Source organism: Argiope bruennichi, chromosome 3 (genome assembly GCF_947563725.1).
Source record: "Argiope bruennichi chromosome 3, qqArgBrue1.1, whole genome shotgun sequence".
NCBI classification, from domain to species: domain Eukaryota; kingdom Metazoa; phylum Arthropoda; class Arachnida; order Araneae; family Araneidae; genus Argiope; species Argiope bruennichi.
This window is the reverse complement of record NC_079153.1, coordinates 15,438,095-15,510,183: the sequence shown is the minus strand read 5'-3', so window position 1 is coordinate 15,510,183 and position 72,089 is coordinate 15,438,095.

The following is a 72,089-nucleotide window of genomic DNA, read 5'->3' as shown; positions in this document are numbered from 1 at the left end:
TGCCCTTCTCTTTTTTAGAAATACATGGATTCGAAATTTTTGAAGAAATTGGTTTGAATACTAGTTTAATTCATAGTTAGAGTAAAATCACTTATCAATAATTGGATATAAAACGCCCACGCTTCTAATATAATCGCATTTCTTTTCCGATGATTTGGACTTTCTCTGTATTAAATTTATTGATCTTAATTTAGATACTCATTAAAAATCGAATACGTGCATCTTCGAAATCATTGCCTTTATGAAGTTTTAGGAGAAAAGTTAACTCAATAGCAAAAATAAAAAGTGATTTCTGCTTCATGTTTTTTTTTTTCAGACCAAAGTATTAACATAACAAACATCTCATCATCATTTGTATGAACGTTTGGAATATTTTACCTAAGCAAAAAAATGTTGAACTCTTCTTATCTATCGTTAGATTTTTATGCTTATAAATAAAAAGATACATAAGTTAACTAGATTTTTTTACATTAAGTTTAATTAACCTTACTTATACATAAATGTGAAACTAGGCTTAGTTATGTTTATTGAATTGACATAGGTGACGCGTTTGGCTATGCTATGTAGGCTGTTGATAGAAACATCATGTTACATTTTTAAGTATTGTTCTTAAAGTTCTTAAATCAAATTAGCATTAGTAACAAAAACATTGATAAAATACATGATAGTTCAACAAGATGCGAAATGTAAAACCGAGTTTAGAATTCGGTAAGGGAATATTGTTTACAAAAACTATAAAGTGGCAATTAGATATTCATAGAAAAACAAGTATCAGATGTTTGTACTGGCAAGCATAATAAGTTTATTTAAATTTGGACCACATTGTGTCTACCGCATTTTAGTTACAAAGACAACATTAAACATTTATTCTCACAAACTTGATTTCATAATTTCTGGGTTTTCATTTTCAATGATAGGCTGGCATAATTAAGAAAAAAATATTTCTTCGATTTCAGGGAGGTCTAAAATATTATATTTCACTTAATTTCCGTTGTCAGATTATTCGAATGCTATCCTTTGTCTTATATTTTCCATATATACTAAAATAAAAAAAAAAGAATTCCTTTCATCTGTCTAATATAGGAGACATTTCCCTAACGAGGCATTTCTGCACTGTTAGTGAGCCTACACCCTCTGCTCCTAGTTGTAAAAAAATAGATGCTACAGAAGAAAAGTCAGGAAACAGTTTTCTTGACCAGTCATCCATTTATTCATATCGAGCCATACCGTATTTTTATACAATTACCGATAAGCAATTCCATATCACGGCTACGAATATTTATTAAAGACAATACAAATTATGTTCTTCATAAACTACTAATTTCACAAGAAACTCGATGGGTTTCCGCGTGATAGTTGAAATAAATTTGCTCTGCTTTTCCTCGCGAGTAACTGATCGCTCACACTCCACGTGAACGTTTACTTTTCTTGACCGTCAATCAAACAAGATATCTATTCTCCATAGCTTTCAAGACACCGGGAATGTGCTGCCATCTGGGGTTAGGAAGGGGAACTAATCCATGCACCATTGAAATAAAATTTAATCCCTGAATTATTAATTCCGAGTATGAATGCTTTAGTTACCAGAATGATCAACAATATGGAGTTCTTGGAAATATATAGCATCTTGCATTTTTTACCGCACATTAATATTTATTTTTGTAATTTGAAATCCTAACAAGCACCTATTATCTAAATCTAACTAAACTATTGTTATAATAATTTTAAACCCAAATGTATATAATATCTTTATTTGTTGACTTCATACAAAGCTGGCACTAATTTTTGATGCACATATTTTTGCGTTAAAAAGGCAAACATTTGATAATCCTTTATAATCCTCCTATATAATTTAAAACGAAAAACTGCTTTTCTAAGACGAAAAAAGAAATGATATAATGTATATTAATAAAGTATATTAAACTTTATTTTATTTTAAATATCTAAAATTATAATCAAATAAAATCTAGATACGGCAATTTCTAGAAAGTCCCCTGCCATTTAAAATATTAATTATATAATAAATCTGAAAATTCTAATTTTATTTTTGAGAAATTTCTAATTCTCTAAAATAAAATTTTAATTCAAAGACATACAAAATTTCATGAGGCCGTATATATCATAGAAGTAAGCAATTAAATAAGCTTTTTCTAGAACCATATATTAGTACATCAATTATAAACTCACTTTACTATCCTCTTATTTGGAATCAAATGGTACCTGAATCCTCATGTAATAAAATACTATATTATTCAGAGAAATCACGAAATTAAAAAAAAAAAATATGTAATTCTATTACTATTCTTTTTGTAAGAAAAATACATGTGTTTGTATAAAATGCCATTTCAGCGTCAAATGTGACCTCAAACTTTTGTGTTGAACGAAATTGTGATTCTAGACGAAAGAAATCAAAATCCAGACATATTTAATAATAATGAAATAAGATTCCGTTGTTTAGATGAAAGAGGCTTTTGTTTGAATAGTCTCGTGCAAAATTTTGCTTGACGTATTTCATTTTCAATTTCAAAAATGGAAAAAAAAACAGATTTGAAAAATTAAATTTAGAGCCCGGAAATGGTAACTAATTTAGAATTTGCTTAAGATCCAGATTTAAAAAACATATATGTTGGATTTAAATATCTGTATAAAAAACTTGCATTGTTTTTTCCTAACATTATTTATCACTTATTAAAGAAACTGGCTCCTATGGCTTGAGCAACTGATGCTGAAACTATATATATATATATATATATATATATATATATATATATATAACAAAATGTAAAACTGACATAAAATAACATTAACTTATAAGTATTATAAGTGAACTTTGCTGTTAATTGATCTGATGCTATTGTCAACGAATTACGCACCTATTTACAATTAATTCCAATAAAATAAAATTTTAGATAGATAGATTTCTTGTATTTGATCGCAAATTACGACAGAATTGTGAAGAACAAATTTATGATGGAGTGTGATAAGAATTTTCAATTTTAGTAAAGCAAATAAAAAAAAATACTATCTAGAAGAAATTATTTCTTAAAGATGGAATAGTGTGAGGCTTCTTCCCCTTATTCAGAGACGAGTGTAAATCTTGTGCAACTTTATAATTTACTTCATTTCTCTCCATAGATCTAATAAGACTATTTTCTAAATATCTTGTTGATAAATTTTATCATGAGTTTGAATTCTATCACTGAATGCATAATTTTTAATAATTGTGTTCTACAAAAAATAGATACATCCCAATGCTTTAGTCAACAAAATATGAAAAATGTTAATTTATTTCTTTAATTCTACATCATAATCTTTCTTTAACTAATCCTTTAAATGTATACGTTGGGTTTGCAATTGCTGAGTACCTAAATGAGGACATATTTTTAAAAATTCATTAAGTTTCATAACATGACGTTTTCTTCTATTTAGTCCTCATTCAGCATCAGGAAATTTAGTACTTTCTTTCAATTAACCACTTAGCCGGAATTCAGATTACGTTTTGTGAGCTTCTCTAGATATGTTATATAAAGGAAAGATAAGAATTGATAACTGTAAGAAGAAAATATTTAATCGCAAATATTACCGATTTCACATATTATGACTGTGATATCACTTCATTATATTGATATGAAAGAAGAAAGATCCTCCATTTTTAAATTTTGAAGAGAATAACAATAACGGCAGTATGCGATAAATAAATAAACGATAGAAATGATAGCAGTACAATATTTGGAAAGTTAAAAAAAAATTCTTAATGTAGCTACTTCTAATAACAGACAGAAATGACTCCCCATTTCGACATTTTCCATTGTGATATCCAGATGGATGTCACAATAATAAACGATTATGTTTAGAAAAAAAAGAATGATAATCTTTACATATTTATTAAATATATATATAGACATGCTACGCGCATTGTGTTACCAGATAGACAATACTCTTCATTTCTAAATTGTAGAGTACTAGATTGTACTAGATTATATCAAAATAAAGTACTCTATATAGAAAAAAAATATTGTTTATCTTAATATATTTATTAGGTTAATAATTAGTATACATATATTAACCTGATAATACATATATATTAGGTTAATAATTAAAGTATTTTAAACATATATCCAAGTACGAACAAAATTATATATATATATATATATATATATATATATATATATATATATATATATATATATATATATATAGAGAGAGAGAGAGAGAGAGAGAGAGAGAGATTGATAGATAAACTCTTAATTTAACAAAATTAATTTCCAAAACTTTATCTTTAATTTAGTTAACAGTAAAATATTCTCTTATTTCCTGATATCATTCCACATATGAAGCTGTGTAAAAATTACTGCACAATCAATCTACGTATCAAATGAAAGTGATCCCTTCGGTCCCTTGCCAAGGTATCAAAGGTCAACATGAGTATTCAATTGGCGCGTGGCCGGAAATCCCATGTTATATAAGACTAGTGATCATTTTCTTCGTCCCTTCTTCTTCTTTACTTCTGCTTTTGTGACGCCTGCACCTTTTAGCAAATAATCATGCTTGCCTCCCGAGAGAGAATAAAATGATACAAAGTTTCTTCACTGCTTTTTGAACCTGCTGCTTTAAACAAATAATGTTATATATATATATATATATATATATATATATATATATATATATATATATATATATATATATATATATATATATATATATATATATATATATATATATATATATATATATATATATATGTATATATATTGTCTTAAATACTCTAATTATTAACCTTATGGAATTTCAATAATCCAATTTTTGAATTAATTGTGGACTGCAAATGTTTTTGTCATTTTTAATCATTTATGAGTCCGTAGAAAAATTGTAAAGCTAATGGATTCCTCTTATCCTTTGTATCCAATTATACAGCTTATGACTTAAGAATGAAATTTTAATTTATGATTTTAAAATTCTGGTAGTTCATTGCATGGCTGATGCTGAGAGAAAGTGAGATTATTAATCCTATAATCACAATTACTAACATCCCCTTAACTATTTTTTGATAGAAATAATGAATTTATCCAAATATGCTGTGAACCTTATTTCTATTTATACATTCTTTGTTAGATAAATTACTTCCAAATATCGGTATTTATAAAATAATTACTGCCTCATATATTATTAATATCATTATTTATAAAATTTTATTTCTTAACTCAAAAAATAATACAGATTATGGAAAAACTTTTTTTTTATTTTCAGTTTTTTTCTAAATTTTATAGCTTTTACAGAAATGAAAAAAACTAATGAATAGACTTAATTAAACCTTCTTTTAAAAATTTTTCTCTTTATAAAAATTATTTAAAAAATAAGACATGTTTTTGCATTTTTTGTGTATAAAAAAATAGAATCTCTAATGCAATCAAATATACATAACAAATAATTTAATTATCAAGGTAGAAAAACATTACTTTAATTGCTAAAAGATTCGGAAAAAAATTCATGTATTTCAATAATAATAATAATAATAATAAGCGTTATATTGAAAGAAACAAGATGTATGGGTTTACGACAAATCTGTTGATAACATTCAAAATTCCGATTAATTTTATCGTTATATTTCCAATGTAGTCTTATAAATTGAAGACGAAAACGTTAAACTTAACTAACGTTTAGAACCGCAAATACATTTGAATTTTGAATTTCATGTCACATTTTAGTTTTCATTCTTATATGGATGGAAAATCTGTAGAAGAACGGATAGGACACTTGGAGTGTTACAGTATGTGAAAGCGGTTTTTTATTATTATTATTAATTACAGATCAAATGCACATTTAAAGTTTGCACATTGTATGAGTTTGGAACATCATTTTAATAAAAGAGATAAAAAAAGTATTCTACTTTCCAGTTTACAAACAAAAACATACTTTCGAGAATGGATATATATATATATTTATACATACATATATATATATATATATATATATATATATATATATATATATATATATATATATATATATATATATATATAAATTTTTCATACTTACTTAGAATATAAATAAAGCAAAATATGTGTAATTACTACCAATACATTCAATATAGTATAAATAGGTGTTTTTTTTTTAACCATTTTTAAAACTTTTCTGCATGGTTCTTATTCAGAATAATGTGGGAAAAAATCATTTTCCAATATTCCTTATCTACTCATTTAGAGTATTCATTTTAATATTTTTGAGTAAGAATATCATAAGAGCAATTTTTTAACCAGTTTTATTTATAAAAAAACAATGAAAAATATCGAGCTTACTTATAGTAAGATTCTGGACAGGATTTTTTCGGATAGGTTGAAAACCTTTTATAAACATTTCTCGGCGAAATTTTTTCCCCCGATCAGTTTGAAATTTTAACCAATCAGAAACTTTTGTTATTGAATCATGTATAATAGAATTTATTTCCCCGATCAGTTTGAAATTATAACCAATCAGAAACTTTTGTTATTGAATCATGTATAATAGAATTTTTTCCCCCGATCAGTTTGAAATTATAACCGATCAGAAACTTTTGTTATTGAATCATGTATAATAGAATTTTTTTCCCCGATCAGTTTGAAATTATAACCGATCAGAAACTTTTGTTATTGAATCATGTATAATAGAATTTTTTTCCCCGATCAGTTTGAAATTATAACCGATCAGAAACTTTTGTTATTGAATCATGTATAATAGAATTTTTTCCCCCGATCAGTTTGAAATTTTAACCAATCAGAAACTTTTGTTATTGAATCATGTATAATAGAATTTTTTTCCCCGATCAGTTTGAAATTATAACCAATCAGAAACTTTTGTTATTGAATCATGTATAATAGAATTTTTTCCCCCGATCAGTTTGAAATTATAACCGATCAGAAACTTTTGTTATTGAATCATGTATAATAGAATTTTTTTCCCCGATCAGTTTGAAATTATAACCGATCAGAAACTTTTGTTATTGAATCATGTATAATAGAATTTTTTTTCCCGATCAGTTTGAAATTATAACCGATCAGAAACTTTTGTTATTGAATCATGTATAATAGAATTTTTTCCCCCGATCAGTTTGAAATTTTAACCAATCAGAAACTTTTGTTATTGAATCATGTATAATAGAATTTTTTTCCCCGATCAGTTTGAAATTATAACCAATCAGAAACTTTTGTTATTGAATCATGTATAATAGAATTTTTCCCCCGATCAGTTTGAAATTATAACCGATCAGAAACTTTTGTTATTGAATCATGTATAATAGAATTTTTTCCCCCGATCAGTTTGAAATTATAACCGATCAGAAACTTTTGTTATTGAATCATGTATAATAGAATTTTTTTTCCCGATCAGTTTGAAATTATAACCGATCAGAAACTTTTGTTATTGAATCATGTATAATAGAATTTTTTTCCCCGATCAGTTTGAAATTATAACCGATCAGAAACTTTTGTTATTGAATCATGTATAATAGAATTTTTTTCCCCGATCAGTTTGAAATTATAACCGATCAGAAACTTTTGTTATTGAATCATGTATAATAGAATTTTTTTCCCCGATCAGTTTGAAATTATAACCAATCAGAAACTTTTGTTATTGAATCATGTATAATAGAATTTTTTTCCCCGATCAGTTTGAAATTATAACCAATCAGAAACTTTTGTTATTGAATCATGTACAATAGAATTTTTTCCCCCGATCAGTTTGAAATTATAACCAATCAGAAACTTTTGTTATTGAATCATGTACAATAGAATTTTTCCCCCGATCAGTTTGAAATTATAACCAATCAGAAACTTTTGTTATTGAATCATGTATAATAGAATTATTATACTCCTGTGTAGTTAGAATTGCAAATACGTTGCTCGAAACTAAAACCAAAAAAGTATCTTTTTTTAAAAAAAAAATTAAAAATATATAAATTTTGTTTATAATAAAATATAATTTCTATAGAAATAAAGGGGAATAAATTTTAAATTTGATATAAATAGCAATACAGAAATTACCTTTCAAATTAGAAAACATATATCAGGGAATAAGCTTAAATGTAAAGCTAGCTCCGAAAATAAGTTCATGCTACTTGCTTACCAGAAATAAGTTTTTCCCGTACGAGGAATCTCAAATACTTTAACAAATGTGGTTTCATATTTTCAAAATCAATTCGAGCATGATAGTATACATACCTTTTTAAATTCTTCCAAACAGAAAAGCAGTAGATACGGCATTATACCTTACGTTGCATACTTGGAAATGTTCAATCAATGTCCCGATTTCAGTTTTGAGATTAGGGAGCGAATCCGTATATTTTTTGTTCACACTTCGTATATATAGAGTAATAACGAATTCCAGACAGGAGTTTCAATCTTGCAACACACAGTATTAGATTGGATATGCTTTTATTGGGCAAAACGTATCAAATTGGTATACATAAACCTCACCGATGTTAAAAAAATGATGTCAAACACAGTAAAGAAACAAAATGAACTAAACAAATCCTCCCCTTGAAAGAAACGAATTTCTGTTATAAAATTCTACGATCTAAATTTTCAATACATTTTTGGCTTTGTTTTCTGAAATTCCTTCTTTTATCTTCAGAATTAAGCTATGTTTGATTCAAAGAAATACATTATTCATAGTGAAACCGTGCAGTTCACAAACGCTATTTCTGATAAGGAGAGAGAGGACCAGTTGATTTATTCTATGCATTTATTTAAAATAGAGAGAGCCAGTGCGTGATTTCGATTCGCCTCTGAAAGCATTGAACTTTTGATGACAATCTAGGAAAATGCAGAAGTGAGCTAGATAAATTTGTTTCATTTACTTTAGCTTTTCCTTTTATTTCTTTGAGTTTTCATTGGGAGAGGAGAGGTTTAGTGAATATAGTTTCGGTTTCGAAGTATTTTTTTTCCCGATTTGTTTGCATTTTCCTGAACTTAACACAATCTCTTCTGATTGACTAACTCTTCTTCCAGCTTTAATGAGAAAGAGAATGAATCATTCGATTCGCATTCAAATTTGTGGGCTTCTTACAATTTAAAATCTCTCAGCTAATAATTCTTATGAGGAAAGTTTGAGATAATTTTCTTCGTCAAGGCAGCCTTTGTTAAAGCTGTTTGTGATTTATTAATTTCAGGAATTAGCACAGCAAATCCTTTCGCATATTTTGGTTTCCACAAATATTTAGATTTGAAAATTTGTTAGTTAATATTTAAATAAATACGAAACAATATACCTAATCACTAATCAATTAAGTATAAAAAATGAAAAGAAGCAAATAGAGGCATTCATTTAACCTTTAATGAAAGTAAAATAATTTTAAAATTTTAATTATCATATATATATATATATATATATGTGTGTGTGTGTGTGTGTGTGTGTGTGTGTGTGTGTGTGTGTGTGAGAGAGAGAGAGAGAGTCTCTGTGTGTGAATTGTACTATTTTTTAATTTTATAAACTGGATTTCAGATGGAATAATATATATAAATACCTTTTTCTTATTCAAAAATTCATTTTGTAAGTGATTTAATCTGGAATTTGATGTGATTCATTTGTGAGTGATTTGATCTAAAAACATTTTGAATTCCCAAAGTAATAAAATTATTTTAACCCTTTAAGGGGCCATCATTTTCTAGTTATATTATGTTAAAATATGTTTAGGCTTGAAATTAGAATAAGAAAAGGGATTCATTTAGCTTATTAGATAAATTTTATTTGATTAATTAATAATTAAGTAACAAATCTAGACACATCATTTTGTCTGAGATAAATTACTCAAGCATCTAAGTTTCTGACTTTCTAAAACTTATGCCAGAACTTATGCCAACCTACATAATTTCATACAAAGATTGATAAATTTGGTGGGAAGCATACTTCCCACGGCCCTAGAAAGAGTTAAAAGACATATTAAAAAGAAGCAATTTTAATGATTTCTTCAATTCTTTGCCATTTTTTTTATTTTAAACTGAAATGGAAATTTTTTTATATTAATCTTTTATAAAATATTGAAAAGACAGAGAAATAAAACAGTGCAGTTAATAAAAAATTGAATTAAAAATGCTCATGATAAGAAAAATATATATCTCAGTAAATGCAAAATTTAGAAAGTATTTTCTGAAGCAACAAATTGATGCACACTGTCTTGTTATAAAAATTCAGTTTCCTTTTTGTTCAAATGCCTTTTTGTTTTTTCTTCAAATGTTTAAAGAAAGCATACATCCCAAAGGTACATTAGGATCTCTATGGGTTCTTAAATCATCTCACCTATTACAGACATAGAGAAATCCGAATATGTGTAGAAAATGTAAGATAACTGTTAAATGGAGAGTAATTAAAAGGGTCCAGACATCTCTTTTGAATACCACACGAAATGAAATAGAAAAGGAAGGTTTTATTAAAAGCAACACATTGAGAAAAAATGTTCTTCCTGAAAAATGCGGTATTATAAGTTGTCGTATCATGGTTTTTAATATTTAAAACTTTAATCGGCTTATGAAGTCAGTGAACAAAACTATTGATTATTCATTTTCCTTTTATGTATAAAACGCAGAGCGAGTGCAAATCTTTTCTCGTAGCTAAGTAAAATAAAAAAAAAAATCCTTACTTTAATATAACACATTCTTTTTTCCCCTCTGGGTTTAATTTTTAAAAAAAAATAGCCAACGGGATGAAAATAAATAATAAACTCCATAAAATATGTCTTGCCGAATTTATTTCACTAAGAAATTTTCAAAGTATTTCCAAACCATTATATAATTATTTTATAGAAATTGAAGTTTAGTGATTATTTAGAAATATATTAGGTCTCCGCATGTATTGAATAACATTATTCTCTTTATTCAAAGTTTTATAGACTATTATATATATTCAAACGACACATAAAAGTTTTGTCACTTAAAATAAATATATTTTTTCATTATTACACATTTTATAAAATCATGCATAATTTGATGACACTTAACGTTTAGCAAGACTTCTATGACAATGTCATTTAATTTTTTTTAAAAAAATAGCCAACGGGATGAAAATAAATAATAAACTCCATAAAATATATATCTTGTCGAATTTATTTCACTAAGGATTTTTCAAAGTATTTCCAAACTATTATATAATTATTTTATAGAAATTGAAGTTTAGTGATTATTTAGAAATGTATTAGGTCTCCGCATGTATTGAATAACATTATTCTCTTTATTCAAAGTTTTATAGACTATTATATATATTCAAACGACACATAAAAGTTTTGTCACTTAAAATAAATATATTTTTTCATTATTACACATTTTATAAAATCATGCATAATTTGATGACACTTAACGTTTAGCAAGACTTCTATGACAATGTCATTTAATTTTTTTAAAAAAAATAGCCAACGGGATGAAAATAAATAATAAACTCCATAAAATATATATCTTGCCGAATTTATTTCACTAAGGATTTTTCAAAGTATTTCCAAACCATTATATAATTATTTTATAGAAATTGAAGTTTAGTGATTATTTAGAAATGTGTTAGGTCTCCGCATGTATTGAATAACATTATTCTCTTTATTGAAAGTTTTATAGATTATTATATATATTCAAACGACACATAAAAGTTTTGTCTCTTAAAATAAATATATTTTTTCATTATTACACATTTTATAAAATCATGCATAATTTGATGACACTTAACGTTTAGCAAGACTTCTATGACAATGTCATTTATGTACTTTTTTTAATTCTTCCTGTAATAAACTACCTTGTTGTTTGCTTGAATTTTAATTTCTCAAATTCATTTTCTCATCTGTTAATTGATTGACTTAGTATAATAAAATAGCATTAAATAAACAGATTTTTCTGTTGATATATTTCCACAGAAAAATTCAAAATCCTCCGTATGATTAAAATATTTTTCGACTACTTGTTATTTAATTCCTATATTCTTGATTAAAATTAGAATATATCGTCAAGAAAGCATATAAATTTTACTTCTATGTCAAAGTTCTGCCATTGTTCTTCACATTTCTTCTTGAAGCATAACGTTATTCTAAAGAACATCTTATTTATGTAATTTCATTCTTGATTTCTGCAGCAAAAACAGGCTTACCTCCGATATAAGTTCTTGGATAGTGTCTCACATGGCATAGTTTTCTAAACGGTGTACGATGCTCGTTATATAATACCAATGCTGCTATCATTGGCGTATGTTGGTGATGAAATTAAAATATGACACAGCATTCTCCTTCTCTTGTTTATGCTCTTATAACTTTGTAAATATTATGAACTTCAGCGTGGAATATTTGTAGATGCATGAACTAAACTTATAACAGCTCTTGGTCTCTATAAGAAAATACAGGAGACTGAAAATAATCATATAAATACTGAAATATATCATATCATTATGTGATTTTAGATGAGACCTCTTTCTTGGTAAATCAGTCCATTGTTTTTATCAAGATATATATAAGATATTTCTAATTACTAAAATAAGTTTAATAAATTACTTAATTATTACCTATAATTATATGAAGTTGATATCAACTTATGGATTTTACTAAATCCCATTGAATCCAACGCTGCAGAATGTACTTTCTTTCAACAAGCATAGAGGTATCGTCAAAGCAGTAAAATATATTCCATCCAACATCATATCTTATTACCGTATAAAAATTATGGCACTTGCCTTTTATATAGGGAATAACATCACTTATACACCAATAAGCGTACAAATAAGCTTGTAATAATTTGATTTTGTTAAAAAAATCATACGTTGCTAATTAGAAATTTGCTCAGAGATAGGAAATCTGCAGAATAAATATAAACTCTTAACAATTAGTTTCATTTATGCGCAAAATGTGCATAGTTATAGATTTCTGACTTTTGAAGCTATATACTGATTGTTGAACGAATTCCTTGCCTTTGGTCAAGTGATTATCAGAAATTGAGAATTGAATTATGTCTATATTGTTTTGCAGGAAATTCATCAGCTCTTAAATCATATAATCTGAAAATATATGGGATGGAAGAAATATCAATCACGAATAATTGGTATAAGCATAGTTAAATTTGTGAGCTTAGTGAACTTGTGAATAATTATGTGAACTTAATTTCAGACCAATTACAATAATTAGGAAAGAAAACATGAAAATTATGTGCAAATATTTAGATTATCAAATTAGTCTTGGCTTTAATTAAAATAAATTGCATGTGGGTATTATTAATTCTATTAAATACTCTGATCCAAAAATTAAGGCAAAATCATAAAAAGTGTGATTATACCTCCATAAATAAATATATTATCGTGCAAACCATAAAATACATGTGTATATCATCTACAGTCTTCGAAGCAATATTTCTAGATATAAGTGTCAAAAATAATTTATTTGAAGAATTATCTTCGAGTGCTATTAAATGAGTAGAATCCATACGGAATATATCTTATGGATCAAGATGATTGAATGTGAATCGATTTGTGATTCACAGACCACGAATGCCTTTCTAAGCTCAGAATAAGGAGAGAAAAAAACTTTACACACAGAAAGGGGGAGGGGACTAGAATTTCAAACCACGGAAATGTCCACTATTTGTAGCAAATTGCATGGAAGAATGGTATAAAGACAATAAATCACTATCAAATAATTTCCTGTGACCGTCACTGGAAGCTAAGATGAATGCCAACTCTCTACTGTATTGTGTTTTGATATTTTTTCCTTAATCTTTACAAGTAATCTCTGTAGCTTTTCATTTTACTTTATATGTAAACATTTTCCAAAATTTTGAGAAGAATTTAAGTACTTATCAAGTGAAACATCTTTAGTTTCTCTTCTGGAAAGTTTGTCTAGTTTTGTAATCGATTTCATATAAAATTTAGAGATTTAAAATTAATCATTTTTTAATTACATTGTCATTAGAATTATCTAGGACAAATAATCTAAAATATTTCATAAGTTACCCTATGTCATTTCAGAAGCCAATTAGATTATAAAAAAGTTTTTAAATACTGAAGAGAACGAAACTACGGAGAAGACTGGGGACGCCTGGATATTACTGCGTCACTTCTCCGCCTTTTATTAAGTGTGATTGGTTACATACCAGAAGTAGGTAGTAGGTTTGTTAAATTCGCATTTTCAAATTGATTTGCCATCATTTTATACTTAGGCAAATTTACACAATATCCGCTTTTACAACAAATGTTAAAAATTTATCATAAAAAAATATCGACTAAGAATAAGAAGAAAATAACAACGAAGAAGAAAGAAAAGATGATGAAAAAAAATTTCAACCAATGGGACCCGTTAGACTTATTTTTTTGATTATGCTTGTGAAAAGTGTGGAAGACATTTCACATGAAACAATAATGTAGAAAAATAAAGGAACAAATGAAGGACATTTTTTAAATGAGGTTTTCCAAGAAAAAATCATAAATGAGCAAATGCAGACTTCAGTTGCGACATAAAAAGACTTTATTTTAGTTTTCACTGCATAAAAGATTCTGTATTGGCTCAGGTAGATGTTTACCTCTACTGCTGGAGAAAAGTTTCTAAGAAAAATTTTTTGAAACAGCTAATTGGCTTAGAGATCAGGTAGAGGTTTTCCTCTATTGCTGGAGAAAAATTTCTAAGAAGTATTTTTTGAAACAGATAATTGACATATATATTTTAGACTAATGAATACTTCAGTAAAAGCTTAACTAAAGGAATTAAAGTATAGAAATTATTGATAATGCTGTGCATCTTCATTCATTGCGAATTTTTCACTTTGTAAAAATTGAGTTTCATCCAAAACGGAAAAATTTGAATAGTTTTTAAAATCGTTTTTTATGAAACTACGAGTTGCATTTTTTCCCTAATTTTTGTTACTAATGACTTATGAGTTACAGATACTTCCTAAATAGCTGCAGTTTAAAAGAGGAATAAAAATGTGAAGTTACACTATCTCAAAATTAAGATGATAGGTGAACCGCACTTTTTGAATTTTAATAGTGTTGTGGTGTCAAGGGATGGACATCCATTAGAGAGGTTCATGTAAATAACAAATAGAACAGTAAAAACTCGACTGTAATGTATTAGAACTTGATGGAAATATGGATAGGGATTTATACCTAAACTATTTAGCTGAATTTAAATATAACCATTATATCCGTTTAACTAGCTAGTTGCCAGAGGCAAGTAATTTATGAATAAAAATGTATTTAGTTATGATTAAGTAGAGGTTGTAAGACAATTGATTGGCTTAGTATTATTTTTATTTGAATCAAAATTTACGAAGCAAGATTCCTTTAAAAAAAGTAATGAAATATTTCAGTTTCAAAATATTTTTCTGATATAAATGCACACCATAACAAGAATTTAAATTCGAGATGTAGTTCTCATTTAAGTAACTAAATTTTTAAAAAAATGAATAATTTTCTTTCCTTTAATTTTGTGTTTCCAACGGAAATCAATTTTGTTATTAAAAAAGTGGTATCCTGCATAAAAATGAGTAACAAATTTCCATAGCATAAATAAGAATAACCAAACAATATTTATCTTCATAACATTTTCTGCATACTAAATAACGTGACTATACAAAATTTTGATTAAGAAAAGGGAAGTTTAAAAATGATTGCAGAAAAAAGTTTCTCTTAATATCTAGCTTTTTTTATCCAATTCTTTTTTAAACGGTCTTTATTCTGTTCAAACTGTATTAAAAATGGCTCTGATATTTTTTGTATAAAATGCACTTATATACGAAATATTTTTTTAAAATATTAATAATTATAAATTAGTGCAAAATTCACATATCAAAATTTCTGGGATATTAAAGAAAAAAAAAGGACAATAATATATGTTCATTATTTTTAATTAAAGAGCTGAAATAATAAAATCAATAAAAGCAATAAATAAGAATCTTTCAAATTTGCCTCATTAATAACTGAAGAAATTAATTAATAACAGAGATTTTTGCTTGCTGTTACTTATATCATAAAACCATTTATAGCTTTTGAGAACCATGATTAGTCAAAAAGTAATGTAACATACAAAAGCTTATATTAAAAATTATTTTTTTTATTTTTTTTTCTGTTTTATATTGGAACCAATTACAGTAAAGCAATGAAAGTGATTTAATTGTATTAGAAGGAAATGATTAGTGTAGAAATATATAGCTTCTTTTGGGTATTTAAATCTTTAATTTAAAATTAATTATTCATTGAATAAGGTTTATTAATAAGTTTTAAATTAATTGAATTATTTCATTAATGAATATTTATTCCCTCTCTCAAAATAACATCTTGACGTTTTAATTTAAAGCGCCTTCTCCTTATTTTTATCCAGGATTATTATTAAATTAATTATTACCATTCCTTCATTAAATATTTATTAAAAACGTATGCTAAAAAAATAATATCCCTTTCGAAAAGAACATGTGAATTTTTAACCCATTTAATTCTTCTAAATTTTCTTTAGTAAAACTTTTTTGCCTACTTAATTTTTTTAAAAATTGTAATATCCATATAGTACTCAACTCCGTAATTCAAGATTGATTCAATTTTCTCTTCCTGTTACACACATATTATGTAAAATCAAATTGATCGCCAATATTTTGAAGCATGTCAATTTCTTGTAAGTTGAATTTAACACTTCTTATTATAGTAGTTTCAATTATTAGTAAACCATATTTTTATTATAAATAATTATACATAATGTCTTCTGATAAATTCTTCAGAGACATTTATTTAAATCAGTGATTCCCAACCTGTGGGGCGCGAGAATATCCAAGAGAAAATATTATTTAAAAAAATTGATTAACTGACTGAAAGGAAAGCACACATACACATAGAAAACAAAATACATTTCGACATATTTAATAACTTATTAAAGTAAAACAACTTACTAAATCAAAACTTACTTAATCAAAATATACAAAATTAAAACAAATTTAATAATTATTAGTGACTTTCTGGGACCTGTCTTGCAGAGCAAAGTTTTTTGAAGGAAGGCTTAATATTAGAAATAGCCACTCTCAGTTCTGCCGAGATCTCTATTTTGTCTTTAAAGTAGCCAAAGTAGAAAATCCAGTTTCACAAAGGTAGGATGTTGAAAATGGTAATATTGGTAATGCGAAATGCCATTGTTTTTAGTGCAATTAAAATCATCCTCTACTCCTGTACAAAATTCAAATAGTGATTTATTACTAAATTGTCTTCCTATTACGCCACTTGTCGAGAAGTCTATGAATTTTTCTTCCTCATCAATTGAAAATCCTTCAGGAGTCTTATGAAATGGATCCCTAATCCACTCGTAACTTGCTATCAGTTTGACATCAGCATGAAAATACTTCTTAAAATTCTTTGCCAGCATGATTAAATGATTTTCAATGGTTACAAAACAACTTTTATATGTTCTTCAGCCTTATAAGTTTTAGTACAATCATCCACATTTGCAAACATTGTTAGGTTTTTTGCTTTAAATTTCTGCTCCACAATTTCAATTTTCTACAAAAAGCATTACCTTTATCACTCTTATGCATTATATATGTATTTGCTCCTTGGAGTTGAAGATTCAAGTTATTTAATTTTTCGAATATGTCGACCAAGTACCTCAATTTCATCACAAATAAATCTTCGCGAAAATTCTCGGTCTCCTGTCTGTTTTCTTCTTCAAGGAAAAGGGCAATTTCTTCTTTTAACAAATTCATAAACTCGTTGCAAAAATTTCCCACGTGATGACCATCTTGCCTCGCAATGAAATAGAAACGCTGAATGAACTGAACCCATGTCTTTACAAAGTGTGGAAAAGATTCTCGATTTCAGGGTGTCTCATTTTTTATATAATTTACTACGGTTACAACCGTAGTTAACACAATATTCAGACCAGGACTCATTTCTTTCGAAGCCACAGCTTCTCTGTGGATCATACAATGTGTCTAGACGCACTGAGGCGATTTTTGTTTTACAAGTGCTTGTATACCTCGAAATCTTCCAGACAGTGAACGAGTACCATCGGTGCATATTCCGACACAATTTTCCCATTCTATGTTTGCCTAATTCATAGAATCATTTAAAATAGCATATAATGCGAGAACCGTTGCTTTGAGTTCTTTTGGTTTGCAGAAAAGTAGTTATTCTACTACTGACATATTATCACAAAATCGAACATAGGCAATTAAATGAGCATCTTTATTATTATATGTTACTCCATCAAGTAGTATTGAAAACAATTTGTCACGCAACTTTGAGAAAAGTTGGCACTGTACATCTTCACCTATATCACCAATTCGAGGAGCAACAGTATTATTTGAAACAGGTACGGACTGCAATGGTTTTGAAAAATTATCTCCAAACATAGTTTATAGAATCTCAATTGGCAAAATAAGCTCTTCACCAATGGTGTGAGGATTTTTACATCTGGCTATTTTATATGAAACTTTGTAAGATGCAATTAAAGCTTTATTATTCACAGACAAAATTTCTTTAAAAAAATGATTTTTGTTTTTTATATGATTTTAATTTTAATTCGAAGAATTCTCTGGGTTTGTTGACGCACTCACTATGAAGCGTTTCCAAATGTTTAAGTTTATTAGGTTTCATGTTGCCTGTGGCCAACAATTTTGAGCAAATGATACACGGAGGCCTTTCTTCTTCATTTACTTCAGTAGTGGTAAACCCAAAATTTAAGCATTCTTGTGAAGATTTTATTTTCGGAACCACGCTCGTCTGTGTATTTGTTGATGCTTGACTGTCGTCTAATGCTCGCTTACTTCCGCTTAAAAATTTATCCATGAGTCTGCATAAATATGCTGCCATAAATATTTAATATGGTGAATTGCAATTAACACGAAAACATATATAACATACACATTCATGATACATTCGACAGAGATAGAAGGATCGACTCGAATGAGACTGACTGGAATTGAAACTTGCGTTATCACAAACATTTTCCTTCTTCCTATGAGGAAACATCTGCGCTTGCTCGAGACGGCATCGGTCATGTGGATTCTCTTCCACAAACATTACTTTTTTTTTTCTCTTTTGTTTAGTCATGCTTCTGATTTATTTCTTTTATTATTCGAAAAAATGTACTCCCAATTTATAAATTTAGCTCACCCCGTCTAGGTCAACTTTCATTAACGAATTTTCTACTTTCATATTCTTTTTACGTTATCTCCTTGTTTGGCTTTCATTTCAAATATAATATTTAAATTTTCCCCTCTTTCATTCGCTTCATCTGTTCAATGATCGCTTTGCAAAATGCCAGATGTGGCCAATGTTGGCTCGCTTTTACTCTTTTTTTGGTAGTTAGTTAAAAATAATTTAAAAACAGAATGCAAAATATTCAATATACATTATTGTTGTATACTTTTTATTGTAAACGGTGGGGGGCGCGAGATGAAAATTATGATTGAAAACTGGGCCACGAATATTGAAAGGTTGAGAAACGCTGATTTAAATTTGTTTCCGCTAATTTAAGAGCATTTCTTTAATCTTAGCGGATTATTTGTTCCATGTATAATTTTTGAATGATAATGAAAATTTTTAAAAATACAAACTTCCTGTATAAAATATTTTAATAAATACGATAATATTTTAATATATATTAGCGGCCTCTGAATATGAGTTGGCTCATCAGAGATAAAAGATATTGTTAATTTTAGTTAAAATTTTATATTCATGATTCTGTTATAGACAGACATTAAAGCAGCGTTATTTTTATAGTCATACAAATGTTTTGCTCATTCTGTTTATGAACGTTTCTAAAAAATACCAGTTTCATGAGCGTGAGGTGGAATGGAGATCATTATGATCCATGTAGTAGAAGGAGATTATCCATGTTTTCGGGAAAATTTCTTTGCTGATCATATTTTACATAAAACAAACACGAAAGACAAGACAAGACATTAACTCTAGCACCTCAGTAGAACAGCATCACGTCTCCTTATTTACAATCGCAATGCTCTATGGTATGCGTACCTATTCATGCATCGCCATCTATTATCTAAAAGAGAAGATAGAGTAATGCAACTGCTACAAGCGTTATTATCTCCAATTTATCTATTTTCTAAATTTAGTGATGATTTCATTTTTTTAATCGTCTTTTAAGCTGCACATACATTAAATCTTAGATTTTAAATCACAGAGATTCTTTCTTAGATTTCAGCAATGGCAGAAAATCAGGAGATTAAATATTAGATAATATAATAAAAAATGATTTTGGTTTCATTCACAACAAGGAATAAATCATTGTGAGATAAACTTAAAGATATGCTTAAAAGTTAAGCAAATCTAGATTAAAGACAGCAACTAAACTGCAGTAGTTAAAAGTTAATATTTGGACTTATAAGTGTGTAAAAATTATTTATGTGCGGAATATTTTCATAAGTAATGGAGAAAAAACGTCAAAATAGAGATTACTTTTCCAATAAATACTCCGAGGTACTAATTCCCACCCTCCAATGTAAGGCTGAATCAGATATGGTACACTTAAGTACCCCCCTGGCATCTAGAGTGCCTTCACGGACATACATTTATCATTATTATTAGATATATGTTTAGGCCTGTATCTAATTTATTTTTAAAACCTACTCTCAACGAAAGCGCTGAGTTAAGATGAATGCAAAGAAATGTATTTAATATCATCATAACTATTGAGTTTAAAAACAGGTATTACCAACGTTGAATTCAAATATGCAGTAGAAGATAATTGGAAAAAATTATAGAAAAAGGATTATGCAAAATAAAATGAATGCCTTTTATTATTATTATTATTTTGAATTTTAGATACGCAAACGAATTGTGTTTATACATGTGATAAATTCTGTAATCAATATTCTATAGAATTTATTATAGAAATTAATGAATTAAAAATGGAAATTTCAATTAAAAATCTAATATAATTTTGAAACCCTCTTTTTAATGTATAACTCATACCGAAAAATTAATTACCGGCCGAGTGTAATGGTTGTAGATAAAAGTACTCTACCCTAGAAAACATTGCGTGCCGTAATTTACAAATAGTACACTAGCCTATGAGATTATCAGGTTTAAAGAGAGTTATTCGAAAATTTGTAATTTATATGCGCAGTAATAAAAAGGAAATCTTTTTCTTAAAAAATTGTTAATTATATATGATGAATGTTTTTACAATTAATTAAATGAATTAATTGAATCAAGTAATTAAATTATTAAAATTAATTTAATTACTTGAATTAAATTAATTTTAAAATTTGCAACGCGTGTAGGTTTCTACATTTATTGAACAAGAAAAGGGCCGATCTATTTAATACGGTAGGAAAAAGAAGACACCATAAGCATATAAATATTGAAGAGAAAATGAAACTGCTATAGTAATTAAAAATAAATACTAGCAGTAATATATATATATATATATATCCTTAAATTCATCGGAGTTCGATTGTAGTGGGTATATGATGTGAACACAATCAGGAAATAACGATGTCATCTATTAAACATGAAGACACTAACAGAAAGACGCCAAATATGTACAAGGACAGCAAATGTACAGCCAAGACGAGCACAGGCAACACACATCAGCACACTACAACAAACAATAGCTCACAAGTCGTAATCGGTAATAATAACAGCCACAGCATACAAAACGGCCAGACAGAATTCAGCAGGAGAGGAAATTTTCGAAGCTTCAATCTATGTTTTTTCTCCAAACAGCTACAATACTCCACTGTCTCCTCGCTTTAACTTTATCCAGATGCCGACACATTACTCCTCACAAGACTCGATGCTGCTTCTGCCTTAAACACAAGGACTCGGTACACATCTCAATTCAGCAGTCGCTTCAGCTCCACACAACGCTGGATTATTCCACCTTTGCTTCGTTATCCTCTCGACGACTCGTTACTTTTCTTCTTCTCCACCTCACTACGGTTGTTTGTAGGTTGAGACTGCCAGCCTTTTATAGTTCCCGGGAAGTTGGCCGAGAAGGTTCTCTACAAATCAGGCAAAACTTGATTCCTATTGGCTGGATCACTGAAATTCTCGAAGTTTCCTGTAATATCTATTTTGTCGCCAAGTTCTGAAATCCCTGACGCGGCACCCGATCAGCATCCAACAGAACTGATAGTAAAACGACATTTCTCGTGATTGAACTAATCATGTTGCGAAGCATTATTATATGTAACAATATATAAAGAGAGCGAAAGAGAGCTGAATTTCCAGAAGCCCGAACATTGTGACACATCATCCGATGTAAAATTGTATTTTTAGTAAATGTAAGTTTTCAAAGTACTCAAATGTTCAAAAATATAAAATAAAACATTCATTCGAATTATTCAAATTGAATTTTATTCTCAAATTGAATGGTATTTTGAATTAATTACTAATAAGACATTTGAAATAAAATTTAGACCAATTTAAGATTAATTTACTAGAAAAGAGAATCTCTGCATATTTTTTAAATCTAAATTATTTTTTATTGATAGGCATGAAATAAAATAATTTTAAGAATTAAATCTTATTAAATTGTTTACATCTTATTGTTTAATAATTCATTGAAACAAAATAAATAAGCATAATTGGTAGTAAATTTAATGCCAATGATTAAAATCATTCTTAAAGTTTAGAAACTTGTATTATCCAACATTTATTTAGAAGATTTTTGAGGAAGTTTCAAAGTTTAAATGAGATGTTTTTCTATGCAAAAATGACTTTCATGGAAACTGGGAGAAGGAGGATATTAGAAAATTTTTGTTTTTCTTGATTCCGAACTTGTTTACAGAAAATATTGTACTTGAAATAGGAGTTTTGACACAAACTTAATTTAAAATTCATCATTAAAAACCAGTTTTGTGCAGAAAATTAGAAAACAGAGAATGTTCTTGAAGTGTACATATTTGCTAGAGCAGTTATACATTTTTGAGTAGCTGTTTAGCGAAATACTTAGGGAGAGTGATATACATTTGTATGCATGTAGATAGTATATTTTTAATTAAAATTCAAATACTCGCCGTTTTCAAACAGTATAATATTTATCTTTCATTTTAGTATTTGAAAAGAGAGTTATTTACTTATGTTTTAAATTTTAAGTGCTTTAAGTTAAGTTTAAGAGCTGTTTCAAGAAAATTTATGTGCTTGGGTCACTATTATTTCATATACAGATAAATAACTCATTTCATAAATATTTTTTAAACATCAGCGAATAAATTTAAAATAACACATAATTTTAATGAAACAATGTATCAATTTTAGAATTATATTGAACAAATTATATATTTTATATAAGTGTAATATGCTAACTTTCTAAATAATTCCTTTAAATTCTCTTTTTGTATGCTTATTTATAAAAATATAATATGTTAATAAAACAAACTTTTGTGGTATGCAAAATTCAAAGAGCAAGTTATGTTTAAAACGCACACATACCATAATTATGTTCATTTTTACATAATTTCTTTTAAGTTGTATATTTCTAGCCTGCCCAATGTGATCGCTTTATAAAATTATAACTAATATAAAATAAATTTATATAAAGAAGTCTATGATAATTACAAACCAGATTATTTATTTTTTCTGAAAAATGTAGTACATTGATACCTTGCTCAAGTTTTTACAAAACAAAAGGTAAAAATTAAATATCAATTAAAGTTGTTTTGAAATTTCTCTTTTTTATATTAAACAAAAATTAATGTTAGCTTTACACATTCTGCCGTAAAAAAATGAAATTTTAATTAAATCCAATCAATTAGATTTTTATTTTCTAAAATCCAATATTTTAATAGATAATAGTAATAAAAGAATTTCTAAGATTTCTAAATAAAACAAATCTAAAGAACTTAAAATATCCAGACAGCATATGAAGATGTCGATAAAGAAGTAATTAACTTATATACTTTTATCAGTTACTGAACAAAATAATTGTTAATTGCTGCATCAAAAAGGAAAATAAAGTAATCAAATGTGTTTTTTAAACAGAAAAATAATTATAAAAGTATAAATTATATGTAAAATGGTTGACGATAACAAAATATTTTTGAAAAAATTTAGGGAGTGAAATTGCAGCAATAAAGAATTATTTTAATTTCCTCAATATATTTTCCAACAATTTGCATATCAAAACATTTTTACTAGTCCTTCTGAAAAAGAGGATTACCCAAATATTAAGTTGTAAATAAAAAAAAAAATTATAAACTATTCTACACTTTTGAGATAACTATAAAGGATTGGATGGTTTTTAGAATTTCTTCAAACAGTAAATAATTATGTAAAATGAAATGATGCAATAAAATTATTATAATGATATATTGAGTAAATGTATTATAATGAGTAAAAAATGGGATGATTTCAAAAATTATAGTTTTAAGATTTTCATATGTTTATAAGAAATATGGATATATATCTATTAGCATATTGTTACGGAATTTCCGGGGTTCGTTTGGATAGTGGGGAGTTATATGAAGAACGCTCAATCACCAGGTGGCAGTAGAAAATGAAACAACGACGTTTATTTACACGAAGACACACAGGACAGCACAAAGACGACAACTATATATAGCACAGAAGACTATTATCTTCAGCCGAGATGTGCAGCATACAACAGTATACACAGCAACATATAACAGTATACACAGCAGCTCTACTCCGTGGCTACTCCCTGGAAGACGAGTTCTTCACCGTCGCTTCCGACTACTCTTCGACTCCACTGGTCCACGACTCAATTCACCGTCGGCTCACAACTACGACGACTCCACTGGTCCACGACCACTCTTCACTGTCGCTTCCGACTACTCAGTTCACCACTCCATTCACCGCCAGCTGCAGCTCCTTTTATAGGTCTTAAGAGGCGAAGCTAGAAGCCTCTTAACCAATCAGGAACGTTCGAGGCGTATCTCCGTTCCTACTGGACGGTTCGGGAAAATTCTCGATGTTTCGGGTATAATCTATTTTTGCGCGAAAGTCGCCAAAATCGTCGCCAAGTTTGTCTCCAAGCTCTGGGACCTCCTATGGAACCAGCTATGCTGGGAAGCCACATCACAGTTTCGTAACAATATATTGCCTAAAATATGTTAACATATATTATAACTTATAATCATATGAAAAACATAAAGCTATAATTGGATCAACAGGTAAAAAATGTATCTACAATATAGACGCAATTGTTAATAAATAACAAAACTGTTTTCATTCTCTTCAGGTAAGTTCATTTTTTTTTATTCAGTATTGGAATTTATTCTGAATATCCTTCAAGGACAAAATACAATTTATAAAAATGTTATCAAATAGATTTGAAATATGAATTAAAAATTTAAAAAAAATATTTATTAAACTCTACTACTGATTATTTCTAATGCTCATATTTCTGAATTATCCTGTATGTATTTTTTCCTGAGCAACAGAATGTTAAATAATGAAAGTCGTTTAATGTTAAAATAACAAAATAATAATAACAAAAAATAAGAAATCAGAAAGGAAAAAACAAATACTCAACTATTCAAAATGTTCCTTTCTAGGCAAAAGCTTATATTATGAGACAGACAATATGTGAGTTTCTATTGCAATCATAAAAATTATGTAAGAATATACTAAATAAATAGTATAATAAACTCCTTTACTAAATATACTAAACTCCTTTACTTATGTAATCAATTAAAGCTTCAGAGAGCTTTTATTTCGATTGCAAGATTTAAAAAATATTTTTTTTTTAAACTTTTGGTTAGAAGGAAGCATTTTAACATGAATTAAAGTTTTGATATCGTTTTAAATTCAATTCCTCGATCTTTTTTTTTACCTCTAAAACTAATTTTTAATTATGTAGTATTTATTATGTACACACAAAATATTTTTTTAAAATATAGATAGAGAAAGCGTGAGCTTAACCGTTAACTGTGGGGGTGAAATTTTAGGACTTAACTGGGGAGTGCGGTCTACGAGACCGCATATCATTTATACTCAAATTAAATTCTCTAATGAATGCATTAGTATGATATATTTTGCAGACATTTTTCTTGATATATAGATATGTTTTAGAAATTTTTCAAAATATATTATCATTGAAAAAGGTAAATGCGTTGGAACATACATTTTCTTCTCAAATTGCATGTTACAATAAATAATTTTCTTGAAAAAACATTACTTTTTACTTTTTAAATCATATTTAATTTTACAGTATATGAAGGTATACAGAAAACAATATAATGTAAAATTCAACAATTATATGAAAAATAAAAAAAATGGCAATGTGTAAAATTGGCCCTTTTTTTTATCGGCTTGTGTGCTATCATAGCACAATTTTCTTGGGCATTTAAAACATACAGGTTACGATCTAGTATAAAAATCAACCTATAAATTCTGAATATATATATCTTGGTATATTAATATATTTTATTAATTTTTCAAAATACACTATCACTAGAAATATTAATCAAGTTTATTAATCATGAAGAAATATTAATCATGAAGCAGCAATAAGCAGTTTTGCAGAACCTATTATGTAGAAAGACTCCAAAACATAATATTGAATCAGAATATAAAAATCTGCCTCTGTTAAAAATCGTAGGATATAAGCTATGTAAATGAAAGGCACGGTCAACAATAGGAAGCATTCACAAATTAATTTCAATCATGCGAAGGACTGATAGAATTATAGAAATTGAATGTTAAGCCTACTTGAAGCTACAGAATAAATTTTTTGAAGCTTTACAGGAAAATTTTGATTATTTTCTGCAATATTTTATTCTTGCAGTAATCATTTAGTCTCTAAAACTCAGTTTTAATCATGGATAAAATAACAGAATTAATTAAACAACATGGAAAATATTAAAATTTCCAAAAGCAAACTGTATATTAAGAAAAATGAAATATTTTCTCTGTTATTGGCAAAAAAAGAAAAGAAACAATGTTTTCCCGTTGTAGACAGAAAGCCAAAAAGTTACTTATCAAGTTTAGCTATATTAAGAAAAAATAATTTTATTCTATTTTAAGAATATATTATACGCTTTCAAAAGATATGTAAATAAGAATGAAACAAATCTCACGTGGATAAATCAAATTTTCAGAACCCACTTTTACATCATTTGCTATCCGTTTTAGAATTTCTATATACATTGGGAACAAACGTAGTATATAATTCGAAATAAACATTATCCGTAAATGTATTTTCTGCATTAACAAATTTTCAAAGTGCCATTTTTCCGAATTTATCATGCATAAAATATTATTCATGCATAGTTTTCAACATTTAAAATAACAAATAAATATTAATATTCTGCATGCAGTTTGTATACCAGGTACCGAGATTTAATTTTTTAATAGAAATTTGCAAAATAAATAGGAAAAACTTTGTAGGCTGTAGTATTTATAAACTTCCTGCTTATCAAACCTGCGTTTCTTCAAAATATTTTACGATTACACAATATTTTACAAAATTTTTAATTTTTTTCAATAACTATGCATTTTTTTTTGTTTCTGCTTAGGGTGCTTTCAAAGAATTTGCATCAAGAGATTCATATGAATATTTATTTAAATTATAGGATTATAAGCCAGAGAAAAAAGATTTCATTTTCACATAATTAAATAAATATTCATAAAACGGTGATGTAAAATATTTATATATATATATATATATATATATATATATATATATATATATATATATATAAACCAAATTAATAAGGAAAAAAGTATCAAAATGAAATAAAATAAGAATCCGACGGGAATATATATATATATATATGAAGGATTAAAATAATTATGCAAGCAGACACAAAAGATTAAGGAATCTTCCTCTTTTCCAGAGAAAAACAATTAGAAAAACAATTCTTTTCCAAAACCAACATTTTTTATATGATTTTATGAAAGTTTCGTATAAAATGTTCTTCAAACATTTTTCTTTTGTTTTAATGCATGAATAAATTAAGGAGAAACAGTTAAAAATATTATAAGAAATTTAATCATTTTAATTCATTTCTTTGGTTTTTCAGCATTTTCATGTTTTAATAAACAAATTTTGCGTTACAAACAAACTTAAAAATCATTTCTGAATTGTTTTGAAAAAAATTCCCAGATATTGTTTACAAGCAATGATTTAAAACAATCAGATTGTGCTATTATAGGTTTAGATTATAGTATATTTTTAAAGCAGTTATATGAATACTAATTCTCATTGTTGTATAAATATCGTTTTTTCATTGTATTGAACAATTCATTATGGAATTACAGGGTTTAAAGCATCAATATAAATACTTTGAATCTATTGTTTGAAGCAATTAATCCTGAACAAGTTCAAGGATAAATTGTGGAGTTAAATACTTTATAAATACAAATCAAGGATTTCTTATTCATAAAAATATTTTTTGCAAATGCAATAATAACAAGAATGCTTTTGTTAAATATAGTCAGCCAAAAGATCACCTGGGCACTGTTTGTTATTCAGAAAATAATAATTTCACAATTATATTGTAAATGCCAATTGTGATAGATATAGGTTCCTACAAAAGTATAAAATATTTTTTAATTGATCGTTTTCGTATTTAGTATTTACAGAAATTCAGTTTTTCGAAGCAGTAACGACAGTTTTTGATTGTATATTCAGAATGTTGACTACAAAATAGCTCAAATATTTTTACAACTTTTTTGAGCAAACGTTTGATGTGAGATATTAAATTGAAATTTAAAATTCCTTATTTTAACAGAGAATTAATTTCTTTCAGTATATTTTAAGATAAAATGAATGACCTTAAATTAATTAAAATTCTTATTTTACATTAATGTACTCTATATATATGACACAATTTATGTATTTCTAAGAATATGATATTGGATATTAAAATTTTACTAACTTTTAAATTTATTAATTAAAAATCTTTAAGCAGAATCTTAAAAAAAATTTTGATGCTGATTGAAAGGACGTAACAAGAAATATATCATATTATATCCGTTTCTATCGAGCAAATTTTAACATATTTTGAAATAATAAAAAAGGTTTAAGAACAACTTGATTTTTCCTTGTTTAGAGAGGAATAAAGAATACTTTATTAATTATACTTTTTAATAAATAAAGGATAATTTGTCAAGAATAAAAAAAATTAGTAAAATGGAAGGAGAAACAAAATAAGTCTTTCAAAGTTGCTTTAGATTTTTTTAATAAGTAAAAAGGTGAAGAGAAAAATAAACATAAGTAACAAATATTACTCCTCTTATACTTCGGGCAAAAGTAAGCATGAAAGTTAAATAAACAAATTTGAATGCTTCATATAATCTTTAATTCTTAAAAAAATACACAGACTTAAAATAATTTATTAAATAACAATTTAAAATGTTCAATGTGTTAATGAAAAAAAAAACATAAAATAAAGTGTAATGTCAAATTTTGGTATGTCGATTATGCAGTGTGACGGAATTGACAAAATGCTTTTATATAAATGGAATAAAAGATTGGAACTATTTTGTTAAAATTAATTGTTGTTATTTTATACTCCTTAGGGTGAAAACGATTAAGTAGCAGGAAATTTTAAAATATCAGCTATTCAAAACTTGAACATGCAATTGCATTATGCTATTTTTGTTTCTATTACAAACTAATGTTAAAGAATTTAGCATTTATGCGTTTTTATTCTGTTCCAATTTTCTTTTCGTTTTAAATTCATTTTTTAAATTTAAAATTAATTACTATGTTTTAAATATTTTATTTTTAATAATTAACTATTCAAGTAATGATATGCATTTTAAATTCATATCTAGACACGATAAATTAAAAACAAACAGACATACAAAGTTATTATATTACAGACTGCAATGAAAACTTATTTAAAGATCAATATGAATTTTGTGACCTATCTTATATATTTGCAAGCATTGAAATAGCTTTCAAATATTCCTTCTCATATATTTCCCTTGATTTTCAATGGTTTTCAAAAACTTATTATCTGGGTATGTCTTATTTGACAGAATCCTTTAAAAAATGCCAAATTGGAACTTCCGTTAGGGGATTTTTTGTAGATGCAAATAATATCCTATGCTTACTGCAAAGGAAAATGATACAATCTTTTTGAATTTAAATTTTATAGATTATGACCTATTAGAAGCAAGCTGTGCGCTCTCTTAAAAGATTGTACTGTAGACTCGATACATCTGATTACATTTGAAGCATAAGTTTAAAAATCTGTAGAGAATTTTAATAGCTTATGAAACGAAAATGCTTAGTCATAATAGCTTAGGTAATAACAATAATAGCAAGTCTAGGTAGCCTTTCTCATTTAATAGTTATTTTTAATAATTTGTTTACGTTATTTAACTTAAATTAAAGAAAAAATATCTACTTTATATATTGTTGAAAACTGGCGTTAGAACAGAATTTATCTAATTCGATTTAAAGCTTCTATACTATATATTCAGATTTTTTTAAATTTTAGAGTAAAAAGAATAAAACAGTGTCTTCAATAAACTAAGCAATTGAGTAAATTGATAACAAGACAGAAAAACTACTTGTATAATTTGCAATATAATTTCAGTGATGTAAAAATCCCATTGGTACTAGAAATGTACATCATAATATGATATCATGTAAGATGTTTATTCTTTTATTTAATTTCATTGGCAAAACGAAGACATATGTACATAAAGAATGATTTTTTACAATAACTTCTTATTTTTTACGTAAGATTTTGCTTTGAGAAATGTGAACATATGCTTTGTTCTTGCCTGTGAAATTGATTCGAATGGCTTAATACAGCTCAAATCTAAAAATTTCATTAATATTAGTGAACAAACACTTCTTTCATGGAAGTCAATTATTGGAATATTTTCCAGTAATCTACGTTATTCTTTTGGATATAAGTTATAAAAGAGAATTTTTAATAATAATCCATAGTATCTGCATATCATTTTACAATTTCCGTGGAATTGTCCAAAGATGATTTAACACTTAAAAAAATCAGGCAAAGAAATTTTTACTGTTGAAAGTCAAGATCTCGAATTCGAAAAGAGGTTTCCAGACATGATTCATATAAAGCTTAGTTTTTAATTTGGTTTGCTATATTGAATCCTACGTTTTTCAAATTTATGGCTTAGAGAACAACATAAGCACTCTAGTTCAGATATCATCACTATAAATAAGCCATGGCTTAAAATTATTGAGGAACTTTGAAATATACAGTACTATAATTTCAAAACTTTGATATATATTTAATAAAAAAAGTTAATCAACATTTAATATTATTAGAAATATGTCATTTTTTATAAGAAATAGTAAGTAAAAGTAACTTTTATTTACTATTTCTAATATCCTATTAACAAATCTAATTCTATAATCTAAATAATAAAATTTTAACTATCCAACTTCCGATTTTTAAAAGCTACTATTTATATGCAAGATTTGGAAACAGGTTCAGTTGTTTTAAAAATGTAATTTACTGATATTTACATGTCACTCCATATTAGCATAACTTTATTCAATAATATAATAAATCGTAAAGGAATTAGGCAGAAAAATAGGGGCACATGAAGCAAAAAATAAATTTGCCTCAACCCCCCTAAAATCTTGGATAGATAGTTAACTATTTGCTTCATTGAATTTTTTTTAAAAATTCTTTGTCATGGTATGTGATGTAATAAAATGGCATAAACAATCTTGTACGTCAATATGTAAAAAATAATGTAAAGATCAAAATGTCAAAAAATCTTCCCATAGTCATTTTTTTCGCAATTCTTATTTTGCAAATGAATTTTAATAAACTATATCAAATCGCCTTAAATTGATTTATTATTGGCATTTGATTTTCCTCTTTATTTCATTGCTTGCTCAGGTATTTTAACTTTATTTTAATCATTTAATGAAAACTTTTATTGACGTATGGCAACATAAAATTCTACTGGTATATAAAAAAGATTAAATTAATTTTATTTTTTCTATGATTATTTCTTAAATATTTTTTGAAAGTAAACTGGAAAGAGAGATAAAGAAAAATCTTTTATTATATCACAAATTTAATTTTTTCGATGCTCAATTTTATAGTTCAAAAAGGGAAGAGTTTTTACATGAATTAAAAAAATTCGATAAGAATGACATTTTCATTTTCTTTAATAAATATATTTTTCCTCATTTGTAACAAATGCAAGTTAAAAAACAAAATAAATCTTATTACTCTACAGGCTTGTATTGATTTATATTTCATAGTTTATATTACGGATCCTAAGCAGAATTTAAATCATTTCTTCGAGTAATGTTATACTGTACGATATCACGACATAGTCAGATAAAGTTAAAACATTTTAAATGGATTTATACTTTTATTTAAAAATTTCTACAACTCGCAATGTAATATTTGAAAAATGTTAATAAAGCAAAGAATGACCTGTAGTATTATGAAAAAAGAATATTTTCAGGATGGGTCATGAAATTAATTAATTAATTAAAGATATGATATACTAAGATTTTAAAAATGGTCTAAAAAGTATAAAAAAGTTTTCCCTAGCCCACACAATGTATAGCTCCATATACGTGATAATGAATCGAAAAAAATTCACAATTAAAATTTTTCGAGACAATCTGTATAGAAATGAAAGAAATGTTTTGATATGTTTCATACCGTTTTAAGAACGCGGTATATTAAAATTACTTCATTTAAATCTTGTATGTGTGAAATTTTTTAATCGGTTCTAAACTAATTTACAGCTTGCTAATCCCGATGATGAAATTTGTAGTGAATAGATAAAAAGTGAGTTAATATTGGATTGTCATGGCGCAGCGTGACCATTATTGACAATTACAAAAGGGGAAAAATCAATCTATCAATCAAAAATTTATTTCTCATTTAGCTCAGAGCAATATTAAACTGTTCAAGCATCTAGCTCAGTGTAAGTTGCAAATTATTAAATTCATTTAAAATCAATTTCAGACTTTTGGTGAACAGATAAACAAATAGATAGATAAAACATTTAGTTAATAAAAATATTTTTACGAATCAGTAATGCTGCTTCCCAGCATAGTTGGTTCCACCATCGGAAAGAATGTTTTACAGTCATCTGTATTGGACGGCATGCGGTGTCGCGTCGGAGGTTCCAGAGCTTGGCGACAAACTTTGCGACCATTTGGCGACGACTTTGGCGCCAAAATAGATTATACCCGAAACATCGAGAATTTTCCCGACCGTCCAGTAGGAACCGAGATATGCCTCGAACGTTCCTGATTGGTTGAGTGGTTTCTAGCCCCGCCTCCTGAGACATATAAAAGGAGCTACAGCTGCCGGGGAGTGGTCGTGAATTCAGTAGTCGTGAACCGGTGGTGAATTCTGAGGAGTATTGGTGGACCGGTGGAGTCGTCGTAGTCCGAACCGACGATAAAAAAGAACTGGCCTGCACGTCTCGGCTGAAGATAATAGTCTTCTGTGCTATATATAGTTGTCGTCTTTGTACTGTCCTGTGTGTCTTCGTGTAAATAAACGTCGTTGTTTTATTTTCTACTGCTGATTGAGCGTTCTTCACGCCATATAACCTCCACTATCCAAACGAACCCCGGGAAATTTTGTAACAATATGTTAAAATACTTTAAAGCTATTTGAAGTGGAAATGCGTTTACTCTTCTAATAGAGACCAAATACCTAACTTCCGAAATATCAGAGATTGGCATATATTTTCAATGATGTAAGATTTTCTATATAGCATAAAAAATTATATAATGTATTGTCTGAAAAAACAGCAATATCTAAATTTTTATATAATTTATGTTCCTGTTAATGGCATTTAAATAAATGTTCCTTGCATATCAAAGTTTCTTTTTTAATGTATTGTTATGCGAATCAAATTAAACGAGTTATGAAGCTTTAAAATCCTTTATTTTAAACATGTAAACAGATTATTCTACTAAATGCTCTACCTGATTTGCAGATATCTACATTTTTTTAAATGGTCCACAATCATCTAAATATTTGAAGTTTCATAATTCTCCCAGTGTAATCACACAAATCTAAAAATGTTTTCCTAAATTCTTAGTGAGTCAATTATCCTTTAATAAACATGGACAATAGAAATGATTGATTGATAAAAATATATGTATAATTTTTTTAGAAATTAATTTATTAGCTTTAACAGCATAAAATGTTATTTTTTGTCATTTAAAACTGTTTTCCATTTCTCACCAAAGTCCAAAGTTGAGCAAATGAGTATTGACACATTTTTTTTTTTTTTTTTTTTTTTTTTTTTACTCATTTACACCAAACAACAAGCCTAAGCCATTAAAAATAAAATCTCTAATATTATTTTGTATTCAAGAACTCTATAAACTCCAATGAAACAATGCAGCATTTTTTATATTACATTGTGAAATTTTTTTTATATATATCAGATATCGAATCAAAATAGTTATTTTCGATAACGGAGTCATAATACATATCCATGCGTTATCTATGCTTCTTTGGTTGCATTTTATAATTCTTTCTAACTGTAATAAAATAATTCAAGAACGTCATTTTCTGATTAAATGTTTTCCCATACATCAAGCGAATTGGAATAAATTTATGTATTTTATACTTTTAAATATAAAAATTTTTATTGATATGTTACATTTGTTTTATATTTCTAGATATATTTATTTTATTATATTTTATTAAATTACATTTTTTATGCTGTGATTCATTTTTATACTATGGAAATGCATATCTTTTGTAATGAAGAATAGAAAATATTGGTTTATTTTCTGTTAAAAACAGTTGTTTTTATAACATTCACTATTATAACTAGCAAAATTAGATTTATTTGTTTGATTCAATGCTCATCGCTTTCATGGTGAATATAATTTTATTAGAATAATTATTTTTGAAACATTTTAACAAACAGATATAAACGTATAAACATTTTAACAAAAAATATTTTTGCTTTGTTCCACCCGCATGTAATGTCATTAAAAGATAATATAACTATAATAAAAATAACAAAATAATAGAAATGTATAAGAGATAAAATTACTTTAAACCGTCACTATTTCACTGAAAAGCAAAACTTATTCACATCGGTTTTATCAAGAGAAATATGTATTTTTATAATGGTCACATTATTTCTTTTTCTCTTTTTCATTCAAGTAATACTAAATGAATAAGATAATTAAATTGACTAAGTGAAGAAAATAATATTTTATAATTTAGTAGTATCTATTTGCATTGTTTATGGCACATTATATGATATATAGATTTTATATCATATATAAACCTAAGAAACCTTTTATATCATATATAACCTAAGAAAACATATTGACATTCATAAAATATAATCCTAATTTTCATGTATAAATTTAAAAATGTATAAAATTCTTTTAAAATCATACGACATAAAATATTATTAGAACCGGTAAGAAAAAATGATTTTTAAATTTAAGTTATTTAAAACTGTTACTTAAAATGATTATGTCAAAGAATTATAGAATAAAAGAAAATTCAACAAATTTACTGATTTACACACACATATTCATGTAAACACAAATTCACAAAATTTAAATGCTTATGTAGAGCATAATTCGGTGCTTATTGAGTTCAAGAGTGTTTCGCTTTGTCAAAGCAGTAATAACTTGGAGAAATATAAACAAATATTTTGAATTACACCAGTTAATTGTTTACATTTATTTACTGATAGAAATACAAATTCCCACAATTTAAATACTTATTCCGAGTATAATGTTATACTTATCGAGTTTACGATTGCATCTCTTTGTCAAAGCAGTATTAACTTAGAGGAGCATTTAATATTTTAAATTACGTAAGTTACTTGTTCACATTTTTGTTGATATGGACATAAATTCTCACAATTTTAATGCTTGATGCGAGCACAATATGACATTTACCGAGTTCAAGATTGCGCCTCTTCGTCAAAGCAACACTAACTTAGAGGAATATTTGTACGAATTTTAAATTACATTAATTTCAGATACTAATTGAACACTAAAAGTGTCCAGAGTATGTCATAGACTGACCACTCCGACCCGAAGGCACACGGTAAAACTTAAATGACTAAACCACCGTGGCAGCAACACTGGCGGGAACTGTGGTTGAGTCCTAAGGACCATCACTGGCCGCGGGACAACCCCTCCCTAAGGAAGTACGTCCTGTCATTGATTGGAGGAGCTAGACCCCCGTTCTTTTTCGTATACCCACAGGGGTGGTAAGAACCAACCGGAAGCTTCTCATCCTCAATTACGAGATGCCCCCACCCACGTGGAACAAGTGTCCTGAATAATTAAGACATTAGAATCTAAATAAGACTACAAACAAATCGGTATTGAATAAATAATTTAGAAATTATCTCTAAATCACAATCTTTTTAAGTCTCTAATCGATGAGGAAATAAACACATGTTAATATATGTTAACCAATACAGCAATGGGTATTTGAACCAGAGCAAATGCAAATGAGTTTCAGTTTACCTACTTTTCATGACGCAGAATAGCTATACACTTTTATATTTTCAATATAAGAAAACTGCATTTAACACGATGTTAAGGATTACAAAACTGTTTGAATGGAAATCTGGACCGAATCAAAATAAATTTTATAAAATTTTGCAGCATTTACTAGCATTATTCCTAAGTTAGAATTATATTTATTCATTTCAAATAAAGTACTTGTTTAATGTATTTATTTGAACAAAAGAAATGAAACAAATTATTTAAATTGTGGCGAAATCTTATGTCTAGAATGTAAATATTTCAGCTATCTTTCGTTTCTAAAGTACTGATTTTTCTCAAGCAAAGTGCAAACATATTTTAACGTAAAAGAAAACCATATATCTTTCGCAATTTTTTTTAAAATTCCATTTAGAAAAGGAAATACATTGTCTGTCTCCAAAGCAATGATAATTTTATTTGGATATTATTTTTTTTTCAGTTACCTCGTGTTAGTACGGAGATTTGATTACGGAGCTTAAAGTTAATAAATTTGCATAGTTATGCCTTAAAAATATTTTAAAGAAATAAACACTTAAGTGAAGAAAATTTCTAAATAATATTTACAAAATGAAATTATTTTTTGTCTAGACATTTTTATATGGAAATAATTACAATTATTTTTTGATAGTAAGCATAAATGAATTATTTAATTTTTTTTTATGTTCGAATGTGTGTTTGAAATTTGAATATTATTCCATTTTCAAGAGCTATAATAGAAACTGAGTAAAAATAATAATGATAATTATAATAGGATTTTTTTTTTAAATTTCACAGGATGTATAAAAGTTTGGTTATATATACAAGTAATTCAGAAGTTTTATTAAAATTCAATGGACATTTAATTATTTAACATTTTCAAATTTTTAAACATTTTTCCTTGCTTTTAAAATTTGGAGTGATAATTTATTTTGCATGTTAGAAAGGATGAAAAAGCTTGACTAATTTTTGTTTTTGTTTTATGGGCCCTTTAGGTTTTATTTGAACATATAAATAAAATTTTTAGAAACTGTATAATAGTTCCTAATTTTAAACATAAATTTATTCATATGCAGGCACAATATATTATTTAATCGATTTTTCTGACTCTATAAAAGACGAATCTATGTAAAAAGTTATTAAAATTTTATGTGTATGTAAAACTATGTAATATGGAACGCACTATGGAAGAATCACCTATATATATATATATATATATATATATATATATATATATATATATATATATATATATATATATATATATATATATATATATATATATATATATATATATATATATATATATATATATATATATATATATATATATATATATATATATATATATATATATATATATATATATATATATATATAGTTACAAATCAGTGACGCGGCTTTCCAGCATGGTTGGTTCCATACCAGGTCCCAGAGCTTGGCGACAAACTTGACGACAATTTGGAGACTTTGGCACCAAAATAGATTATACTCGAAACATCGAGAATTTTCCCGAACCGTCCAGTAGGAGCCGAGATACGCCTGGAATGTTCATGATTGGTTGAGTGGTTTCTAGCCCCGCCTCCTGAGACATATAAAAGGAGCTGCAGCTGCCGGGCAGTGGTCGTGAATTCAGTAGTCGTGAACCGGTGGTGAATTGTGAGGAGTATTGGTGGACCGGTGGAGTCGTCGTAGTCCGAACCGACGTTAAAGAACTGGCCTGCACGTCTCGGCTGAAGATAATCGTCTTCTGTGCTGTATATAGTTGCCGTCTTTGTGCTGTCCTGTGTGTCTTCGTGTAAATAAAAGTCGTTGTTTTATATTCTACTGCCACCTGCTGATTGAACGTTCTCCACACCATATAACTCCCACTATCCAAACGAACCCCCGGAAATTTCGTAACAATATATATATATATATATATATATATACAAAGAGAGGAAACTATACTGGTGTGCAAAACTTAAGTAACAGGTGCAATTTTTTTTGTCAAAACTCCACGAAAAATCATCTGAGAGACATGAAATTCTGAAATGAGAGACATCATTTTCTTCTTAAAGAATGATGAAAGCATAGTTGCGCAAAAATAAATACAATGCATATAGTATGAAATAAAAAAATGCTTTAATGAATTCATAGTATCACTAGACATGATTTTCTGTACAATAATAACAATAAGTAGATGTTAGATAAGTAGATGTAGCTTAGTATGGGGTATGCCCTCCCCTTAGTTCAATGGATGCTTCACATCGTCTCTCCGTTATAAGCACCAAATTGTCCATGCGTTTTTGTGGGGAAAGTATCCAGACCTGAATCAGCATCTGTTTCAATTGTTGGGGGTTCCCCGGAGGATGTAATCGTGCCGCCATAGGTCTCCCCAAAGCATCCCACACATGTTCCATGGGATTTAAATCAGAAGAGAATGCTAGCCAATCCATCCGAGAGATATCTTCACTTTCCAGTAGCTTCTGAAGATCAGCAGTCTTGTGTGGCCGTGCATTACCATCTATAAAGACGAAGTCTAGTTTAATAGCACCTCAGTACAGACGCACTATGGAAGGATCACCTCCTTACATTAGCAATCTACGGTTACAGAATACCTGTCGAAAACGTTGAGCTCAGTCCGATCGTTTAGCATAATGCCTATCCGACGATAACTCCAGGACCATCATAGCGGTCTCTTTCCGTGATGTTACTGAGATAAAACCGTGTCCCGACCTCTCACTCTAAATCAATTTGTGTTGAGTATCACTTGTGGAACTAAACCGACTCTCATCCGTAGACACTACTCCATTTATGCGATGTCCAGTTTTTCGTGATTCTTACACCACTCTGAACGATGTCATCAATGGCCAACTTTCAAAGAGATGCAGCGTTCAGGACTGTGGACGAATAGATCAACTTTGTGAGGGCGTCTGGCCATAATAAGCCGCGACACTTATCGCCCTGTTGCTGTACACCGTTGCGGAATAATGGTGCTTGCTGACTTTTATCGGGCTCTTTTCCTCTTCAGAACGATTTATCGGTCATCCACTGCAATTGTTTTCCTACGGCGGCCACCACCAACTTCTCTAACAACTGTACCTATGGTTTGGAAGGATTTTCAAGCGCGCGAAATGACACTTTTGTAGATTCCGAACGCTTCAGCTACACTGATGAAACTGCGCCCTTCTTCCAGCTTTCCAATCATTCTTCCACTTGTGAAGTCGTCCAAGTGATTCCTTCTAGTCATACTTAAAGAAGGAACTCACTTGCACTTGCAGCGAACGTCTTTAACTGAGCTTCCGTTCTTCCTTTCTTTGTAGTCTTGAGCTGCGCTGGGCGACTGTGCGCATTTTGTGTACACTCACGTCGTCTATGATGTTTCGTTCCTGACATTTGTATACGCATCACTTTTCTACTGAATTGCTACTGAATTATGCTGAATTGTATGATTGAAATAACACCTTTTTCTTCAATTTCATGACTTCCTGTTTAAAATTTACATTGTTGCTTAAGTTTTGCACACCAGTGTAATAACAACAAAACATATTGAATTTCTGTAATTGAATCTAGATTCCATAAACCATATTCATAGTCATATTGAAGTTCCTTAATCATTATCAAAGAAAATCGAAACGCATACATGCAATTTTGAAGTCAAAGGGACTATACTGTAAGAAAAAAATCCTAACAAGAAGAAAGATTAACAAATACATGTTTTTCTTATCTTTATTACCCAGCTTATTGAGCAAACTGTTTAATGTCTTCGATTCCGAAATACCCATATCAGCACGAATGTATTGTACACTAGTGTTTGATATTAAATAATAATCGTATATTTGAATTACGATATATTTAATAATGCAATAAAATGTTACACAATACTGTACAATATTATCAACATGTTGAGCTCCCTCGTCACCAGTGTACAAGATGAGGACACACACACACACACACATATATATATATATAAATGACCAGCTTTAGACAGATGTTGAAGTCTTTAAACAAAAAATATTGCATAGAAGCTTATCTGATGATGTAAAAGAGTTACTAAGTCAGCATGCAATTCGATTTTCCTGAGTTAAATAAATGATAGAAAAATATGGGTAAGAAACGAAGTAAAGTAAAACAAGACCCTTCCTTCACGAAAACGTATTTCTGTTATGAAGTTTTCAATACATACATTCAATACATTGAAGTCTTTCAATACATTTTTTGCTATATATTGTTTTTTTAAATTCCAACCTATCTTTCTCAACCGAACTCGATTTGGATCAAAGGAATGTATAATTCATAAGCAAACTGCTTGGTTCACAAGCACCATTTCTGATAGGATATGAAAAAGAGGACCAGTTGAATTATTCAACTCATTTATTCAAAACAAGAAACCCGAGCGTACTTTCAATACACCTGGAAAAGCATCAGACCTTCGATGACATTAAAGAAAAATACAAAATAAACCATATAAATTTATTTAGTTTGCTTTATTTCTGCTTCTTCGTACATTTATTGAGCTCACGGTGGTTTAGTGAATAAGGTTTAAGTTTCGTTTTTTTTTAGTTGGAATTTTCTTAAAACTAGCTCATCGCTTCTTATCGATTTAACAGTTTCTTGGTCTAATGATAAAGGAAATGATTCACCGTAATGACATTCAAGTTTATCTTCTTCATGAATTATAAAGTCTTTCCACTTTTGATTCTTGTGAAAAAAATTTGAAATTTCTAAATGTTTTCTTCTTATCTTAGAATATCTCAAGAATGAAGAAACTGAAAACTTATATGATTTTCTTTTCGTTTTAATAGAGTTGAAAATTTCCTCATATGCTTTGAGTTTTCAACAGTGTTTAATTTAGAAATGTTTGAGCAAATTTCAAAATATAAATCACTGGATTGTAAATAAATTCTATAGATATGCAATTGATTTTTGTTGTTACATTATCTCCACTAAATATTTACTATGTGTCCATCTTTTACTTCTTTTAAACATTATTTAAATATCTGATATGCGATATCAAATACCATTTTGAATATATTTTTCTTAATTGAATGAACCTAACGAAACTTATTTTCCAGCAATAATAAAACACATATACCCATGGAAATGTTTAATTATTGCTCAAAACTATTACAATTAAATATCTTTACAGGATGGAGATATTATAAATATTGTTCGATTCACCATTAATTTAGGTATAAATGTTTTTGTTTGACACCAGTCCAAAAGAGGAAAAAAAAAAAAAAAAGGTATTATCAGTATTTCATGCTTTTCCATTACTACAAAAGCAAGGAAGTTTTTCAAGTCAGAAAAGTCATTTTTTAAACCGAAATAACAATGTAAAATGTGAATATCACACAAACATTTTTATGAAATTCAGATTAGGCAATAATCGGCAATACACCTGATGATTGATGATTATCAGCGATTGATAATTATCAGTTTAATCTGCTGATTACAAATATCAATGTATCGCTCCTGGTGAGTTAGTATAAGGACAGGCGGTGTCGAATTTGAACTTTATTGAACAGTTGATGTTTTTTGACAACAAAAGTCCCCATTGTTCTGACTTATTTTACAAATGACATAATTTATTAGAAAATTAGCAAAAATTTTCATTAGAAAAAAACATAATTATTAGAAAAAAAATTAGAAAATTAGAAAAAATTATTATTATTAAAAAAAATATCAATATTTGCGATTTATTATTGATGAGTAACCGATATTTTTCAATAATTTACACACAAAACAGTCGTTGGTATTTCAGTAAAGTGCCTTAAACCATCTCAAATCACGTATCCCTATCCTTAAACTGTGTTGTCTTGATTTTAGAACGTTTTTCTCATCGTTAGCATTTAATTTGTCTAAATATAGGTACCAAATTGAAGGTTTTAAATAAATCAATAAAAGAAAACTACCAAAATTGACCATTCGTAGAGGTTGTTTTTCAACAAATATCCTTAGACAGTAAGCAGGCTTCATGGATAAAATTGTTGGGAGTTGAGTTTTAAGTCTTTCTTCACATTTCATATGATTGTTATTTCAAGCTTACTATTACCAAGTATTTCGGTCTTTGTAAAATTATATATATATATATATATATATATATATATATATATATATATATATATCGCTTTCCAAGCGATATGCAACATATTTTCTAAAAGAAGGAATTAATGAAATTTCTCAAATTCACATTAATTGAAAGCAGTGCATATGTTATAAAATATACATTATTTTTAGTAATAAAATTTCCTTTCAGTTAGTCAGAGATATAGACGAAAACTCTTTGAATAAATCAATAGTTAATGAGTTTTTAAGGATAGAGTTTGAAACAACTTTTAAAATATAAGAATAAAAATAAGAGAAATATTTGTAAATAAATAAATATATTTTCTGTTTGTAAATAGCATCTTATCTATAAAACATATCTTTCTTTACTACAACGCAAAAATATTCCCATTGTTTAAATTAGAACTTTGTGCTTAACTTATTGGAATGTTTTTTTGAGGAAAGGGAAAAAAAATCAGTATTTGAGGCCGAATAATTTTTTATATTACATCTAGATATATAATTCCTTAATTTTATAGTATATAATATTGTGAAATCATGCTTTGTATTTTACTCAGAAAAAAAAAAGAATAATGCTTCATAATTTCTGGTTGCTTCAACAGGATAATGTATTGATTGAACATAAAATGCTATGTAATAAATTAATAATCTATCGTATAATTCTAGGATACAAAGTGCGGGATAGCAAATCAAGTAAATGCACTATACGATAACTAGGAAAGCTTGAAAGTAATTAAAGGAAATCGTGGCACTAATGTGTAATTTCCACGATAGCTATACTTACATAATTAACTTTGCATTAATTAATTGCATAAATGCAGTTGACAGATTAATAAAGTAGACTAATTAATCTTATCCATATTTAGGTAAAAGATGAATTAATAATTAATTCTGTATCAACTAAAGACTTGAAAATCATTTTTAAAGCGTTATCAAAATACCAAAAATCTGTTTTGTGAGAGAAAATTTTAATTGTAATGTAAAAATCTTCATTATTTCTTTATTTTGATCTTTTAATTTCATTGAGTATATTTTTAGTTTATTTCTTAATAGATTGAATTTAAGAATATTCTTCAGGAATGCATTGTCTGATGAAATCACTTTTAATCATGTATTTATAAATTTAGAATTATGGAATTTTATTCACTAATTTCGAAATTCTCGTCCCAATATGCAAACACAATACTGTATTCTTCACGTCCTCAAAGCTTCAATTTTATCTATTAAAATATTATAGAAATGCTGTTAATTTATAACAAAGTTTAGTTTGATTTAATTAACATTGATGATAAATCATGAAACTATGTCAGCAGTGAATAAGTATAAAATAAAATTTTGCTTTAGTTTAGTTATATTAAATTCCCGTTGTAAAGTAACACTAGGGCAATTTTGGGACGAACCTCGTAATTTTGACCCCCTGGCAGATGACAAGGACGACTCCCGAGCTGGCACTTCCCTCTCTACACCATATCAGTGTTTGGCTGTGACGGATTTAACGTGCAACAGACCCCCTTACACGACGGTTCTTCGGTGGAATCAGGTCACGAAGCTGAAACCCTACGAGCTGAAACCTAACCACCAGGCCACCGCGGTCCAATTTTGATTGCGAAAGATCGCATTACGGCAATAGCACTTATATGCAAGTAAAGGCCATAAGTAACGATAATTGAAAATTTAGTTTTATATAATAGTTTTCAGTTTTCAAAAATATCTATCTATTGAATTTTTATCTGTTATAAATAATAGCAATTGAAAAGAATTAGAGATTGTAAAGCAATATCACACAAGAACAAAGAATTTCTGAAATGATCCTAACTATCTTTCAATTATAATAATCTGTAGTTAAATAACAATGCTTATTTCAATTTATCACAATAAAAGTCACATCAATATATTATTTAATATATGAGCACATTTATAACTAATTATTTTAACATTATTTTAAAATGAATTTTTTTCTATACTCTTACAAAACAAGATACACAATTGACTGACATATTTTTCTAAAGGTTTATATTGTAAGTTAATTAAATTTTGTAAATGATCTTTCCTTTATATTTTATTCATTAAAAACAATATTAAATAACAGCAAGAACAAGAAATAAAGCAACAAGAATTTAAAATATTTCAAATTGAATGAAAATGATAAATATTGAATGCAATTATTCATCAATATACTCTAGCAGTTTTAATTAATGTAACTAATATAAAGTAATTGATATAACAAATTGCCCAATACAACAATTGTATAGTAACAATGGTCAGTTACTATAGGCAAAACAAACTTATTTTCCAAAATCTGCATTTAAATTAATAAAATGTATGGATAACAAGAGAATTAGTATCATATTTCAACATTACTGGATACTTAAATATGTATAATATAAAAATGATTTATGTATAATAAATGTAGAAAAATTATATTAAAAAATTACTTGAATGTTTCATGTAACTTGATCTTATCTCTTTCCTGGTTGAGAATCTCCAACAGCCGTAGTGTATCAAAGAAACGAGTCATTAATCTAATAAAATCTGTTCTAATAAGTCTCGAGTAGCTTTAATCAACTTTATAAAATAACGTAATTAACAATGAGGGTTTAAAAACTATTATATTAAATAGTAGTAATTTCTATAGCAGTGGAATAGAGAACACAACCCAAAAAAAAAAAATTTCTTCCTTAAGTAATCGGACCAAATACCAACCAGTAATTCATTTAAAAGCTCGTATCTTATGTAATCCTAATTATAGTAAAGGGCACTTGCTGTATATACAAGGACGTTATCTCTAATATATTCAATTGAATTGTTATTTCAAGAAAATAACAATATGATTCTATTTAAAATCTCATGTCCTTTGTCAGGATATTAAGCCAAGAATCGGAAGCACGCGCAGCAATAGGAAGCTCTTTCAAATTAAATTAGTCACACAGCGGATGCTTATAATTTTGAATTCCTGAAAGTTGGCTGAGGCTACCTGTTGCAGCAGAAAGAATGAATTTCACTTTCTGCTAGGGGGATTATTAGAAATTGTTAAATCAATAATTTTAAGCAATGTTTTCTTTCTGCAGTAAGCTTATCGTTACTCAAACTCTGATTAATAATCATTAAAATATTGGTATTTATGAAACAAAACAAAAAAAAGTTATTGGTGAATCAATTAGTTTCATTTTTATAAAGGAACCTGACTAAATAATTTATAACTTCAATAAAAAATAATAAAATTCATCCATTTTAAGAAAGTACGATTGTACTCGATAGAAATTTCTGTTAAAAATAAAGATGAAGACGTATGTATTAGCGCTCTACAGGCCAATCCGTTTGATCTGATATTACCAAAATTGGTACATACATTGGAAGGTGGGAATGTGTGACTTTGAGATTAGAATGTGTGACTAGGAATGACTAGGACCACCGTGATAACAACACTGACAGAAACTGTGGTTGAGTCATAAGGTCACCACCAGCCAGGGTACACCCCTCCTCCTTAGGGAAGTATGTCCCGTCATCGATCATAGCCAACCCCCTTCTTTTTCTCTCTCTCTATACCCAATCTCTATACCGAAAACTCCTCACCCTCATTTTTGAAGCGCCTCCCCCAGTGGGATAATATTTGGGAAATGGAAAAATTCATGGTCATGAAGTTATATCTCAATTATTTAAACGAAGTTAATATAGCCGGCTAGCCAGCTTGTCACAAAAGGTGACTAGCGTAAATTGTTTTTATTGAATGAATGAAAATTTTCGAGAAAATGTATTATACGATAGACTATCGATTTTAGCATTTCAGTACATACAGAAAATAATCATATCACACCATAAGAAAAGAAAGAGATATTTTTCAAAAATATATTTTTTTGTAATAAGGTTTCTTCACAGTGTCTTTATCTCTGATCTTAATAAACATAAAGAGAATTCCTATCATTGTTTTACCGTTTCCTTCAGACATAAATTTCCATATTCTGCAGAGGTTTAGATTAAGCTATCTTTCAGGTTGCAGAACTACAAAGGAAATTTGGGAACAAAAACTTCAAAATACAGGGTTAGCAAGAAATAAGTTACCCACTTCAGAGGTCTCTAAAATGCGTTCTATTGATCCAAATGAGATAAAATTTGAACTACAGATTATTCAGATGATGCGCTTTACATTTATTGAATTAAAAAGAAATAGTACAAAAATTCAACAATAGATGACGTTGTAACACAAATAGCATTTATTTGCATTATTGGAAAGGAGAAACATAATTTGAGTTGAGTTCTCTGTTCGTCATGCCAACGTTGCAAGAAAAAGCTCTGCTGATGAAATTGTTCTACCAGAACCAACAAAATTCCGCTGCAGCTTTAAAGGAATTTCATCGTATGAATCAGATACGAAGAGGTCCAATGTCGCCAGATGCCCTACGCAAAATGTTGCAGAAATTTGATAAAACTGGGCAGCTTGGTATTCTTCCAAGTAGAGGAGGAAAAAAAAATCCCGTCTTCCAGCTCGAAAATGTTGCACCTGCGCTCGTTGAAGTCAGCGGTCAGTCGCCGCATAATAGTGTGAATTTGCCTATTGGTTCCCGTGTTTTGGATATGCCTTATCCAACTGTACGAAAAAAACGTACGGCAGATTTTGCATTTTGATCCATACAAAATCACCTGTTGCAGGACGGGGACTTGGAGGTCCTTAAAACTTTTGTCACAACTTTCATCCTGCGGAATGATGAGGTTCACTTTTGTCACAACGGGCAAGTTAACACCCACAACTGACGAATTTGGTCAGAGAAAAACCCACACATTATCCAGGAACAACCCTTGCATCCTGAAAATGTGACAGTATGGTGTGGTTTTACAGCTACCTTTATCATTGGACCGTATTTATTTGAAGAGATAACTTCAAATGAAATCCAATCATGTTCCGTCACAGGGCAACGGTGCCATGATATGCTGAGGGATTTTGGTGGGGTTATTTCAAGAACAATATATACCGTCAAAGACCATCATCTCTACGAGATCTGAATGATAACATTCGGCGTCATATTCCTAATATTCCGGCAGACTCACCGGTCATCTATAGAATATAAGGTCACCGATTAGAGCATATTTTTGAAAATGAAGGAGGACAAATTGGCAATTTTAATTTAACTTTATTTAACAGTTGTAAACCATAATAAATGGTTTTATGTGTATTATAAGGCCATCTAAATGTGAATTTTTGAACTATTTTTTTATTTAATAAATGTAAAGCGCACCATCTCCATAATCTGAAGTTCAAATTTTATCTCATTTGGATCAATAGAACGCATTTTAGAGCCCTCTGAAGTGGGTAACTTATTTCTTGCTAACCCTGTATTTTAACTGGTTCTTTTAACTTCTACTTGTGGTCTACCAGAAATATTGTATATAACATTTCAAGAGAACATTTTCAAATTAAATGTATATAAAAAGAATTTTATAACTGTAAAATTCTATCAGTGTTCATAAGTTTGTATTGTATACGGATTATTATACTTATTTATATTCTTTATTCTAATGAAGAATTTTACTTTTCGAAGATTTCTCAAATTTCTTCTGAAGAAATCTTTAGAAATACAAGACATTTGATATTCTTTTATGGGAAGTTCATTTTAAGTATTTATTCGGCATTTATGTAGTTGTGATGCATGAATGACATTTTAAATAAACAGAAACTATATATTTAAAAAAATAATTAAATATTTTTTTTAATTTCTTTGATTTATATACTCTTATGTTAAAATAATTTCCCTGAATAAAAATAATTTCAGAAATAACTTAATTTACCTAAAAAGAATTGGAATATTCTACAAAATCTATCGTTGCAAGCATACGAAAACGCAGTGCCAAATTTTAAGGATTCTGAAACTTGAAGAATTATTTTTGATGCATAAATCTTAATCTGTGAAATTAAAACAAATATGCTAGACAGATGCCATTAAAAAATCAGATATGAATGAATGATAATTAGAGTCAAAAGTGTTTCCTTATTTCATTTACATTTCTGCTTCAATATCAGATACTATACACCCTACATCTAAGTTAATAATTGCACTACTCTTCTGAAAAGCTATACAAAATTCGTGGAGTGATAAATTTTGCATCTCTTTTATCACTACATATTTTACGCCATAGTTAAATCACAACGTACTTAAAGAAATTAAAATACTCTCAATTAAACATTTTTTTTTTTGTATCATCCGATCGAGAAAAAATATGCACGCATTCTTTGTAATCTCTAAGGCGAAAAAAAATCTCTTAAGAACCTATAGTCATATTCTCTGACTTCGTAAGCTTATTAAAGTTTTAGGCATAAAAAATGCTCCACTTTTAATGTGCCCTTTTTTTTTTAGCATGCCACACTTAATCAGAACTTCTTTTATATTTTATTTTGTGTTGTAATCTTAAGGGAAAGCTAGCTCTTTTTAATTACTCTTCATTTAACATCAGACTGACGTATGTATACTAGAGGAATATCCTCGATACTCTCTAAACTTGAAACGGGTGATTTAAGAACCCATAATTAGGTTAATATTTATGAAGAAATGGATCCTGATGCATCGTGGGAATAACGCTTTCTTTAAATATTTAAGACAAATAAAAGGTAGCCAGAATCCTTATAATAAGACTTTTCGTATCGACTTACTAGTGCATAAAAGGAATGTTAACTTTCATATTTTATTCCAATATTTTCTCACTAAACTAAGCAGTTTTTTTTTTTTTTCATTTTTGCTATCATCGACATTATTTTTCCTTCTCTTTCAAGAATTTTTCTTATAAATTGGAATATGCAATTATTATTTTCAGAAGAGGATTAAAAGAAATGGAGATTGTATGCAAACGTCAATTTTGAAATCAGATATCTCATAAATAGTTCGTAGAAACATAATCTTACCATTCAACTGAAAATAAGAATTTTTGAATTACAAATTTATATTATTATAAATATATGAAACCTTGTAATAATTATTTTCCTTGCTTTTTCTTTAAGATGGAATTCGTTGAAGTTGATCAAAATCAAACTACACGAATCAATTCAACTATTAACTAATTAACTAATTAAGAAAGCTTATTTGAAAAGTTTAAATACAGAATTTACGGATCTCTGTTTTTACTTTTCCCACAAATTTCGGAATATATAGTGCACTTTTTCTAAGAGCTCATAAATTGTATACCCAATACCTGCAGAAGCATATTTTTAAGCACGATTTTATAAGTACATTTTCTTTATGCAAATACTTCTATAGGTTTTGGATTTTAAATTCATTGCTGCTTTTTGACACCTTTTTGACTAATGTTTACATTTTTTTTAATATTTATCAGATTTGCACTGCATATAGATATTCCAAGATGATTTATTATATTTCTGCAAAAATAGAGGTTGCTCACCTTAAGAAAAAGGAACAATTTATCTGCTTGCAAAATCAGTAAAATAAAAGACCGGACAACAAAATTTTTCCCCCTCAATCTGTAATATAGGAGGAGTCTTTAAGAGTCCATGGAGTCCTTAAGATTCTGGCATAAAATTTTAATCCTGCCAGGCATTTCTAACTAAAATGTAACTTGGAAATTCACGAACATGCACTGCGCTGAATGAAGGGTTACGATGTTGGAGTCTTAGGATAAAATACGGAAAGTAGGGCAAAGTAAAAGAATGAAATGCTTCATAGCATTATTTCGATGTCATTATGATATTGTACGGAATATAGAATACTGAAATACATACCGAAAGATGTACCCCAACTGGCGTAGAAAAACTCACGCATTTGCGTTACCGTAACTGGCGTTGAATACCGAAAGATGTAATACTACATGAAATTGTATATAACTCAATATATGCGATTATATTAATATTATTATAATATAATGAAATATAAAATACTAGCCGCCTTTGACGCCCAGCCGGTTCGCCAATTTTAATGTTCGTTAAAATTTTAATAATTAAATATTTTATGCAATTCCTACTTTAATAGCTTCTTCATCAAAATATTTTAAAACTTCAAATTTTGATTGTCATATAATTCACTCATAATATTCTAAGCGCCTTCAGTCATAGCGTAATATGTATCTCTCTAATTTTCTTTTAGCTCCCGTAGAATTTATACTTTAAATTAAAGTGGAAAGGATTAATCTGCAATATAATAATATTTTTTACTGAAACAAAGTATTTTTTTTTTGTAATATGATTACTGAAAACAGTAACTGAGCGTTTAGACTGTATGAGCACTAAAGAATATCTTTCTTAATTTATGTAATATTTCAAGAATTTGTCAACAAAATTTTCTCAGATTCATCATGACCAGATCGATTCATTAACAATGTTTAATTTTAAATGCATCTTGTTTATTTGTTTGAATGAGGGGGATTTAGGGGATTTTAGCTACAAAGGCTGTCATCCCAGCGTTCAGAAATGCATCAAACACTAAGAAAATAAAACGAATAGTTTAAAATAATCGGTTGAAAACAGGTTAAAAAAACTACTTAAAAAACGATGAACTTAAAACTATAAGCATATACAAAAAATATATAACTAACATAAATACACTTTAATTACAAAAGCATGCAACTAATCTAAAAATAATTTAAATCATCCGTTGATAATGGTTGCCATGTCAACAATCAGAACACAATGCGCACGCGTGAATTTTCAACGCCAGTTAGGGTAACGCAAATGCGTGAGTTTTTCTACGCCAGTTGGGGTAACGCTATGCTGATTAGAAATTTTTAATTTCCTTTATTCTGTTTTATTTTAATTCAAAAGTACTTCAGAATGAATCTGAAAGATCGATTAATGAACAATGTTTAATTTTAAATGCATCAAACATTAAGAAAATAAACAGAATAGTTTGAAAAAATCAGCCGAAAAATCTTAAGCCTAGCCTCATTACTGTTGGGAAAAAAAACTGAACCCTTTCTCATTTGGCGGTGGGGAAAATGAAAAGATTTTTTTGGCGGGAAAGTTAGTTTTTAATTAATAATTAAAATTCTAATTAAAAATTCAAAAAAAGGGCTATCCTATCTTTTAAGTTAGATCAAACTGCACACGGTGTGCAAATTTGATTTAAATCGGTTAAGTAGTTTAGGAGTCCATCGCGGACAAACAACGTGACACGTAATTTATATATATTAAGATAATACCTTTCGTAAAACAATATAAAATATCGTGTAAATAAAGAAGATTGATGAAGCGAAGAGGGCATAACAGATAGCGCCATCTGATGGGTGATACAGTTTTAATTTTGCTTCTCCGCTTTTGTTATTATTATTAATTATTTAACTGATTTATCGTACACTGTACGAGCTTTGGATTAGCATATTTTGAAATTTTAAATGAAGTTTCTATCATACATACACATTAAAATTCGACATAAAAACCATCAATATTTCAAGCATTCTTCAGAATTCTGTTAAAATTAAGCAGAATCAATTCTCAAAACAAAAATTGTCTTTTCATTAGATTAAAAATAAAATGCTATTTCCTAAAAAATAATTTTAAAAAAATTAGCAATTTTATAAATCCTTAATAATTAAAAGATTGTTCTTTCTCAAATAGAATTTATATATGAAAAAAACCATTACTTAATGATTATAAATAAATTTAACAAAATTTATATAAACAAACAATAAAAAGATCTTGCACATTCAGCTTATGATTTGTAATAAAAAATCTTCAAGATGAAATCTTTTTCCAATAGCCAAGATATAAAATCTATCTAGAGCCTAAATGTTTTTTTAATATAATGTTTTGTTTCAAACTTATATAGTCTAAAAAACATGGTCGACTCCTTGTTTTTTGCAGAAATCAAAGCAAAAATTACTGCAATTTATGTATACATTGATAATATATGTCTATTTTATGTTTAGTGTGAGTTCACGTTTTTGCTTTTTACAAATTTTAGTATATTCTATCTATTTAATTTGCATATTCGTAGCACTTTCTATTAGTTTGTTTCTTATCCAAATATGACCGTTTATTCAAATTTTTAAAAAAGAATATTTTATGTTCTTACCCTTTCACATTGTTCATGTATGCATATACGTACGCTGTGTCTCATAAATCTGTTACTAAAGAAATTGAATCGGTATTGAAATAAAGAGAATGAAGCAATATTTCAAAATAGAATGCAGTGTTTATTTGACACGCATTATTTCCAATCTAATGTATTCAAATGCTTTCCTTTAGATTTTGACCGTTCACATTTCATTCCCAATCTTATTATATATTTTCTTATTATACATACTAATTAAATGAAATGACAAAACATTATCCCAAATTGATTTAATGCACAATTGAAGTTACAAATGTTATATAACTTGAATATTTTCAATAGAGATATTCATATATTACAAACATATCTTCTGATAAAAATAAATCTTTAAAAACAAAGCGATAAACGAATGATATTTATTTATATCATCATTAAATTCCAAAATATATTCAGTATTAAAAGCCTCTAACAGACCTTTAATCTAAAAGAAAAAATAAATAACTTTCTAAATAGTTCATTTTTAAAAAAATACTGAAATTCTTTCCATAAAAGCAGGAAGAGTGAAACTTCTAAGTGAAACTCAAGAGTGAAAATATATTTTTTTATTCAAGAAATAAGCAAATTTAAATGACCTTCTGATGATTCATTTCCTTTATCATTTGCTCAGTAAAAGGTAAATCGATTCGAAGCGAAGCATTAATTTCAAGAAAACGCAAATGAAATTGAAAAAAATAAAATCCACATAATTGAAACCACTCTGAACTGAATTTCTCTCAATAATAATGTACCGAAAAAAAATTTGCAAAATTGAGAAAAAAAAAAAACAAAAAAAAAAAAAAAAAACTAAATAAATTTATTTAAACTGATTTCGGTATTTTTGATTGTCATCAAAGGCCTTGTGCTTCTAAAAGGGAATCGAAAGCACGCAGAGATTCTCTGTTTTGAATAAATGCATAGAATAAATCAACTGGTTGTCTTTCTCTCCTTATCAGAAATGGCGCTCGTGAGCAGCGCAGTTTGTCTATGAATAATGTATTTCTTTGAACCAAACACAGTTCAATTCAAACGATAGAAGTGGAAACTTCAGAATAAAATAAAAGGAAAGTGGTTGGCCACAAATAGAATAGAATCGTGTTTTTGGTAAGGAAAGTAGGTTTTATTTCATTTTTTTTTCTAATATTTTTGGCATTATTATTCTAAAAATGGTAAAGCTTAAGTATGTCAAGCTGTAAGCACTTTAATATTACATACATTTGCCATATATACATCGATATATTTGGGGCAAATGTGGTTAGGAAATACGCAAGGGCGGTTTTATTGAAGGTTTACTTTTGTTTTGTTTTTCTGTTTGATCTGTTGTCAAGAAAACTTTGGAATAGTTTCGAATAAAGGAATGGTAATTGTATTTTATTTATTTATTTATTTTGATGACTGTGATGGCTTTTCTTATGCTATTTTGCATTCATGGTTGGATTTGGATGGATAAAAAAACTTGAATTTGATTTTTTGCTTATTTCTTTTTTTTTAATTTTTGTGAAGAAGCTTCATTTTATACAGATAATATACTTGGTCTTACAGAATTTTGATACTAGAATTGATTATTTTCTATAAATGGAAAGAATTTTTCATTTATAATAGAAAAATAAGTTTCATTAATCTAGAAAATTTTATTAGATGTCTCTGTGAATGTGCGCGTTGAAAGAAAACAGTTGGAACTGGTTTAACGCCATTTCTAATTTTTGTCAATTCAATCATTGTCGTTTCATGTTCAATCAAAAGTTATTTCTTATCATTAGAATTGATATATTGATTTTGTGATTGATTTATTAATAAAATAATTTTGAAAATGTTTGTTGTGCTCAATATGGATAAAAAAAGAATCCGGCCTGAAGACTTTTTCAAGGGTCACCCTCAGGCAGGGATTCAAAGAAAGGGATTTTTTCTGTGAGGACATACAAACATTGTCTAATAATGATTCCTCGTGACCCGAAAATCCCCTGAAATTATGCTCAAGAGACATACCATTTTAACAGAAAGGAAATACAAAGTAACAAATTAGAAGAAAAAAAACACAACAAAGTAAAAATACAATAACAAAAATAACAATAAAAACAAAAACTAGCACTAAAATTAAAATTAAAAAGAAAAAGGCCAGAACATACCATACCATATATGACGAATATTTAAATGAAAATATCATTCCTAAAAATAACTGGCTTGAGTTATGTAATTTTAATATTACTAAAAATTACGTGTTTAATGGTATTAATTTTTATAAACAAGTCAAGGGCATTCCAATGGGAACAGCTTTCTCAAGTGCTTTAGCTAATATTTTCCTACATTACTATGAGGAAAAAAATATTTAAATATAATTTAATAAACGGGTGGAGATATATTGACGATCTACTTTTGATTAACTTCGACAATACTAATATTATTACTAATTGCTATCCAAAAGATTTAATTCTGAAAGATACAAATAAAAATCAACTTGAGGCTACCTTTCTGAATTTAAAAATCGAAATTGCTAATGATAAAACAATAGTTGGTATCTAAGATAAAAGGGATGATTTCAACTTTAAAATAACAAAACTATGTAACTACCATTCCAATCTAAACTCTAAAATTTTCAAAAATCTAATTTTCTCACAAGTTAGGATCAAAAGGGTTTGCAATAATAAAAATTCTTATATTGAAGCATCAAACATCCTCCTTAAAAATTTAATTAAAAATGAATTTCCTAGAAATTACTGTAATGTCAATTTTTTAATTAAACAAGGTATGGTTTGGGATTAATCCTTTGGCTTAAATAAAAATAGAACTTTCCTTGCATATTGGATCACTCAATAGATGGCGCTGGGAGCCTACCTCTATTTACATAATTTACCGTTAATTTTTTTAAAAACAGGGAATCACAATCGATAGTTTAAAGTTTCCTTGACTGTTGGATGGTATGTTCTGGCCTTTTCGTTTTTAATTTTAATTTTAGTGCTAGTTTTTGTTTTTATTGTTATTTTTGTTATTGTATTTTTACTTTGTTGTGGTTTTTTTTTTCTTCTAATTTGTTATTTTGTATTTCCTTTCTGTTAAAATGGTATGTCTCTTGAGCATAATTTCAGGGGATTTTCGGGTCACGAGGAATCATTATTAGACAATGTCTTTATGTCCTCACAGAAAAAATCCCTTTCTTTGAATCCCTGCCTGAGGGTGACCCTTGAAAAAGTCTTCAGGCCGGATTCTTTTTTTATATTTTTTAATAATTTTTTTGGTTTAATTTTTGATTTTTTTTCCCTATTAACTTGATTCTAATACTTTTTTTTTCAATTCATCTGTGTTTTAGAAGTAGCTGCAATTGCGCTCTCTAAATACTATGAAGTTCCTTTTTGGTTTTAGTTTAATAAGTAATAAATTTTAGTTGCGATTTCGAAACTGTTTTGTTTCGTTTTCATTTTAGTTTCGTTTTCAAACTTCTTCTTACTTTAGATTGGTTATATATATATATATATATATATATATATATATATATATATATATATATATATATATATATATATATATATATATATATATATATATATATATATATATATATATATATATATATATATATATATATATATATATATATATATATATATATATATATATATATATATATAACTCGGTTATTAAATTGTATTTCAAAATTTTAATTTTTAAACCAATAATGTTTTACTATTACATTCCTTTTCTGTGTCTTTTTTTCGTTAAATAAATTATTTTTTGTTCCGATTAAAAATTAATTTCAGTTTAAATAAAATTCACTTTAATTAAAATTCACGTAAAAGACATGACTACTATTAAATTTATTTGAGTGAATGGAATATGACATAGTAAAGTTTCAAAGGGTTTTTTTTTAAAAATCAGTCCGCAGTTTAGTTAATTCATCATTAAGTTTTGACACTATTTGCTTTCTTTTTTCTATTAGGTGCACTTATTTTTTGTTTTTTAAAAAATGAAATTGAATAAATAACATGTTATGCCTGCCCATATCCAAATTATGCTTTTGTTTGATGAATACATGCTTTATCATTGCTTTTTGTTCTTATTCACAGCTTTGTTTTAGAGCTTATTCTGCTTGCAGTAAATCACCTCAGCGAAACTTTCTCATGCGATGATAAATAGCTTTTGATAGAGACAAATCAAACGGAAGAAGTTAATAACGTTTATTTCCTTGGCAGTATTCTTTTTTTGACATTTTTTTCTTGAAATATTTGGAATAAAGTAAGACGTATTTATTGCAATTTCTGCAATTCTTGAACATTTAGAAGGATTAAGCCTTTCAATTGTTTTTTCTTGCGGAATATATATATATATATATATATTTTTAAAAAAACAGATTAAATTATAACTATTATGTAATTTTTTGTATCTTTTACTTAACTCGTACCATATACCTACGTACATTTTTTTTTAATTCCATATTTTAGGAAATATATATATATATATATATATACAGAATACATTTAAAAATAAACTAAAATTTGATTTTCTTCTATTTATTACTACGACTGACGATATCTAATTTTAAAAGAGCGTATCTGATTATTCAAAAAGATATGTACATATTTCTAATTACTTTTTTTACTTGGTACAAATTCATATAGAGTTTAAATTAGAAGGGGATATATATTATTAATTAATAAATTAATAAAAGGTTAAAATTAGAGGGGTTTTAAATTAGTAGGGAATATATATTATTGATAGCATTACTTAAAGAAAATGGCGGCTGTATTTCTTTATTTCGAATAAGAAATATTTTTGTCTTGCATATGAATACCATTCGAAATTATTTTAGAAGCTTATAAAAGAGATAATTATTGCATAAAATGAACATAAGAGAATAATTATATTCATGCAATTTTGTTTTTAAAAAATTCACATAAAGTCCTTACTATTTTTTTATCTAACATCTATTTTCAAATATAACGATAATACAACTATTGTCAATTAGAAAAGTTTATTTTAATTAGTTGTATTATTTGATAATACAACAATGTATTTATCATTTTGTTTTGATGTAGAGCAATCAAGTAAAATTTAATTTTTTTATTGACATCATAGTATATAAAGTCATAGTAAAAAGTTTTTGCTAATTTTAAAAATTATGATAACATAGGGAACATTCTGGAATATCTTTTTGATTATTTGCAGTTATTGCAAATGTGTTAATAAGGAAAATCAGATTAATTTCGTTTGTTTTCAGTCTTATAAAATTCAGAAAGTTATAAAGCATAATAAGTGACGGGAAAAAGATAGGTGTTTTTTTTTTTTTTTTTTTTATATTTGTATAAAACGGATCAAAATCTAATAATTTTTTTATATATTTTTTTTTTAATTACATTTACAATAATTTTGCGGAAATTCAAAAAATAATTTCTAAAGTCTAACAAAATAGTTAGAATAAAATTGAAATAAAGCATAAACTACTTGTAGTAATGTATTATCAACCCCCAAAAGATAATTTTATATCGGGTCAGGGTACTTGATTCCATAATATTTTAATTGAATGTAACTTGTTTTTTCAGGAAAACTCTATTTCATTAAAATGAATGAAATGAAATGAAAGTGTTTTTTTTCCCTTTGCTTAGAATTTATTTGATTAAAGAATTTGCTTTTCGCTCTAAAAGAAAAAAAGTTTTTTTAATTACAGCACCATAAGGATAAACCATGAGCTACGAAGATCACCGCGAAGTTCACTAGAGTTGTGTAATATTCATATTCTATATTTTGCTATTAACTCAAAACTAGTAAAATTTTCAGGAACATCCCTCTAAGTGTTCCGTACAAAAATTTCTGGTTATGCAAAAGCGAATTTTCAGGCGATGAAATTTAACAAATAAGACTTAAATGATATCTTTAAATGTATTTTGGCTACAAAGGGAATGTAGAGGTTTTATACACATGTTTTCTATAGTTATCATAAAAAAAATGTATTTATGTCTAATTTTGATCCCACAACTGAAAACATTTGTATGATTTTTTTCCAAAAAAAAATTAATAGTTTATTAGACTTTTAATGCTATCTTCAACATTCTTTTTCCTAAATTAAATCGTTCAGTTAAGATAAGGATATTATAGTTGAGCTTTTAAAAATATAATGAAAAGTTTTATATTGATGTATGTAAGGAGTTCTTTCTTAGAAAAATAAGGAATGCTAGAAATAATAGAGACAATATTCAAAAGAAAATAATCATTCCCATAGACAATCTGTTTAAAATTGTATTGCAAAACATAATACAACTATTTCAATTATACCCATGACTTCAAACACCCACTTCGAAAAATTGTAGAAGGCATATTTGCTCGTTTTCTAAAATGTTTTGTCTTTTATCAATATTACTAACTTTAAGCAATGTTTTTTGGTAAAATAGTACTTCTAATTTCCTTAAGTACATAGAAAATTATTCTTTTTAAAATCTTAGAAAAGAATTATGAATGGATCTTTCTTCGTTTGAAATAAATTGGAAAACAAATCTATTTTTAAATTTTTAGAATATTTTTAAAAATTGAAGAATTTTTTTTTTCCTAATAATCTGTTTGATAATTGATAAGACCTGTACTAGCGAACCGTAGCTATATTGCATCCAGAATTTTACATTTCATTTCAGAACTTAACTTTTTGATTCAGAGCTTATCTTTTACTAAAAGTGTTGTGCAGTTTATAAATCTGGGCATTTGCTTAAATGTCCATTTAAAAGCCTTTTTACTTTCATATATAACCTTAGTGTACATTAAATAGTAATAAATTATTATCATTTTATTACTGAGACGTACACCTCAGCATTATTTTATTAAGGTGTTCGTACACACTTGAAACTTCGAAAATCGTTCAAAATATCGAATATATTTTTATTGCTTCAAAATGTTCTCTGATCCTTTAGCTTTCCAATGATACCATTATTATTTAATGATAATAATATTTAATGATATTTAATGATACCATTATTATAGCTTTCCAATGATATAATTATTTTTCTTGAGGTACTTACTTTCTCTAAAAACTCTAGTTTCGTTTTTTTAAGCTCATTTTATGAAGAATGATATTTTTCCACTATATTACTTCATTCAAACAATTATAACTCAACAAGAAATTAACCAAATTATTTATATATCAAAATAATCTGTTTGAATCAGTGGATGTTTTGTGCCACAATCAAAGTTATATTTACAGAAATACATTTTTAATAGCTATTTAAATGTTAAAATTACAGAAAAAAAAATCTATCTTTTTCTATTCATCGTTGATGAAAAAATTGTTAAAAAAAACTATATATTTTTATAACTTGATTGAGGCAGACATGAAGACTAATATTAGGCATAGCTTCCAACTAGAATTGTGCGTCTGTACAAATTAAAATTTAAGATATCATGCTTCAAAAAGTATGCTAATTGTCTCATTAAATATTAATTAATTTTTTAATTAATAATGAGTGTAATATGGTTTTTTTCTCACTGAAATGAGTTTAAACATATATGAATGACCTACAGCAGCGATTCTCAACCTGTGGGGCGCGCTCCCCTAGGGGGGCGCGAGCACACTAGAAGGGGGGCACGAGAATATCCAAGAGAAAATATTATTTTAAAAAATTGATTAACTGACTGTAAGGAAAGCACACATACACAAAGAAAACAAAATACATTTCGACATATTTAATAAATTATTAAAATAAAACAACTTACTAAATCATAACTTACTTAATCAAAACATACGAAATTAAAAACAAATTTAATAATTACTAGTGACTTCTTTGGGCCTGTCTTGCAGAGCAAAGGTTTTCGTAAGAAGGCTTAATATTAAAAATAGCCACTCTCAGTTCTGTTTCTATATTTTGTCTTCAAAGAAGCCACAGCAGAAAATCCATTTCACAAATGTAGGATGTTGAATGGTAATAGAATGTGAAATGTGCAGAAAAATTACCTTTACTCCTGCTCAAAATTAAAATAGTGATTTATTACTAAATTGTCTTTTAGTTTTGCCACTTGTCGTGAAGTCTATGAATTTTTCTTCCTCATCAATTGAGAGTCCTTCGGAAGTCTTATGAAATGGATCCCTAATCCACTCGTAACTTGCTATCAGTTTGTCATCAGCATGAAAATACTTCTTAAAATTCTTTGCCAGCATGAATAAATGATTTTCAATGGTTACAAAACAACTTTTATATGTTCTTCAGCCTTATAAGTTTTAGTACAATCATCCACATTTGCAAACATTGTTAGGCTTTTGCTTTAAATTTCTGCTCCACAATTTCAATTTTCTACAAAAAGCATTAACTTTATCACTCGTATCCATTATATATGTATTTGCTCCTTGGAGTTGAAAATGCAAGTTATTTAATTTTTCGAATATGTCGACCAAGTACCTCAATTTCATCACAAATAAATCATCGCGAAAATTCTCGGTCTCCTGTCTGTTTTCTTCTTCAATTAAAAGGGCAATTTCTTCTTTTAACAAATTCATAAACTCGTTGCAAATATTTCCCACGTGATGATCATTTTGCCTCGCAATGAAATAGAAACGCTGAATGTACTGAACCCATGTCTTTACAAAGTGCTGAAAAGATTCTTGATCTCAGGGGTCTCATTTTTATATAATTTACTATGGTTACAACCGTAGTTAACACAATATTCAAACCAGGACTCATTTCTTTCGAAGCCAAAGTTTCTCTGTGGGTCATGCAATGTGTGCACTGAGGCTATTTTTGTTTTACAAGTGCTTGTATACCTTGGAATCTTCCAGACATTGAACGAGCACCATCGTTGCATATTCCAACGCAATTTTTCCATTCTGTTTGCCTCGCTCATAAAATCATTTAAAATATCAAATAATGCGAGCGCTGATGTTTTGAGTTCTATTAGTTTGCAAACAAGGAGTTCTACTACTTACATATTATCACAAATTCGAACTTATGAATTAAATGAGCATCTTTATTACTATCTGTTGCTTCATCAAGTAACCAAATTGCTTCATCATTGAAAACAATTTGTCACGCAACTTCGAGAAAAGCTGACACTGTACATCTTCAGCTATATCACCAATTAGACGAGCAACAGTATCATTTGAAAGATGTATGGACTGCAATTGTTTTGAAAAATTATCTCCAAACATAGTTTCTACAATCTCAATTGCTACTGGCAAAATAAGCTCTTCACCAATGCTGTGAGGCTTTTTACATCTGGCGATTTTATATGAACTTTGTAGGATGCAATTAAAGCTTTTTTATTCACAGACAAAGTTTCTTTAAAAAATGATTTTTGCTTTTTATATGATTTTAATTTTAATTCGAAGAATTCTCTGGGTTTTTGACGTACTCACTATGAAGCGTTTCCAAATGTCGTTTAAGTTTATTAGGTTTATGCTATCTGCGGCTAACATTTTTGAGCAAATGATACACAAGGGCCATTCTTCTTCATTTACCTGAGTACTGGTAAACCCAAAATTTAAGTATTTTTGAGAATATTTCCTTGATTTTATTTTCGGAACCACTCTCATCTATGTACTTTTTGATGCTTGACTGTCGTCTAATGCTTGCTTACTTCCGCTTAAAAATTTATTCATGAGTCAGCATAAATATGCTAGCTTGAATATTTAATATGGTGAATTGCAATTAACACGAAAACATATATAACATACACATTCACGATAGATTCGATAGCGATGAAAGGATCGACTCGAATGAGACTGGCTGGAATTGAAACTTGCGTTATCGAACATTTTCCTTCCTCCTATGAGAAAACATTTGCTCCGCGCATGCTCGAGACGGCATCGGTCGTGAGGATTCCCTTCCACAAATATTGCTTATTTTTTGTCATGCTTCTGTTTTATTTCTTTTATTGTTCGAGAAAATGTATTCCCAATTTCTAAATTTAGCTCACCCCGTCTATGTTAACTTTCATTTACGAATATTCCTACTTTCATATTCTTTTACGATATCTCCCTGTTTGATTTTCATTTCAAATATAATATTTAAATTTTCTCCGCTGTCATTCGCTTCATCTGTTCACCGCCCGCTTGTCCAAAATGCAAGATATGGTTTCTCCCCAACGTTGGCTCGCTTTTTCTCTTGTTTTGGCAGTTAGTTAAAAATAATTTAAAAACAGAATCCAAAATACTCAATATACATTATTGTTTTATACATTTTATTGTAAACGGGTGGCGCGATGAAAATTATGATTGCAAACTGGGCCACGAATACTGAAAGGTTGAGAAAAACTGACCTACAGTGAAAAAAACCGGATTTTTAAAGTTAAATTTTTTTAAAAACCTTCTAGTGTATACGTACACCTTAAAAGTTTTGAAGAGAGGACGAGCAGGAAAGGGTTTCTCATCTCTTAAAATAAACACAAATAAATAAAAATAAATGACTTGTCAGCATGAAAATTTTTCCCATCCTCTGAAATAAATGCAAATAAATTAAATAACAGAATTTTCAGTAGGAAAGTTTTTTGCAACTCTAAAAACAAATGACTTATTTCTTGAAGCAGGTTCCATCCACTGAATATCACTAAGAAGGCAGAAGAAGGCAGAATTTCATTCATATCAGTATAAGGGAATATTTTTTTGTGGCCTGGGGCATCAAACTTCCCTAAAACGACATTAATGATTATGAAATCAGGATTGTCTCTAAACGTCAAGCAGAATGTCTGAGGGAAGATACAAACAGTAATTTGAACCATATTCGCAAATAAAAGTTTGTCTAGAAATTCCATTTGTAGAAGGGGCACTTAGTTCAGTCAATAAAAATGTTCAAATAGCAGAACATAGAGTTTTATTAAGCAATTCTGAACAGTTCCAGGAATTGAAAAATTACAAATATATTCAAAATTCTGGTGATAAACAAGGATGAAATTACAAATTCCTGCAAATGGCGTTTAGAAATTCTGTCATGCCTTTAAAATATTCTGGAATGAGAGATATAAGGAATCATCTGATATCTTTTGTAAAATCTTATTTGTTCTAATCAGATTTTAGCATTGTTAAGATTCTAATGATGTTAATGATTTTTCATTGTTAAGGACTAACGATGTGTTTACACTCAATTCTATATTATATATATACCAACCTAGACAATTCTTAATTAAAATAACTCGAAATTATTCATGTCTTAAATTTAATATCTTTAAATAAAATTTAAAAGTCAATTTTACTAAGAATGTCAGAACTATTGTCCTAGCCCAATAAGTTGTATGTTTCGAGTCAATGGTTATTTTTACGTTTCTTAACATGAGTCAAGCTGCGATTCAAGTCCTGTATCCAATCAGATGGCTCCCTATTTATAATGTCTTGAAAAGAAGAAATCATTTCATTAGATAGTAGGCGTGAATCATGAAAACGAACCAAAGTTGCATAAGCGTCTATAAAATTGCTTATTATGATTAATCACTTTTATTTCAGCCTACTTGTTTTAATTTCCATTAAAGATCAATTTTATACTTAAATATTTCTTCTAATGGATATATTTCTTCTCTCATTATAATATTTTCAAACCATTGCTTAAGCCATTTCTATAATAAAAAAAAGTAAAGTATTTTCGTTCAATGTAGTTTTTAAAATATAAAATTATGATTGTAATGCATTTGTAAATTATAAAAGTTTTGAAACACTATTATTTTTAACTGCTTAAAAAGTATAAAGCAAAAAAGGATGACCGAAACGCTACGTATATATTAGGATTCATACATGCTTTTATTTAAATATCTTGTTACATTTTTCTAATAAATGGAATATTAGTTATTATAAACGATTTCTCAACAATCTTCGATGTGCCATCATTGTGGAATTTTGCACACTTGTGTTTTCAATGACAAGTTTGCAAAGCTTTAAATTCTTGATTATCAACTAATCAAATTATTTAACTAGTTACCATTCTATATTATGAAAGATGCCATCAAGTCAAACTTGTAAGAAAAAAATCCTTTGATTGTTTTACTGAGAACTAAGTGGTATTATGTAGAATAAAATATTTTTATTTAAATTTTTAAAAAATTAATTGAATTGTGTAACTAATATATTGCAAAATTTCATACAGTCTGTTTAAAATAAACACAGCTACATATTTATAATGTGAAATAAAATTAATAAGTTGATGGTAATAAATTCTTCTTCATTTTAGCTAATTAATCATACGACTTGTGCTTCTTAATCATTTATCAAAACGCATGAAGTAAAATGATAAAATAATTATGAAATGATTATAACGCTACTTATACAGTGCTTACATTAGGAAAATAATAATTCCTTTCATGTCCCGACTCCATTTGAAATATTTAAAAAAATATTTTTTCAGTCCATTGTATGTGAAATAAAAATGAAGTTTGTCATGCAGATTCAGTACATAATAAAGCACAAACATAAACAGGATATGACATAACATAAAATCATATAACACAAGCATAAAACAAAAGCCCAAAGAAAATATTTTTTTTTATCCAGATTTCATATGTCTGGTTTTTGACATCTTTCGTCTGGAAACCCAATTCATTCAAAATGAAATTCATTCTGAGGTCACATTTGGTATGAAAATATCATTAAAAAGACATTTCTCTTTTACATACCCTGAGTTATGAAACTAGGTTATACGAAAATATGAAACAACTCTTTTTTCTTTTATTCTGTCGTTTATAATTAATTTATCAAATGGATTTTGGAGGTTGAATTTTGTAAAATAAATCACCGTATTTCAATCAGATAAAACAAATGCAATCAGATAAAAATATGGAACAAATTAAACAACATCTATGTTATTATGCAAGATGACATCTGATTATATTGTAAACTAAATTTGTAGACTGCGTTCCTCTCTTGTAGTTGTATGAGATTTTAATTTTGACAGATTTCAAATCCTTTCCACATGCAGAAAAAGATGTTAAAAATGCATTTGAAACATCTTCATAGTTTTTCAAAACATTTTCAGATTTTTCTCCAAAACTGAGATTTTTTTTATAGCCCATTCGAATGGAAATATTCAAATTTAAGATTTAGATATTAATTGTATAATTTGTAATTTTGACTTAACATGACTTAAATAATATTAATTTGGACTTCAAAAATATTATTTTTCTGCACGTGCGTTTGTTTCAGTTTTTATTGAATTATAGAGAATATATTAATCAAATAACTAATTTCTAAGCCACCACCTAGATATATACTTAGATTGTAAAAATACTGTAAATATCACGAAGAATTGTATTTTATATTGTTTTAAGAATAAATATAATTTGAACAATCACAAAGTATAAATATGTCAATAGTTCTATTAAAAACAAGTAATATATATATATATATAAAAATAGGTCAACTTTTTTTTTATTTTAGTTACTTTTTATTAAATAATTACAATTAACATAAATATGTATATACATATGACAGAATTACAATATTAAATGGCAAAATAGAGCTTGCCGACCATTTGACAACTTTGACGACCAAATAGAAATTACTGGGCAAATTTAATTAATTAATTAACATTTGAAAAAAGCTGTATTAACATCAAGTGTCATCCACTACAAGTTTAAAAAAATTTATTTGAACTTGAGTGGATGAATAAAAAGTATTTTATTAACTATTGAAAATTTGAACAAGATATACATAGAGAGAATGTGAGCTAATAGTAGAAATTGAATAATGCGATATATAATCATATGAAATATTTTTGATACAAAAACATGTTAAAAAGGAAAAAAAAGTTTTGTTAGTCTGTGATCAAAATTCAGCTATTAATGAAGACTGAAGCTTTAAGACGTTTTAAATATCGCTATTTTAGATCATTTGATACCATACCAAATATCCGATTAATATTCTTATTGCTTTGTTGGAAAGAACGGTGGTACATTCTTTAAGAATTAAAATGGCAGTGAATAAAAATAATCTACTAAATATGACCAGTCGGACCCGGAGATTGTATAAAGATTTCTTTTTTATTATATACATTTATCTGCACATAAAACATACAATTATTTATTTATGTAATTTGATGCCTTTTTATAAAAATGATAATACGATATTTATGAGTAATAGAAACATGAATATATCTATCTCTAAATTGTTGGAAATGATTTGCTAGCTCAAATCAAAATGGATATACAAAATGTCATTTACATCCAAAATAGATTTTATTGTCAGACATTTCGAAAAGGCTTCGCTGGTTTTTTTTTCCTGTACTCTTTCTATTCCTACATATTTTAGGCTTTTTTAAACAAACTTTCTTTTTCTCAACTTATTTCTTCGTTTTCCTTTACATTCGTAAGGAAGTGAAGAAATATTAATTACTTTTATAGCCAAATAATCAAAATTTATAAGTCATCAAATTTAATAAAAAAGTGTTTTTAGAAAATAATAATAACCTTTTATAATATTTATAAAATTCTTTTAAATCTTTAATACAAATCTTTCAAAAATCAAAGCAAAATCTTTAATTCGTTTTCTCTAGGGCTTAATTTGAGTTATTTGATTAAAATTTCAGAAGTTCGTTTGGAGAGTTTATGTTTTAAGTGTTCAAAAACAATCCAAAGGAATCTCCTCTGCCTGCATCACTATAAAACATAGAATAAAGATATTAAATAACTATGCATTTATACGTTAAGCCATAATATTGGAATATTACATAATAAAAAGTATAAATATTGCTTTACATGATATAAAACTTGAAGTTGAGTTTCATGTTGATACAAAAGTATTTATTTGTAGTTTATATAAAAACTTTTTATGGTTCTTTTTATATGTATTTTAAATTTTCCTACAGTACTTTTTTAAAGAATTAAATTCTCCTAATTTAACAGTGAAGAATCACATTCCAGATGTATAAGGTTAGCAATTAAATAGTTTATAAACTAATGACTATTGTTTTCTGAAAGGCGTGGAACTGATTGCTATTTTCTTTTTCTTTCCCCTTCTTTCTTTTTATTTGATTTTTTTTTCTTTTTTGTTAGTGATTTCCTGTTAGGTTTTGTTATCTGTTACTTTTTCGCTATAACTCCTAATTACTGAATTTCTGCAAAACAAGTGTAAATCACCCATTTGCTGAAATTTGTAATATATTTTTTGAATCTCTGATACTGTTTTTATTTCTTTGAATTTTTTATTGTATTCTAAGATGAAATTTTATTCGAATTCTATTATTTTTTTGCTTTAGGCCCTAAGCTCTTTTAGACGAATTAAGATAAAATCGAATAAATGTAAGAAGAGGAACACAATTTATATTTTAGTCAGAGTAATCACAAATGAACTGTAATGTTCAGTAACAAAAGTTTTTAAGAAATATTCTAATTAGAGTACTATTTTATTTTAATTAATTTCTGCTTGATTTTTTTTTTCGTTTGTTTCTTTGTTTTTCATTGTTATAAATATTATCGAACTCAAAATCTTTTTCATTCATAATCAATATAAGGCGGCTGCTTCTGTTCAAAATCAACAATGTTTTATTATCTAGAATGCACACGAGTAGAAAATTTTAACTCTTATACATCAGCGAAATAATGAAAAATGCTTAAAAACATTAAATAAGTAATTAAAGATATTTGAATATTAGTAAATTCTTTTTAGTTTATTTTTCCGTCATAGTTCCGAATTTTATAAGAATATAAGGGGTTTTAAAGATTTCTAATTTTAGATTTACCCGAATAATCATCATAATCATTTGGAAAATCGTATGTGTTTAATGAAAGCCTGTGCATTTTATGCATGGTTGCGTATTTTTTTAATTCTATATGAATAAAAATTTACTGAAATTTAAATCCTTAACCTATATTATTAAATTAATATGCATTAATATCTATGTTAATATTGAATAAATGTGAGAAGCAAACGTTTAAATTCAGAGTGTTTTATTTAAGGAAACTAGTAGAAATGGAAGGTATCGTTCATTTTCTGATTTTTATTCCTGATATATGTATTCAAATTTAAGCACTATAATGAAAGACCAGTTGGTTTTTAAATACGCAAATGCTGCACTATCAAAATGTTAAAAAAGTAATTAAAAAATCAGTAAAAAAGTATCCAACATTTACTTCTTTGTTCTAATTAATAATACTAAAGCAATGTAATGCTAAAAGAAATAAAATGATGAAGAGCAAAGAATAAAAATAAAATCATATAATAATATTAATAAAATAATAAATAATATAGAGAAAGAATTCATATCCGAAATTTTTTTAAGCAGTTTTTATGAAATCTGAGTATTTTCTTTGTAGTGCGAAATTAAGGATACAAGTTTTTTCCATAGTATTAGTATTAGTAAACAAGTAATATTTGGTTGCAAATGGAAAATTTAACTAAGTACTAAATTACTAAATTCAAAAAAAAAAAAAAATGAAATTTTAGATCTTAGTAATTTTGTTTATTTTCAAGTCGTTGCCATTTATTATTTTTTTCACTCTCGTTTTCTAAACTTTTTTATATATGTATAAATAATCTACATTTTACAATAATTTATATAATAAAATAATTAAACTGCGTAATTTTTGCAATATATTGATTTTACATAAATATTTCTAATATACAGGTAGAACAATAAAAAAATAAACAGTTTTAAAATAATACCAACGGTGAGATTATTGATAGAATTTACTATATTATTCAGTTTGTTGTGATATTGTGACAGTAATAGCAGTCCTTATATCATATTAGAGTTCTATCATTTTTAAATTGCTTAAAAGGAATTGGACTTTTACATTGTTTTCCATGATGAAAATATTTTTTTGACACGTACTGTGCTTTTTATTTCTAGTCTACAATTTTTTTCTCATAAAAATGGAGTTTCAAAAATCTAAATTTTAAATTATGTATGTTAAAATAAATCCCATTGAAATGGAATACTTCAGTATAGCAATCCAAAGCAACAACAAAAATAAGAAATTTCAAATTATGTTCGTTTTATTTTTCACGTTTTAATCTATAATTTCTCTTTAAAATGTTTTAGGAAAATTTCAGATGATTATCTAAAATTAATGCAGTTTTGTAGTCGCGTAGAATAACTTTCATGAATTTAAACAGAGCAAAAGTAATGCATTAGAAATGAAAGAAAATATTTATTGAATAACATTTTATAACAAATTTGACAGAATGATTATTTTCAACACTTAATTTATCTTTAAATTTAATCAATTTGAAATTAATTATTTCCAGATGCAAGGAAAAAAGCAAAGTAAATATTTTTTATCCCCCATTCAATTACTTATTTAAATAGGGAATTGCTTGCAGTCATTTTTATCTTAAGTTGCACAGGATTTTTAATTTTTCTTGAAGCTTTAACTAAAACTGGAATTTATTTTGAGTAATATTTCATTTTGTTTGATTCCTAGGAGGGTCCTGGGCTTTAAGGCATTCACGTTCTAGAAGAATTTTTAGAAACAATTTCGAGAATATCTATATTTTTGAATATTTGCCTGAAAAATAGTAAATAAACATGTTTGGAGCCAAAATATACGAGTTAAGTGACAACTGCTTTTATTATTATTTTTTATTATTTTTTAATTGGAAAAAAAGACGTGTTTTTTTTTCCCGCCAAAAAGACGTATAAAGAAAAAAAAATCTTCTAGCTTATTTTTACATACAATTTTGCTGATTTACATACAATTTTGCTGATTTCTTAGAAATATATTATTTAGTTCCTTTATTAAAAATTAAGTTTTATATTTATCCATTCATTAAATATTGGGATTTGACTGATGAACAAGAGAAAATTTTGAATTTTTTTTTTCTCATTTCAAAGCACTAAAACAACTATAAAATATTTCTTAAGGAATATATTATTTATCCTCTATTTCAGAAGTTTCAGAACGTATTAGAAAATTATTATACAAAATTTGAACAAAAAATATATATTAGAGTTTAATTTATGATTTGCTTCATAAGAAAATACAATCAAAGCTAAGCTTTTGAGAAAACAACATCTAAATATGTAAAATAGCATTTAAACCGTTCATTAATAGGTTATAAAAAACAATGTAACCTCGCAAAAATAGACTCAGAAACCAAATTTAATGGTTTTATAAAGAAATCTGTTCAAACATTAAGAATATTGAATGAAAAAAAATTCATAATTTCGCAAAAAATTGACTTTTTAACATAGTCATCTACCTTATAGACACCCTTATAACAAAAATACAATTAAATATGGTATCCATTATTGTAATTGTAATTGGATTTCTAAATACCAGTTGCAGATTTACTAAAGGTGTTGTTCTATTTCAATTCTCCACTGCTTGAGTCCATCTATTTTAACTAAAATATGTTTATTTGTTCTTCATTTTTAAAACTGAAAGGAAATATTATCTAAAAGATAATTAATGAACTATTTGAAGAGGCACTCAGACTATACAGATTTGCTTATGATCTTTATATATATCGAATAATATTAAGTGATTTAGATACGCTGATGATCAATTAGGGATTGAGAACAGTGTTTCGCAACTGTTGAAAGCATTTCTCAATATTTAAAAGGTTTCTGAACTACGGAGAATGTTTGAATTTCCTGATGGAATGATAGATTAATTCTTGAACTCGACATGAATAAATTCCAGATTCAGTAAGTACTGTAATTTTAGCAACATATATTAATAGATCCTAAGTTTTCGTAAGTCTAGACGAGCTGTATTTCTTCTCTGGTAGATAAGGTATGCAAACTCTTAAATCATTTAAACTTACAATGCATTCCTTCAAAATAAATTACATGGTTCAGTCATTGTAAAAGATTTCTGCTTCAATAAGTATTTGAAGTTTGACTTTTATAAATCAACATATATTTTTGTACCTTTTATATCACTTTTACCCCCCGTCTAATAACAATCTATGCTAAGTACCAACAATTCATATACACAGACGGAAAAAAAATCCAACATCAAGAAAGACTTGTGTTAAATAAACAAAATTTGGTAGGCGTGTTTACACATCTGAAAGATGACATCGATTCAAATTTCGCGGTTTGCGGATAAGTGTGACTCTGGCAGCACCACTCAGAACTTGCAATTCAGGTTTGCTTTAAATGCGTGCAGTAAAGTTAGAGAACGTTATTTATTTTTGAAATTTGACGTATTTGGTTGATCTTAGGCAAGAATGCCTTTAAGACAACAAGGAAGCCATAATCAATAGCTCACCGAGTTTGAACGAGGTCATATAATAGGGCTATGAGAAGGTAGATTTTCTGTCCGTGATAGTGCAGAAACACTTAGCCGGAATGTATGATTGTTGGGTGCATTGATCAGGTGACTGTGCATGATTGTTGGGTGCATTGATCATGGGTCTGTGCATGATTGTTGGGTGCATTGATCAGGGGACTGTGCTTGATTGTTGGGTGCATTCATCCTGGGATGGCACTGCCTCAAAAAGATCGGATTCCGGACGGCCAGGTGGCACTACGGAGAGGGAAGGCCGCCGTTTTCACTGTGGCGCATCGTATTGCGTCTGAGGCAGAAATTCGAGCTACAGCTGGTACCACAGTGACACAACGAACTGTTAGAAATCGGTAAGGACAGCTCTGAGTCGCGTGCCCTATAGCGTGCATTTCACTGACTGCAAGCCATTGCCTTTTGCGACGTCAATTGTGTCAGTCAGAGCTCATTCGAGGACAGAGTGTAGATCTGTTGTATTTTCTGATGAAAGCAGGTTCTGCTTTGGTGACAGTGGTGATCATGTGTTGGTCAGAAGGAGGCAAGAGGAATGCCTCCAGCCAAACTGTCTGTGG